At 37.5% G+C, this 72089-nt stretch overlaps 3 protein-coding genes and 2 long non-coding RNA genes across 8 annotated transcripts; 2 read left to right on the top strand and 3 right to left on the bottom strand.

Moving 5' to 3' along the window:
- The first annotated feature begins 11950 nt into the window (after window positions 1-11950).
- LOC118485596 lies at window positions 11951-13104 on the top strand. Its single transcript, XM_035981895.1, has 3 exons — window positions 11951-11994; window positions 12084-12146; window positions 12720-13104. Exons 1-3 carry the CDS (start codon window positions 11982-11984, stop codon window positions 13082-13084), a joined length of 441 nt encoding a protein of 146 aa, XP_035837788.1. The 5' UTR covers window positions 11951-11981; the 3' UTR covers window positions 13085-13104.
- A 4581-nt stretch (window positions 13105-17685) lies between these two features.
- Window positions 17686-20468, bottom strand: LOC110897992 (protein FAR1-RELATED SEQUENCE 5-like). Its single transcript, XM_022144732.2, has 4 exons — window positions 19778-20468; window positions 19424-19682; window positions 18583-19139; window positions 17686-18424 (listed from the first exon to the last, which is right to left on the bottom strand). The coding sequence occupies exons 1-4, from the start codon at window positions 20089-20091 to the stop codon at window positions 18397-18399; spliced, it is 1158 nt and encodes a 385-aa protein (XP_022000424.2). The 5' UTR covers window positions 20092-20468; the 3' UTR covers window positions 17686-18396.
- Window positions 20469-40374: 19906 nt separating this feature from the next.
- On the top strand, window positions 40375-44049 carry LOC110897993 (mitochondrial acidic protein MAM33). Its single transcript, XM_022144733.2, has 4 exons — window positions 40375-40533; window positions 40786-40900; window positions 42297-42622; window positions 43611-44049. Exons 2-4 carry the CDS (start codon window positions 40787-40789, stop codon window positions 43771-43773), a joined length of 603 nt encoding a protein of 200 aa, XP_022000425.1. The 5' UTR covers window positions 40375-40533; window position 40786; the 3' UTR covers window positions 43774-44049.
- Window positions 44050-46757: 2708 nt separating this feature from the next.
- On the bottom strand, window positions 46758-60931 carry LOC110897994. Of its 3 annotated transcripts, XR_002569178.2 has the most exons (5): window positions 60358-60931; window positions 59910-60274; window positions 58883-58970; window positions 52480-52567; window positions 46758-46772 (listed from the first exon to the last, which is right to left on the bottom strand). It is a non-coding gene; the product is annotated as an uncharacterized LOC110897994 (long non-coding RNA). The 3 variants fall into 3 exon arrangements; XR_004876970.1 differs by lacking the exons at window positions 46758-46772; window positions 52480-52567 and adding an exon at window positions 57919-57935; XR_002569177.2 differs by lacking the exons at window positions 46758-46772; window positions 52480-52567; window positions 58883-58970 and having other exon boundaries at window positions 59754-60274.
- Window positions 53409-54681, bottom strand: LOC110897995. 2 transcript variants are annotated; one of them, XR_002569179.2, is made up of 2 exons: window positions 54009-54681; window positions 53409-53925 (listed from the first exon to the last, which is right to left on the bottom strand). It is a non-coding gene; the product is annotated as an uncharacterized LOC110897995 (long non-coding RNA). The 2 variants fall into 2 exon arrangements; XR_004876971.1 differs by having other exon boundaries at window positions 53409-53897; window positions 54009-54676.
- Window positions 60932-72089: the final 11158 nt, after the last annotated feature.

Here is a 72089-nt window from a genome sequence, read left to right as displayed (position 1 = left end):
AGACGGATTCAAGGAATGAAAGATAAGAATGATGCAAATCCCTTGTGGATTTGGTTATGATGGCGAATGCTATGATAAGTTATGCAAGTCGACCGGTTCAAGTTGAACAAGTCGAGTAAGGATAAGGTACCATCCGTTTGGAACGGGTGGTCGTGAATGCAATAACAAATGTATGAAGTTCAATCCGTTATACGGATAGAACGAAAGATTTATGTTGAAAGCAATTAACCCGATGTGACCGGGTCGTAAGTGGTATGCTTGAATCTCATTATGAGAGTATATGCCATTACCCATTTAATTGGGTAATCGAATGCGTAAAAGAAATGAAAGTATATAAGCGAATGGAACTAAAATGTTGGAATGGTAAGCGAAATAAGTATTATGACTAACTTTTAAAACGGGAAGGGCAAGTGTTTGCAAGAAAACACTAAAACAGGGAAGCGATGAGATCGCAAGCATGTCTGAATTGAAAAGGGGTACAAACATGTACTCCGATACGCATGTATATATATGTATATAATAAGAAATAAGTGGCAGTTTGACCTTGAAAAGTCAAACTGCAGAAGCTAAGAAATAATTTAATTTCAAACCGTGGGAGTGCTAAGGAAGAAAGGAAATGTGTAGAGTAGTACACCAAATGAGTTATAGAATTACGAAATAATGGTTATGTATCTACCCGTCAAGAACGTGTCAAATAATAAGAATGATATATTAAGAAATGGCCATGTATTGACCCGTTATGAATAGGTCTAACACACTAATGTCTTACGAAGGAATTGAGAAAGTATTAATATATAAATAAGACGATGTGATAAACATCATGTCTGAATGAAATCGAATGGAATGTATAAACCCCTAATTTTATAATGAGTTTGGCAGGAATCATGATGCGATAAATCTACCTAGGACGGTGAAAGAATGCTCATGAATGAAAGCTTATGATACCCGATGGACAAGATCAACCCTATTAAGTTATGGATTCATGAAGGAGCAAGTCAACTCGGGTTGTTACACGTTGGTATGTTCCAAATTAGCGAGGTTAGTAAATGGTTTAACTTGTGGATGTTAAATAGAAAGTTACAAATTGAATAATACTTTTATGCGAACTGGTGGTAGTGAAGCTGAATGCTCGTAACTGTGGAAATTCTGATAGAATTTATGAGAAGGGAAGTATCGTTAAGAAATGCTAACTCTGATGCTCGGCTTGTTGGCCATGTTCATTTGAACAAAATGAAAGATGGCATATGATGAATGAGTAGTATAAAGTAAATCGATTTATTTTGAATTAGCAAATATATGAATGTGATATGCTTAAATAGGGAGTTAGAAACAAGCCGCATACTTAGGTTTGCATGATTAATAATAGTATATAATTGGAATAAGTTCAATGAATGAAACGCTAGTGATGACGTGTGCTAAGACCTAATATTATAAAATAAAAGACACTAATAAGAGCTCTGGAGCAGAATCTGACATAAGTATGATTATGAAAGTAGTTACTTAATTTAAGAAGATAGGGACAATGCGTATGATTATATACATAAACTGGTATAAGACTTTTGTAAAGATCTCGAATGCAATCATGATATACTAAGCATCGTGAATGGGTAATCGAGAAAGTGAGTGTAGTTTTGGTCTACTGAGAATAAGAAAGGTTTCGGGGACGAAACCTTCTTTAAGGAGGGTAGACTTGTAACGCCCCAAAATTTGAAAACATATATTTACCCTATGTTTTCACATGATGTAACACGAAATAAAATAACTAGGCCATTTATCCTAGTTAAAATACTTGGTAAAACAAGTATTGAATGAAATGGATGGCATTTGTGATGGTGTCACAAACTAGAGGGGCTAAACTTGAATAAATGGGAAGTGTTTAAATCAAACACTTAACAAGTTTGAAGGGGGTGATATGAAAGATTGTAATGAATTAAGGGTTAGTAGTGCCTAAACCCCAAACACACACTCTGTGCGTGTTCTGGGATCGACCAAAGGCAGGAGAAACAAGGGTTTACCCTTGTTCTTGGTAAAACTCATCAATTAGCAAGAGAATTCGATGTTAATCGGCTGCATGTCTTGAATTTTCGATCATCTAAGCATACCAAGCGAAGTGGTAAGTCGAATTTCTTGATTTGATGAATTATAGAAAAAGGGTTTCAACCCAATCATGAATCTGTGATATGATATGTCTAATTTGGATGTTAGGGTTACTCCCTAGAGTAGAAATCATGCTTGATTTTAGTTTAATTGAAAGAAAATTCTATAAACCCACTTGTAGTATAGAGATGATGATATGGAAGACTATACATGTTCAATGCTTGTGTGAGGTTGATGCGTGATGTTGTTGTAAGGAGTAATGGTATGAAAGTTATATGATTCTAGTTGAAATTGATAATCTATGTTGTGAACTAGGAAGAGTATGCATAAAACACTTGTACTATATGCTTAAATTGCTTGTACAATGTGCTTACAATGTTATATGCACGCCAAGTGTTCGATTAAATGCTTGAATGGGTAATATTATAAATTTGGATGAATTATGAAGTCTTGTGTTGCATGTAGAAAATTATGGAATTGGCCTTTTACATAAAAAGTGTTATAGAATGCATACTATATGTGAATGCAAGAGTTATGTAAGTGTATGATTAAATGTATACAATGTCGTCCGTATAGTCGATTATGATGTTATGGGCATATGTTGATAAGTCGATACTTACCTATGGTTAATAGTTGACTTTCGGAAGCCAACAAGCACAAGAAACATGATTTGACTCGTTATTGTAAAAGCAGGATTATAGGAAGTCGTTTGATACAGGTTATGTTAATATGTGTTAATTTTGATTACCCGATGAATTACGTGTGTTGGAAAGGATATGAAGTTGATTAGATGTTTTGATACTTGTTAGAAATGACTAAGGAAAGTTAAGTATGAGTTATGTGAATGATATGATTGTTACATGTACAAATGGGTATGCTAATAAGCGCGTGGTTTCGATGAAATGAAAGTATAGGAATCACGTCGTGACGGACTCAAGCATGAAAGGATAACGGGTCAAGAAAAGGCGAGGAATCGGATACGAGCACGGACGCATAAGGTAAGTGATTTCCGTAATCACTTCTTAGTTCAAGTAAGTAATAAAGTGTTGAAATTAATTAAACATGATGTTTGAGGTTAAATATGTAGGAAAGTCTTTCGTCGTAAATGATGGGATTAAAGTTGACCAAAATGCCCTTGATGGGTATTTTGGGCAAACGATCTTAATAAGTAGTTTAGAAACAAGTTATAGATTAGTATAATGTCTTGGACAAATATGGAAGCGAAGAGTATGGTTTTGGTATGTCATAAACCATTTAACGCGCAAATACCCTTAACGGGTCAAAACTAAGTATATGAACGATAATGAGTTAAGAGGATGCAAAATGTCTAAGAACTTATTATTTTATGATAGATGTCACTGATATTATTAGGTTTATAAGAGTTTATGGTAAAACAACAAGTTACGTTGATGAATGCATGAACGGGTCAAATTGTGGGTAAGAGGGTAATAAGCCGATAGTGTAAGTTAAGAATTTCCTTAATCCGGATATGGGATTTTAAGTTCATATGATAGAATGTGAATTTACAAGCATGTAGGAAGAAACGGGAGGTCAAACGGGTAAACGGTTCAAAAGTTACGCGCGTTTTAGTGCGTACGGACGACGAAACGAATCTGCAGAAAACTGCAAAAACTAGAGGGCGTCGCCGACGGGTAGGGGGCCGTCGCCGACGGGCAAGGGAAAATCAATTTTTGTGCTGACGGGTTAATTACCTGTCTACGGGTTTCTGGGCTACGGGTAAATGCAAGGCCCGTCGCCGACGGCCCTAGGGGCGTCGGTGACGGCCTTCCCAAGTCCCAAAAGCTGAAATCTTGTTATTTAAGTTAATTTATGTACTGTGGGCTTCGTTTTGATATCCGTGGACTACGGCGGACTTTCCAAACATGATTTTGAAGGTTCCTTGGATGTTTATGGGCTATAAAGCTAAGTTTAAGACACACGTTAATAATGTATGGTTATATAAGAGGTACGCGTGATCTAGAACGTGTTCGTTAAAGTATGTACATATGTAGATAAGCAAGTTTGTGTGTTTGTATGTATTTGTATACGTATGTAGAAGTTATGTAAGCATGTATGTAGGCATACACGTATGTATGTTTATAACTCCAAGTGTACGTATGTAGTAGGATATGTAGTTATGCTTAATGATATGTATGAGCGTATGTACGTATGTCTAGTTGTAGGAAGGATATGTAAGTATGTAGTTGTGTATGTAGGTATGTATAAGGGTATGTATGAGTGTATGTACGTATGTAGATGTATATGTATGTGGGTATGTAAGTACATATATGTGTATGATTTAGACACATTGAGGATTAACGTTATTAATGGTGTACCTTGAGAATGATAAGTAATGTAGGTACATTCATGAAGCCTCGCCAGGAAATGGATACGCAGATGAAATGCTTGAAGTTTGATAAAGAACGAGATGTGAAGTGTATGCGAATGATCTTGTTTATACTTTGTGTGCTAATGTTTTTTAATGTATGTGGTGAATGCAGGTTGTGCGGGTCACAGAGGATCATCAAGGAATAAAGATCGAAGACCGAGTCACTTAAGGGATTGTACGGGGTTGTCTAAGGATGTAAATTGTTGTACATAAGCTATGATTTATTCTATAATTGAGTCAGTTTGTCGTATTCGATATAAAAGAGTTATTATAAAAGTGAACTTTCAAGTAAGACGTAAGGTTTATAATGAAAGAATTTTTATGGCATGAACTTCCGCTGCGACTTTCGTTAATTACGTGTTAGGGTGTTACACGTGCTTACTATAGGATTTGATTGAGTAATTGCTAGCACATAGTTAAGCATACCGAGCAAACCAAGGTGAGTTCACACAGCCAAGGCATGGGGTTCCCAGGGTGGGAATGGGATTGATTTATTTATTTGTACTTCTCTAGTTAATGGAACGTAATGATATGATCCTCGGGTGAGGAAGGTGATTGGTTAAGATACTGCTAGACTAGTGATGCTTATAGAACTGATCTTCGCACACACGCCGGGGTTGGCTGCGATAATATGACTGATCTTCGCACACATGCCAGGGTTGGCTGCGATAATATGACTGATCTTCGCACACATGCCAGTGTTGGCTGCGATAATATGACTAATCTTCACACACATGCCTAGGAAGGCTGCGAACTATACACTAAAACTTCGCACAGGTGCCGGGTGGCCGCGATACAAACATACCTAGTCTAGAATACTTGAGAATTTTCCCTAATCTTCGCATACATGCCTAGAGGGATGCGATACGAACTAATACGATACATGACTTAAGGAACGAACACAGGGCTTACTATACTATTACAATTACTAAACTATTAACTGTGAACTCGCTCAACTAGTTGTTGACTCTCTGTTGCATGCCTTGCAGGACCTTAGGTACTTATGGAGCTTGCACAGGAAGGAGCATGTCGTTGTGGAGCATGGATCGTGGATGTGATATTAAACTTTATAACACTTGAACTTATTACTTACATTGGGTTTTCATACTTATGCTTCCGCTACACTTTGAAACTATAATTACGTTTTGAACACCTATCGTATTGAATGATTGGTTTGCATTTATTCTACTTGATATTAATTACATGTTCAATATGATTGGTGGCTTAATCCTGGTCATGTCACGCTCCCAGGCGGTGATACTCCGCAGGTGGATTTTGGGGGTGTGACAGTTAAGCCTTGCGAGAAATGTTTGGAAGCTTGCAAGGAATGTGCAGCAAAAGATGACATTATAGCTGAGTACGAGAAGAAGAAGGAGCAGTTACTGTTCAACCTCAACTACGTGAAAGAATCGTATGATGTCTTGAACAAAACAGTGACTGGTCTCCAAAAGACAAACTCAGAAAGAGAACAGGCATTGACAATGATGAATGCAACATTGATGTCAAAACAAAAAGCGATTAATTTCTATATTGAAGAGAGTGCCAAATGGAAGCAAGAGTTGGAAACTGAAAAGATTGAAAATGAGAGAATTAGGAGGTTATTGTTGAGCTATTCTACCTCTGATTATCTCATTGATCGTGTTTATCCAACTGTTGCAGGTATGGAAGTTTTTCATGATGACAAGCCAAAGGAAAAGAAAGATTGTGGTAAGAAATCGACTGTTAGTTATAACAAGTGTCCGCCTCCAATATGGGATGGATATTCTCCTAGGAAACCAAATGAGGAGCAACTTGAGAAAGCAGTCAATATAAAGCTTAAAACCGACACAACTGACGTTTTACCAGATAACATTGATATCACATTTACCTCGTCCGATACCGATCATGAGTCAGAGTTAATTAAAAAGGTGGTCGATCAGGTGTTGGATACTGATGAGGAGTCTGAGTCAAAGTCTGGGTTAGGAGGGTCAAATTTGTCATTCAACAATCAAAATTCGTCAGTTAAACGGTCTTATAGTAAAGAATTTTTATTGTCAAAGGCAGATTTGAATGATGAAACATTCGAAGTTGTTTATACTTTAAATGGTTCTGACAAATTATATTACAACAGAGAGTTTTCTATTATGAGTATTAAAACAGAATTGATTAACAAAACTTTCAAACTAATAGAAATTAATATTCCTGAACTAAAAGTTTTGAAAAGTTTTGAAAAACCTAAAAAATATACTTCTCGAGTTCAACAACGTTTAAATAAGAAAAAGGGTTACAATTCTGGTCCTGGTTTTCAAAAGAAACCAAACCAAAATCATAGCTACAAAAAGAAAGGTTTAGGTTATGTTTCACCTGAAAACATTAAAAATGAGAAAAATTCTAAAATCAAAACTGAATTTGTGTCAGGTGGAAGCTCAGAAGATGAACAGCAGAAACCATTCTGGAGACAATCGAATCAAGAGTTTCTTGCTGAGAGGAAAAGGAATGGTACTGGAGTATTTCATCCAAGAGAAACTCGAACTTGTTTCAAATGCAATGAAGCTGGTCACATTGCATCAAACTGTCCGGAAAATATTAGAACAAAACATGGAGTTTCTCAGAAATTAAAAGAAAAGGTTGTTGATGCTGAATCACCAACAGAAAAACTTAAAGTTTTTGAAAATTCAACTTTTGAGGTTGGTGAGTGTTCTACAAAGAAGAGGTATGAAAAGAAAGGAAAAGACAACCAAGTGTGGGTTGCTAAGCAGGTAGAAGTGAAAGTCGGCAATGAATCTGGTTCCACAAAGCCAGAAGAGCCACAGACTGAGGAGAAAATTTCAGTTACTGATGATGATTTTCCATCACTGAAATTTGAGGAGATTAAAAAGAAATTTGGTAAAACAGAAATTTCAAATCAGTTTTACAATGAAGAAAAGGATTTTGATGTCGAGAAAACATTCAATGGGAATGTTAAAAAGATTTTTGGGAAAATGTTGAGTGGGAGAGCTAAGGGGGTAAAAGATTTTTACGCAACTAAAAAGGCAACATACAACCCTACTGCTCAAGAGCTAAAATCCATCAAGTCTGAAAAGACTTGGATGGAAGTCTGCTTTCCATGATAGTCTTAGGACTACGCCGGAGATCCCAAGTTTATATTGTGGGTCAGGAATCAGCATCTTTCTAGTGTTTGAATAGTTTGTTTGAAAGAATTTGAATAGGGTTTTGATTTTTACAGGTGAAAGGACTACGTCGGAGCTTCCAGGTTGGTAAGTGCGAAGCAGAAATCGGCATCCTGATGGGTAAAATGGTGATGTAGATGTCACATTCCTACAATTGGTAGTTGTGATGTTATGTTTGAAGTGTTTATATTCTATAATTGGTACAGAGGTAAATCAAGGACATTAAGTTGTACTTGATCTACTATTCATATCAGATTGATAAACAAGATGATGAACCATATTCCTATGCTTTATAAATGGTAAACTTAAAAGAGGATAACACAAACTCATTTTCCGGAAAAATCATTTCGATTAAAATAAACTTAAGTGTTTTGAGATTTAAATGAGAAAATGGTTTGTGATAAGGGGAGTTCTGATTGTTTATGCCAAGTGAATGGAGATTTGATGTGATTCGATATCAGTTGTCAAGTTTCTGTACAGTTTGTGTTGTTTTCTATGTTTTCAAATGAGTCAATAGTAGTTTTCAAATTTCCTTTGAAATGTGTTTGCATTTTAGGGGGAGTAGAAAATTTTCAGAAAATCCAAAAACATTAGAAAATTTGATGAAGACAAAAACATGATAAATTTCAAAAATGAGTTTCGTTGTGAAAAGAGGAAATGATAGTACGTCAGTAGGCTGTCACAACATGCTAAAGAATTGGAAAGATAATATGTGATAAACAGTCTTACTGTGGATATGTCAGTAGGTTTTTACACATTTAGTAAATTGTGACGAGATATAAATCTAAAATTTCAAACTTGCTTGTTCTGCGGGTTAACACAAACTTGGATATATTGGTAACCCCTGAAATCTTGTTTGAAAGGTCCCTTATTCTGAGATACTAGGTCTTTATGCTCAGTGATATCTGGGGTATTATCCCGGGACTTCTGTTGTATGGAAGTACTGACCTAGTCCCCGGATAATACTTTTCGCAAAAAGCTAGAAACATAGCTTCACCCTCAGCATGCTGATGAAATAATAAAATTGATAGTCGCTGCTGTTGAAATTAAAAGATCCTCTAAAGGGGACACACCAAAAGTCGAGCCGTCATCTCTCTGCTGAACGGAAGTTCTGACCTGAGCTCTCACGGTTTTGCACCTAACCCCTTACAGATATCATCTGTGGTATACTCACCTGTAAGACTGAATATTGGGATCTGGATACGGGAGTATATTCAAGTAGTGGGACACACGGATAAGTTTAAGTTCTTAAAACATTAATATCGTATCTCGGATCAGTTGAACTTTGTGTGAAAAATTTCAGTGGACCGATATACTGACAATCTAGGTAAATTGTTTAGAACTGAAAATGTAATCTAGCTTAACGGTGTTAGTGACATGTCTCATAAACTGATATGATCCTCTTACACGAACTCACAAAAATATGTTTGTAAATATTTCATTGTTTGCATTTCATTTCTTTACATTGAAAAATCCAAAAAGATTTTGTGTGTGTTTTAGCATAAATTTTTGAAAAATTCAAAAAGATTTTCGACAAACTGATGTTGAAAAGCTGATTATCAAAATTCCAAGTGATAAACATGATGAGCAATATTTGAGGGAGAGTGTTTGTGTGAGATTAAATGTTCTTCATAATCTGATCTTCCTAAGTGGTTCATCACAGAAAATTTAATGGAGAGTGTTAATTGATGCACATGAGAGGGAGTCAAGTGTTGGTGCACGTAAAGTGATAAAATTAGAGATTTATTTCTGGGTTAAGAATGTGCAGGAAAGCCAGGTTGATCGATTCTGATTTTGTGAAGACCAGGCAACGATCCTAAAGATATTGCAATGTTTATATGTCAACCAATTACCCACGGTATTTGTCACTCGACTCGTTTCGGTGACTATGGTCATATCACTATTGGGTCCGTTCACCCAAAAGTGACGTATATCACTATTTAGGTCCGTTCACCTAAAAGTGACGTATCATGATTTAGGTACGCCCACCTAAACTGATAAAAACAATAGTAATGTGCACAATACCCCACATACCGGCTGTAATTGAAGACTACAAAGACTTAATGTTGGTGCAGTCATCTGTCGTCTTCGTCTTATGTCGAGTCTCGGGTTCATTACAGATCAGATTGGTCAAGAAATCAAGAAAAGTCAAATTTGGCCGTTTGAATGGAGTTGTCCGTTTGAAATGAAGCCTGTCCGTTTGAATGTTGCAGCCGTTTGAAGGCTGGCCGTTTGAAGGCTGGTCGTTTGAAGCATGTTTCAAACGGCCAGGTGTCACTATAAATAGATTCCAAACGGTTTCATTTGTAAGGATTGTGAAACTTGATACCGAGGTGCTGCCGGTTATCTTTCTGTTTGTATTCATTGTTATATCAATAGAAAAGAGATTTAGAGTGTATTTCAGGCTGTATTGAAGTGTGTTTCTTAGTATTCCGCCTCTGAAACATACAAGATCTCTTCAAATCGACTCATTCAGGTCGTCGCACGATCCTACACTTAATCCTTGTAATTATAACTTTGGAAAATAATTTGGAGTATTGTAAAACAATTGATAAAAAGAGAATTACTCACATTATAAGCATGCAGTATTGATTTAACAAGCTTCCTGATTCAATTCTTCTGAGAATTAGCATCTATTTTGATTGTAAGTGTATGGGGGTAAAGTTTAGCCTACTGATAAGCCTGATAACCTAATTTAAGCGATAATGCACACGAAACTAGGTAATTAACTGAATACAACTTTTACGATAAGCTCACGAGATTTAAACCCTCACGACGAATAACAAAGTGCAATACTTAAACATCCAGCGGATTCGCAATGAATGACAGAGTATAGCCCGAGTTCGGGCGACACTCAAACATCCTGTCGGAATCACGACGAATGACAAAGTATAAACCCAATTTTGAGCAGCACTTAAACATTCATCGGATAGTTCCAATCGATCGGACATTAAATCATAGCAGCGATGGAGTTAATACCCTGTATCGTAGCAGCGTTTCGGGATTGTGTGTGTTTGGTAGTAAAACGGCTATAACTCAGTCTATATAACGAATTTGTACGTCGTTCCAATGCCAAACTGCAAGTCCCACACCCCTCTATTTATACTTACAATTTGTCCCTCTCGCATGTCGCGAGGGGTCACCTGGGCGGCGTCGCGTGGCGCGAGGGGTCACATTTCTTTGTAGGGTTACCACGTGTGTTTGTAGGTTAGCTGAGTCGACGGATCGAAGAATCTCGTATTTTACAACGAGTTATAAGGATAATCGTCAAGTAGGGAATACCCCCCCGTAGTTTTAGGGGCCCTGATCCTGATTCTAATTGTTATGAAAATTTTAGGAGTTGTGCAAGATTACTTGGGGTCTCAAATAGGGTTTCTTATTTGACAAAATAAAATAATAAATAATACTTTTGGGTGAATCACAAAAAGGGAATAAAACGGTGAGAAAAGAGAATGGACCCACTTTGTAACTTTAGGGTTCAACTAGAAGGTCTCCTGGTAGAATTTTGGGTATAACTTCTGAGTTATTTAAAAATATATAATGCACTCGTGATAAGTATAGTACCCCTAATTCAACCTTATCCCGATGTCCCGAGACAGAATCCCAACAAACTTTGTCGGGCAGTGCCCTGACATGCGTTTATGGGCTTCAGATCAATCGGAAAGGGTAGCAGTGATCGGGAGTTAAAATACTTAAAACGAGGCATGGCTTTATTATTATTATTATTATTATTATTATGGGGTAGAATAAAAATTAGAACTATAGAATTTGAGAGGAAAAATGGCGACAAAAGAAAGTGGAGAATGAAATAGTAATTTGGAAAGCTTATGATGAATGCCTATTTATACTATACTTCAATTCAATTAATATACTTTAGAAATCACGAATTCCTCTTTGGACATGTAAGACTTCTACTTTTGTTGGATTTCGCTTTGAGGGTACACGTACACAAAAAAAATTAGAATGGGACACGAAATTTTGAAATGGAACACGTAAGTTCCTTCTCATCTCTATTCACACTAACATATACATAGGGGGCGGTTCCCCTAAGAAGCCTATTTTGCCTAAGTTGCCTAAGAAGCAATCTACACCATGTTTTTAAACAACCAATGGACCAGATTAAATCCCTAATATTAAACTAGATAAGTAAACAATTAAAACGCGCGGGGGTATTTTCGCCATAAACAAAAAAATAGTACTGGACAAAAAGGAAAGCAGTTATTGACGATTCAAAACAGTTCTTCTTCACTCTCTCTCAAAACATCCCAATGGCTAAGAAACGTCCCCTAAAATCGACAATAAGAGAGATGAAAATCGAACAAACAACAACAAAAACAGCATCAACGATGGATTCAGAGAGTACGTTCCATTTTTTTTGCATTTTGGTGTATTCGTTTCAATTTTGTACGGTTTTTCTAAGTTTCTTCGAAATCAAATCGATTACACAGGTTCTAAGAGATCTACAAGAAGCCAGAAGCATAAAGAAACAAAACCTGATGACGATTTCGAAGGTTTGTTAAGGATCTGTAAACGAACAGATTTCTAGGGTTTTAATATGTCTAAACTGATTCATGTTCTGCATTTTATAAAACAGATCCATCGTTGTGTTTTAATGAAATAGTGCTGGTTTATTTTTTGTGCTGGTTTATTTTATGTGCTGGTTTAACCTATGTGCTAGTTTAGTGTTTTAGAAATATCTAGCACAAAGTTGTGGTTGGTTTTCTGGTTTTGAAATCGGTGCTGGTTTAACTTCCGTGCTAGTTTAGTGTTTTTTAAGAAACTAGCACAAAGTTCTAGTTGGTTTTTTGGGTTCCAAATATGTGCTGGTTTACTATCTGTGCTAGTTTACTATCTGTGCTAGTTTATTGCTTTAGAAGAAACTAGCACAAAGGGTTTAGTGTTTTCTAGTAAACTAGCACAAATTCTAGTTGGTTTACCGTCTGTGCTACTTTAGTGTTTTAGAAGAAACTAGCACAAGTGGTTTTTTTGGGTTCCAAATCTGTGCTGGTTTACCGACTGTGCTACTTTTAAATTCAGGAGATAAGTAATATAAGTTTCAGTTGCTTTTTTGTGTGTGAAAACAGAGCTGTACAATCCCAAACCACTACAAATTGTACAACCAGGAGAACCAATCCCTACTTTTGATAATGAACCTTTGCATCCCATTCCACTAAAAGTTGTAAGACCAACAAAAAAGGAATATTATATGAGTCCGAAATTTTGGAATGAAGTAGCAATCTGGGGGCCAAACTATACCAATCATCCTACTTCTGGTGGTGAACCTTCAGATCCCATAAAAGAAGAGATTGATGAGAAACCTGAAATCTCAGTTGTACAACCCAAAAAAGAAGAAGATGATGAAAAACAAAAGATCCCCATCCTACAACCTAAACATGAAGAAGATGAGGAAAAACCTATAATCTCAGTCAAGAATTTTGGAAGGAAGTAGCAATCTAGCCAGCTCCTGCTATGATAATCATGTTTATGTTGTTTGTTTTAGTTTTCTAATGTTATCAATGTTGTTATGTATTATGATCATGTTTTTCTGAACCTTATGTAACAATGATGTTTTGAATTATAAAAATCATGGTTTATTATGTATTAAATGATCAAAATGGTACTGGTTATTGTTTTTTTAATATATAGTACACTTTATAACTTGTGCTGGTTACTATGTTTCTTCTGAAATTACTTGCAGGCTCATCAGACAGTGACTTCGAACAACCGGAAAAGAAACAAAAAACAGCACTAAAAGCTGTTGCCACAAATGTTGAACCTATACGATCAACACTTTTCAAGGAATTTGATAAGAAAAAAAGAATTAGAATCAAGAACAGCCCAAAAAACCTTGCTGAATTCATGCAAGTGTTATCTGACGAACAGAAAGCAGAAGTAGATAACATGGGATTTGAAAGCTTGAAGAACTTTGATATAACAAATATACCAACTGATCTGGGATACTGGCTCACTAACAATTATGAACCTACAATCAACACACTGAATCTAGGTACACATAATGTAGTGATAACACCTAACCTAGTACAAGAAGTTCTTGGCATACCAATGGGTAAAGTGAAGGTTAAGGAGTTGAGTAAACCATCAATGAGTGATCCAGTTGTTGCAGAGTTTAGAAATCAATTTGAAATTGATGATGAACTGCCAAAAATGCATCATATTATTCATGTTGTGAAAGAACAGAAGGAGAGTGGAAGGCTATTTCAACTGAACTTTCTTGTAATGTTCAACTCAATAATGGCAGAGCTCACACACGGTGGCAACGTCAACATGAAATTCCTTACAACATTGCAACCTGATGTAGATATTAAGGATGTTGACTGGTGCAGCTACGTGATCGACTGCTTGAACAGAAAGACAACAAGCTGGTTCCAATCTAAAGCAGCACATTACATCGGACCGATAACATTTCTAGTGGTATGTTGTAGCTATCTAAAAATGATTTATATTTATTGTTTTTTATCAAACATAATAACAAAAACTAACTTGTAAATCAATCAGTTGGTTTATGCGCATGATACATACCAAAGAACAAATCCAACATAGAAGATGATATCAGCTGTAATGTATCATAAAAATGATACAATTAAAAAGCTTGGTCCGGTGGTGGAAAGCAATAAAAGAAAGAGAAGTGAAAAAGATGGGAAACCAGCACAGAAACTCACCTTGACAACACAAACACCTACTCAAAAGGTGGTGAAGAGTAAGAAGAAAACAAGTTTGAAAGCAGCAACAACTGGTCAAACAGAAGAAAATGAAAAACGAAAGAATTTGAAGGTAAAACTGAAGATAAAGAAAAAAGCACCAGCTGAACAACCTCTATCCACATATCAACAAATCTCAAAGGAAACTGATGAAGCTAGAAATCATTACTTTAGTGACTTCCCAGAATCTCTAGACATTACACAAAGTTTGGACATTCCACAATCCCAGGAAAAACTCTCACAAATTCCACCTACAAATCCAACAAGTGGAGTGGTAATTTCTATTTTATTGTGTTTATCTGTAGTATTACTGAAAAAAGTGCTGGTTTAGATGGTTATTGAAAATATGTGCTACTTTTATGACATTTGTTAAAAAATGTGTTACTTTTATGACATTTAGTGTTTGGAATGTTAAATTGTGCTAGTTTATACCTAGTATATGTTAGTTTAATGTTAGAATTTGGAATGTGAAATTGTGCTGATTTATGTGCTAAAGTGTGCTGGTTTAAATGGATTATAAAACTGTGCTAGTTTGAAATGTGCTACTTTTATTGTAAACTTTTATCATGTGTATGTAAAAATAAAAATGGAAAATGTGCTACTTTTACAATTTGTGCTACTTTATAAAAAGAATGTGCTACTTTTACAATTTGTGCTACTTTATAAAAAGAATGTGCTGGTTATCTTTTCAGGAATGGATTTGTCTGATAAAATCCAAAACAAAAGAGCTGGACATGCATGTCAAAGAAACACACGAAATGATTGCAGAATGTTTAACAAAGTACAAAGGTGAGGAGGTTGTGGATGCTGTGGATGAGTGGAGAAAAAGATTGGTAGTATATGGTGAAAAGTACAATTTCGAGAAGCAAGAATCAGAAGCAGGGAATGAAGAAAAGAAAAAAGGAGGAAGTGGAGAGAAGACAGAAGGAGGGAATGAAAAGGAAGAAGGGAATGAAGTTAAACTTACCCAATCACAAAAAAAAATGGTGGTCTCACAATTTGATTCAACTCCTTTCAGAATCACCAGTTCATTGTGGCCAGAGATTATAAAAGAAATAGAAAAGGCAGAACAGGTAGCAACCAGCAAAAAAGATGGTGCTGATCATGGAGTTGGTGGTGAAGAAGAAAAGGATGCAGGTGGAGAAAAGGTTAAAGATGGTAAACCTGATGGGGAAACAACAAAGAAAGGAGGTGAAGATGCTAATGAACCACCAAAGGGAGAAAGTGACACTGCTGGTCAACCAGCAAAGAAAGAAGGAAATGAGGCTGCTGGTCAACCAGCACAGCAAGGAGAGGTTTTTAAAACACCAGAAAATGAAACCAAAAAAGACAGTGAAAAACAAGAATTCATAGGTGAAGAAGAAAAGGATGCAGGTGGAGAAAAGGTTAAAGATGGTAAACCTGATGGGGAAACAACAAAGAAAGGAGGTGAAGATGCTAATGAACTACCAAAGGGAGAAAGTGACACTGCTGGCCAACCAGCAAAGAAAGAAGGAAATGAGGCTGCTGGTCAACCAGCATAGCAAGGAGAGGTTTTTAAAACACCAGAAAAGGAACCCAAAAAAGACAGTGAAAAACAAGAATTCATAGGTGAAGACCTAAACGCCGGAGACCAGAAGAAAAGCAAACGTACAACTCACCCTGCCGAACCTTTATGTTCACCATATATGCAGCGAGTTGTACAAATAAAAACAAAAACTGAAAAAATTGAAGTAAGGATAGCCGAATGGATGTTCTCGACAGTTGACGACCCCTGGTAAGTATAAAAACCAACAAAATCTTAATTGGATAAAAATAAGTATTTAAACTAATGTGTATTACAACAATGCAGGGTGTTTATATTTGAGACAGCATTTAGCACAAACCTTTCAAGGGTATTTCTGGAGTCGCTTCACCCGAACTTATACATACATGTCCAAGTCCTAACAGCTTGGTCATTGGTACTAAACAGTGAAGAGGTCTACAGAAGCAAAGGTTCACTGGCAAGAGTTTTCTGTCCATGCAACATGCTGGTATGTTTTCTAATATGTGCTGGTTTTAATAACAGATTAGAAAAAGCACATTTAACAAAATGTGCTGGATTATTACACATTGTGCTGGTTTTGAAATATTAATGTTTTATTAATAGTTGGTTAGTCTAATATATGAAATGCTATTATTGTGTTGGTTCATAACACATTGTGCTGGTGCTGGTTTATAACACATTGTGCTGGTTTCTGTGCAGGGAGAAAACAACTTCAAATCAAAACTGAACAAAAAGACCTGCACACAAAATTTCAGAGAAAACATTGCCGCGACATTGATGACTACCGAGTTTGGAACTATTAGGAAAGTGGACATGTTGTTCATTCCAATACTACAAAACAAGCACTACTACATTGTATGTTTTGATTTCAAGGGAGAAGCCATCAAGATTATAGACAACATGAAAGGGAAAGCAAAAGCACAAAAAATGGCACGTGCTAAAAGAGTGGTAATATATTGATGCCCATTAATTCTATGCTGTTTATTTTAATTATATTTGTGATGCTTAGGGATTTTGATTTTGAAAATTTTCAAATTATAGAAAGAAATTGTATGTGATTACCTTGAAGTTGAATACCCAACAATGCACCCAAAGATGTCGCCCTTGGAACCAGAAATAATGAAAATGTCGTAGCAAACGGAAAAGAACTTTGTAGATTGTGGTGTCTTTGCAATGAGACACATGGAGACATACACAAGGAATCATGTGAGCAAGAAGGAATGGGATAGTGGGCTGTCGAAAGAGTCACCGGAACAAGACAAAGAGTTGGTTGAACTGAGATACAAGTATGTAAGCAAAATACTTTTATCCGACATCAACTTAGCGAAAGGTGAAATGATGGAACTGTTAGAGAAGTATGAGAAGATGGAGCCTGAAAAGAAAGAGGAATGCAAGAAAAATGCAGAAACGAAAATCAATGACAGATTGAACAAGAAATATTGATTGTGTTGGTTGAACAATATAACATTAGTTTGGTAGTTGTCTGTAATATTTTGTGCTGGTTTAACAATTAATATGGTGCTGGTTTAACAATTACATTGTACTGCTTTAACAGTTATATTAGGAAAGTTAATTTTATGCTGGTTTTACAATTAATATTGTGCTGGTTTCACTATGACAATATGTGATGGTTTCATAGAAGAAGTTTAAAATTGTGCTGGTTTTATAATTGTGCTGGTTTTAAAGAACAAAGTTTAAAATTGTGCTGGTTTTAAAGAACAAAGTTTAAAATTGTGCTGGTTTTAAACAGTATATTGAATGTTGAAAAATCAAATTCTTGACAATTGCATTTACAAAATCAACAAAAACTAATAATGTGCTGGTTGAATGTTGTAAACATAATAAGAATACAAGAAATCCAAACTGAAATGAAAAAAATAACAAATCCAAATATCATGATTTCCAAGACACACGACTAACTGCTCTTCTGGGAATCAGCAACAGTAGTCTTCATCTTACAAGTCCGACTATTATGTCCATGACCTCCACATATCAAACAACCTCTAGTTTTAGTTTTCTTTGATATTCTTGAAGATGATACCTCACGAAAAGACTTTAAGCGTTTGTTTGAACCACACCCCTTGTTTCTAATACCACTAGGTGGAAGAATGGTAGCAGAAGACGATGAACATGGCTGATCAGCATGAAGAATATTAGCTAATCTTGCATTCTTGTCAAGTGATTCTGCAGGAAGGTCAGCAGAATCAACCTTCAACTTCGACTCGATCACTTGGTCTCTATACAACGATAACAGGTCAATATTTGTAACAAGACGGTTAACAATATGTTCAGTTGCAGTCATTATCTCACGCACAATGCTGGAAGCACGTTCAACTTGATTACCAGCAGCATTTTGATCAAAACTCGAAACTTTTGTCTTTTTTGGAACAACATCTCTTGTCCAACGCCCCATAACATATTTTTTAGGGAACTCCTTTATACCACAAAGACGAAGAACACAAAAGGCATGCCTACATAGCAAACCATACTGCTCATATCGGTTGCAGCTGCATTTAATTACCATATCCTTAGGAGTAAAAAGAACCTACACAAATAACAAATGCTTATATTGTGCTAGTTTATAACAAAAGTGTGCTGGTTTATATATGTAAAATTCTAATTGTAAATATAAATCACTGTGCTACTTAAAATGTATTGTAAAAAGCAGAACATGTTTGTGCTACTAAAGGTATAAATAAATACCTCATGAAGGCCAGGAAGATTGACCTGTAGAATAAAAACTTAATTGAATCACCAACTTCTTCTTCACGCCTGCACATACAATTCTTGCAAGCAAGTCGAATTTCTTCTTGAACATCAAAAAATATCCCCCGAGTATAAATCTTTGCAGCTTCCAGTTCCAATTCATAATTGGTTTTCATGCGAGGTTGTGTGTATCTGGTATCATGATCACGTTTGCTGCGCTTAAACCTCTGAGATTCCATTGCAGTATCAAAATGGCTCAAAAACTCAACTAATGACAATTTTGTGTTGGTTAATTGACCAAAAAAATGATTTTCACTCTCAGACCTAGATGTTGTACGCATAAGACCGGACATATGTTCATGACGATAGTATGCAGGAATCCAATCTGATCTAAGGTTGTACATATCAGACAGCCAGCTGTTACTAGTAAGGTTGTACTTAATCATTAAATCACACCATTGTGTCTCAAACTGTGCTGGTTCAAGAGCATCAGTCCATACAACATCACATATATCTTCTTTAAAAACCTCATCTTGTGATAGCTCAGTACCAACCTATAACAAAAAAAAAATAATTAGTATATTAAAACAGCAAACAAATCCTAAAATGTGCTGGTTTATATGTTAAAGTGTGCTAGTTGATGTATAAACTTAAACTATGATGCTTAAACTGTGATGGTTTAAAGAAAGTGTGCTGGTTTAAAAGTGTGCTGAGTTATATGCCAAAGTGTGCTGGTTTAAAAGTGTGCTGGTTTATATGCTAAAGTGTGCTGGTTTAAATGGATTGTTTAAAGTGTGCTGGTTTATATGCTAAAAGTGTGCTGGTTTAAGAAAGTTACCTTTTCAGAAACTTTGATCATTATATGCCACATACACAAACGATGTCTGGTATCTGGGAAAACATCTCGGATGGCAATTTTCATTGCAGCGTCCTGATCAGTCACAACCACATTAGGTGCAACACCAAAAGCCTTCAAAAAACTTTGAAGAAGCCATTTATATGATTCAGCATTTTCAGATGCTAACAAAGAACCAGCAAACGTGACATTGTGATGATGATTATCGATTCCAGTGAACGGAACAAATACCAAGTCATACCTAAAAATTGAATTGATTATATTACAACTGCTTGTTGAATTGTGCTAGTTTAATAAAAATATGAATAAATGATCTACAAAAAGTGAATAAAATACCTGTTCGTACGGAACGTAGCATCAAAAGACATAACATCCCCAAAGACCTCATAATTCAGTTTCATTTCTTCATCAGCCCAAAATAATCCAGCAAGAGCACCTTTTTCATCACAATAAAATTCACAAGAAAAATTCGGCAAATACAGCTTCTTCTTCATAAGACGTTGGACAGCCATGTCCACATCAAACTCTCCAATGAACAAATTAATATCTCTTTTAAAATTTTTACAATCAGTAGACGTCACTCCAACCTTATCAAATCCACCACGAATCTTTCTCATAAGGTTGAATGCCCTAACTGGACCAATATTCATCTCAGAAAAATCAGAAAGCAGTTGCTCTTCAGTGAATGTCAACTTTCTAGACGAAGCTAAAAGATGATAATCCTCTTCATCAACAAAAGAATGATTATGCTCCTCAAATACATGAGAAATTCTATAAGTATTTTTTGGAGTTAAAGACAAACGGATGTGTGCCTTACATCCGGTACGTTTAGAAGGTCTCCTCCTTCGGTCATTTAACTTTTTATCAGCACCAACACTATCATTTACCGTGTCAACAGCACAGGATGTCGCTGAACCCTCTTTCGCACAAACAAAGTACTTTCTAATCACAACAGCATTTTTTGAAGATTGAGTATGCTTTCGACCCTCAAACCCAGATAACTTAGCATACTTCTTATAGAAATTAAAGGCAGAATCAGTTGACTGGAAATGCATACCAACTACAGGTTTGGAAGAATCTGGAACAATAGGAGTATAATACTGATTACCAGTAGTTGGACAGATACGAACTCCTGAACAAATCAAAAAACCAGAACAAATAAAAGATATCAGCACAAACTTTACAATAAACCAGCACAAAAAACAAGCACAACTTTACCAGACAAACTAGCACAAAATAAAGATATCAGCACAACTTTACAAACCTACACTTTAAAATATGATGTAATATAAAAAAACCAGCACAACTTCAAAAAACCAGCACAACTTCAGAACTACACTTTTAAATAAAAACCAGCACAACTTAGATCAAAACTAAAAACCTAAAAAGTAGATGAAATTAAAACTAGAAGGTATTTTACCATCGACAGTAGTAGACATCATTAAAATAGAGGAGGATAAATCAGCAAATCAATGAATGAACAGAGGAGCTAGGGTTCCAGCAAATCAATGAAAACGATGAACGATTCAGCAGGATTGATCTCAATCTCGCAGGTACCGGCAAATCGATGAAAACGATCAACGATTCAGCAGGATTGAGATTGAGATTTGTGATTGATTTAGATGAAAACGATCTCGATGAAATTGGTCAGATGATGAAGCTCAATGAATGAATGAATGAAAAATATGAAAGAAGGAATGAAAATCGTGTGATTAAAACTAAGTACAGATCTGTTTGAAATTTGCATTTTCCAATATTACCCTTTCATCTAAATTAATGAGATTGCCACATGTAAGCTCAAGATTGCTTCTTAGGAAACTTAGGGAAGATTAAATTCTTAGTTGAACCTCTACCCATATACATATTGACATGTTGCATGTAAAATGAAATTTTATTATACACGTAAATTTCATTTCAATTTAGTTGAAGGTTTTTATTATTATTATTTTATTTTTATAATTAATTCACCTGCTTCACTTATTTGGCGCGTATAACTTTTAAAATATTATGTTTTATAAAACAGTGAATATGTCTTTAGAATGAGAATATTTTTGTCTACATTTGGGTCTAAGTTTCATTAAATACGGAGTAGGTTCAAAATACAATGTATTTTTATAATTTAATTATTATACGGTTCCTAGGCCCGTCTAGGTACTTTATATTTCTAACATTCAACTTACCCGTAATCTACCCGTCTAATAATATAAGTTTTTATATACTTTTACTTTATTTAGAAAAGTCACCTATATACAGGCCAATTAACTAATATAATATTTCAACCAACTATATAAAATAGTGTTTAAAACTATTTGGGTTGAATATTTATATTAAAAATAAACTAGTTACTAGTGGTTAATAAATTTAACCAAACCTATAATTCTTATATAAAAATAGGAATGTTACAGAGAATGTTCATACATCAGACAAAGTACGTTCACGATGTTCTGGAGAAATTCGGGATGTCTGGAACGGCTCCAATGTCCACCCCGTTAGCAACGAATCATGGGATAAACCCTGATCTCACCGGAGAGAAGGTCGATGAAACGTTGTACCGCTCCATGATCGGTTCGCTAATGTATTTGACGACATCAAGGCCTAATATAATGTACCTAACCTGCCTCGCAGCCCGATTTCAATCAAGTCCCAGAGCCTCGCATATGCAATCGTCTAGAGGATATTACGCTACCTGAAAGGAACTCCAAGCTTGGGGTTGTGGTATCCAAAAGATGGAGACTTCAAGCTTGAAGGGTACTCTGATTCTGACTTTGGTTGCTGCAAAGTCAATGCTAAATCAACAACTATAGGATGCCAATTTTTTGGACCCCGACTGGTCACGTGACAATGTAAGAAGCAAACCTCTGTTGCTTTATCGACATGTGAAGCCGAGTATGTATCTGCTAGCAGCTGCTGCTCTCAGATCTTGTGGATTCAGCAACAGATGCGCGACTACGGTTTGCAATTTCTTACTTCACCTATTTTTGTTGATAATGAGGCAGCCATTAACATAACAAAGAATCAGGTACATCACGCTAAAACCAAACATATTGAAATTCGTCATCATTTCATCCGAGATTGCTTCGAGAAGAACTTGATACGAATTGACAAAATCCACACCGACGAACAAAAAAGCTGACTTGCATACCAAAGCTTTTGATAGATCACGTTTTCAATATCTTTTAAAACTAAATGGTATGAAGTTGTTGTCGGTTGCGGAGGGGATACTTGGCGTTGATGAAGGTACCACTGCAGATGATGTTGAAAAGCAGACTGCACTGGCTTGTCGTATTTTTAGTTGTTTTGGTATTTTGGGGAGATAGATAATATTTTCAGAAAATACAAAAACAATAAAAAATGCAAAAATCCAAAAACAGGAGATATTTTCAAAATCCAAAAATAATAGAAAACCCAAAAAGAGTTTGTGTAAAAAAGGGAAATGATAGTACATCAGCTAGACAGTTACAGTATGCTAAAGATATGTAATGATTAAAAGGTGTTAAGCAGTCTCGCTTATGATATGCCGGTAGGTTTTTGTACATTTAGTAGATTTGTTCAGGATATAAACCTAAATCATTTCTTGCTTACTACGTGGGGAACATCTCTTGGATATATAGGTAACCCCTGAAATCTTATTTGAAAGATTTTCTATTTCTGACATACTAGGTCTATGTGCGTAATGATATCTGGGGTATTATACCAGGACTTCTGATTTTGCGGAAGCAATAGCCTAGTCCTCGTATAATACTCTGCACAGCTTTATTCTTAAAGCCTACCCTCGGCATAAAAAATGATGAAACGTTAAAAAATGCTAATCATGTGCTGTTGAAGAAAAGATCCCCAAATGGGACACACCAAAAGTCGAGCCATCATCTCTCTGTCTGAACGGAAGTTCTAACCTGAGCTCTCATGGCCTCGCATTACCCGTTTACAGATATCATTATTGTACGTTCACCTGTAAGACTGAATATAGAAGTCTGGATACGAGAGTATATTCTGAGGTGGGATACGCATATAAGTTAAGCTATTAAAACACTAATTTGTATCCTGAGCAGATTGAAATTTGTATAAAAACTTAAGAGGATCAGTATATCGGCAATCTAAGTGAATTGTTTAACACTGAGTAGGTCATCAAGCTTAACGGTACGTGTAGCTTGTCGGTAGCTGATATGATCCCCTAACACGCTCACCAAAAACATGTTTGTAAATAGTTTACATTTACTTCATTACATTTCATTTCAGTTAGAATTTAAACCCAAAAAGATTTCATAGTTTTCTAGTCTTAAACTTTCTTAAAATCTCAAAAAGATTTTACTTTTCTACTTTAGTTTTATCGACAAACCAAGGTGGAAAGTTGATCTTCAGACTCGTAGTCATGAATCAGATGCAGGAAGTTTCTGAACTGGATGAGAGGGTTGTGAGCTAATCATGAAAACTTGGTAAAATGCAAAGTCAAAGCAAGTTCATTAAATTGATAATTGTAATTTTCATGAAAATGCGTTTGAAAATTTTGAACAAAATGTCAGTTTGTTTCATTTCGGGTCAACCAAGGTCATTAACTTGGACTTGGGGTCATTAACTTGGACCTAGATACTTAAGTGGATTTCTAAAACTGATCAAATCTGATAAAAATGGAAAAAAGTCAAAAGGTCAAAGCACCTGAAAGTCAAAGAGTAGTGTTTGGATCGGATGGCAATCCGATCGGATGGCCATCCGATGCATGGTCACCCTATAAATAGATGGCCAATGAGTTCAGTCAAACCTTTACTCGATCGGGCGACCATCCGGTACTCTCTCAAACACTCTCACACTCTTGATCTGATTTTCACAATCTTTCCTTCCACACTTCATTGGATTGTTGGCATACTCAACCTTCACAATGGGCAAGGTAAGATTTCTGATCTTTGATTGTTAATTTGATGATTTTTGATGAGTTTCTGAATACGGGGACTGTTCGGACCTTTGAACTTAGATCTAGGCAATTTTAGGATGTTTTGATAGAAGTCAAGCATAGGGTTTTGTTCACGAGCCTTAGATCTACAAGATTACCGTCTCAATACTTGTTAGATTTTGATGAATCGAAGATAGAAGGTGTCGGCTGTCGATGTAGTTTTTGTCAAATTAATCTCAGATTAGGCCGAATTAGAACAAGATGAAGATAGGGTTGTGATTGCCTTAGAATTCTCTATGTAGATCTATGTTCAATTTGATGAAAATTTTAGAAAATTTTTTATGTTCATATTTTGTTCAACTGTTCTTCATTGTTCTTGGAACGAGTGGTAACTCAATCGGGTGGCAATCCGATCGGATGACCACCCGATCCAATGCATGTTATATGTTGAAAATTTTCTAAGTATTTGTGCATTGAAATCTGTGCCATAGATTGTTTATATAATACCTTGGAATTTGTGCCTTAATATGTTAATAATGTTTTTTGGATAGTTTGGCAACCCGATCGGGTGGCAATCCGATTGGGTGGCCAACCGATCGATAGCACTTCATGATTTGAAATGTTTCTAAGTATCTGTCTTGGTATTTGTGCCTTTCATGATTGTCAAAGATAGAGTGGTAACCCGATCGGGTGGCAATCCGTTTAGGTGGCCATCCGATCCAAAGCGCACATTCACATGAACTGTTCATCACATGCCAAGGATCGAGTGGCAATCCGATCGGGTGGCAATCCGATCAGACAGCCATCCGATCCTCATCACAAAATGACAAAATTTCCATCATCTGTTCATAATTGTCACAATAATCGAGTGGCAATCCGATCGGGTGGCAATCCGATCGGATGACCATCTGATTCATGGCATCCACTATCAACTGTTGACTGGTCAAAAGTTCCATCATGTTTTGTCACAAGGAACGAGTGACAACCCGATCAGACGGCCACCCGATCCTTATGCATTTGACTAAGCTTGACTTCTCATTGCACAAGATGGTTCATCAGATCGGATGGCAATCCGATCGGATGACCATCCGATCCTCAGTACTATACATAATGAGAGTTCTAGTGTTAGAAAAATTTTTGAAATTTTCAAAATTTTCATCACTTGTCACTTTATGTCTCGAACTTTGTGCAAATGCTAATAATGTGAATTATTGCAGGGAAAAGCATCAAATTGGGATAAATCTCACAACATCTATTGTCTGCTGGATGCACATTATACAAACAATACTCCTTTTAAAGTGATAGCAAAGTTCTTAAGGGAAAGTAAGATTCATAAGGCATTAACCGAAAAAACTGTGGTATATGAATCTCATGTGAGAAGGTTTTGGAGTTCAGTGAGATATGAGGAAAAGGAAAAGATGATCTCTTCAGTAGTGAGAAAGAAGGACGAGAATGGCCAGGATGTGGATTTAGAGATTAAGTTTAACATTGGTGATTTAAGACGAGTGTTAGAGTTAGGTGATTCTGATAAAGATCCTACCATTATTCCTGAACGTCTATGCAAGGGTTTATGGTGCAGGATGGGTTTTACAGGACACCTAAATGGAAAAAATGATTAAAACAATGTTCAGTAAACCTTATAAGTTCATGATCCACTGTGTGTTGCATGCTTTATCTCATAGGAAGGGAGCGTATGATGAAACTTCTGATTATATTATGATGATTATTACTTATCTGGTGCTGAATAGGCCATACAATGCATCGCAAGTAATATTCAACTATTTGGTAGAAAATGTGGGAGCTGGAAGTGGAAAGTACATTATGTATCCTAGATTCATCATGATGATGATAGATGATTTAGTTAAAGACATTCAAAAGGATGATGATGATGTATTAGGTCTAGGAACATGACAACAGATACTATAAGCATACTGTCTAAAGGACCTGAACCAAGAGTAAGGAGAATGATATGCAAGATCGATAATCCAGCATATGTAGCTCCTGAGAATGACACATGGAGACATGACAATAGTAATTCTGAGAATGAAGATGACAAGATGAATGAAATGGTTGAAAAGAAACTCCGTTATTGGTTTGTGAAGGACGAAAAGAGAAAAAGAACACCGAAGACATCCCCAGTTGTTCCTATCCCTAAGGAGCCAACACCAAAGATTGTTGTTAAGGGTATAGTGAAAGGGGGAGTCATAAGAGAAGCTAGAACTTTTAATTGTTATATTATACTAATGGATGCTCCAATGTTTGTGTTGCAAGGCCTTCAAAGGAACCACAATCAAGTCTGATTGATGAAACAGTGTTAGATCCAACAAGCATACCACAAGAAGGTGTTGATTTGGCTAAAGTAACATTTGAACAATACATTCATCAGACAGAAATTGCTGCAAAAACTCAAGTTGAATCTCTTTCAAAGGTTGTTCAAGCTGAAAGTGTCAAAGAAATAGAGCCTGGAGGTGTTGCTCGTGATGATTCAAGTGAGGCAGATATTGATCTGACAACACTTGGTCGAGGAAAGGCTCAGTTGAAAAAGAAGCCTCTGAAGAAAAGAAAGGGTTTTGATGAAGAGGATTCTACTTACACTCCATCAGGTGAAGAGAAAAAGAAGCTGAGGATAAAGCGTAAGGCATTTCAGTCTGGAGTTATTCCGAGGAATGTACGTGTAAGGAAAGGTGGTGCTTTTGTGCCTGAAGTTCAAGGAGGAATGAGTGAGAAGCATGTAACAACTTCAAAGGGATCTAAAGCTGAAAAGATTGAAAGTATTGAAATTCCTAAAGCTCCAGAGGTTCAATCACAAAGTGTTCCTGAAGTTGAAGCTCAAAAGATAGCAGGTGTTGATGATGAAGTTGAGGTTAAAGAAGTAAGGGTATCTACTCCACCACCTCCACCTCCACCAGAAAATCTTGACATTCCAGAGTCTTCAAGGTCAAAGAATACAGTTTTTCCTGATTTGTTTGAAGATCTTCCTCATGCTAGTGGGGAATATAAAGATGATTTAATTCTTGATGATGATTTTGATATGTTTAAGAATGCGGCTGTCAAAGCTCTGGAGAAGAAAGTTAGCGAACTTGAGAAAGAAAAGGCCAAAGCTGAAGCTGATCGTGATAAGTTAAAGAGGCAGCTTGAGGAGTTGAAGGAAGTGAATGAAGAGATAAAATATGTCATGATCAAGCAAGCAAAGAGGTTAAAGAATATGAAAGATGATGTTGAAGACAATGTAAAGCTTTTTGAAGTTCTACAAGCAGAAATTACTGAGTTGCATGTGCAGAACGTGAAGCTGAATGATATAAACAAGTCGCACAATCAGTTGATAAGTGAATTACATGAAGCGTCGGCAAATGAGTTCAAGGCGATGAAACTTGAAATAGAAGCAATGAAGGCTGATAAAGCTATGAAGGATGAACAACTTACAATGTTATATACGGTGATGGAAAGTCATTTGAGCATTGATGTTCATTCTATCTGCAACAACATTGAAATAAAAAAGGCCGAAGAGCGAAGGATTGAAAGAGAAAGGAGGTTAGCTGGGGAAGCAACACAAAGAAAGAAAAGTGTTGTCATTGAGACTCAAGAAACTGGAGGTTCTTCGAGTCAAACAAATGTTGAAATGGTAGATGTTGAGGATGATTAGGCTCAAGGATTCATACTCGTTGGTAAAGCTACTTCTCTTTCTTACGACTTTGATGATATCATTCGCCGAGTGAAAGTTGAGCAAAGGAAAAGAAAGGCGAAGGAACCTAAAATGTTATTATTACAATGGAAAGAAGAAGAAGTAGAGGGAGAAGAAGAAGAAGAAGAAGAAGAAGAAGAAGAAGAAGTAGAGGGAGAAGAAGAAGAAGAAGAAGAGAAAATAGATGATGGTCTGTTTGATTATATAGATAACTATCCAGAAGGTAATGAAGATGATGATGATCAGGGCTCGTCGGGTTTGTTAATAGTGAATCCATATGTTCAACAAAAGATTGAAGACTTCATGAATGACGAGATTAATGAACAAGAGGAGGATCATCAACAAGAATCTTCTTCATCAGGAAAACAACATGCCGACCAAGTATTCCTCACACAACCTACTGTTATATATTTACATGCTCGGTTTGAGGGGGAGCTAGAGGTTCCTAGGTCAAGGGCAGAGATGTTAGAGGAATTGGGTTTAGATGACGGGAAGTTTAAGTTCGATATAGAAGATGAAATTCCTTCGTCACCTGAAAAGGAGTATGAGTTTAAATATGCCCAAGAAGCTGATAAGTATAATGATGTGCTTGTTGAAGAAGCATCTGATTCGTCTGATGAAGAAACGGATTTTCATTATGCTGGTGTTGATGAAACGTTTCCTTTACTTGCTAAGATGTTTAAAGATCAGAATGAAGACGAAATCAGAAGGAAGATTGTAGAGAAGATAACAACTGAAGGTGTGCCAAGAACCATTCCAAGAGAAAATCTTGCTTAAGAGAGGAAGAAGTGGTTTAAGGTGATGCCAAAAGAAAGGAAGTTTATAAGGCTGCTACAGTACTTTACACATGATGCAAACATCTCATGGGGTGACATCTTGTCTTGGGGCTATCTGGAAGATCTTCAAGTTTGAATTTGAATAAGACGGGAGCAAGGGGTACAGTATTTTGAATTTTTGGCAGATATAAAGTCCCTCCCATGGTGGGATGTTGATGAGTTGGTCCAAACAAAGAACATCAAGCAGTTTTATTATGGTTTGGATGTGAAACAACATGACCAACACTTGTGGGATTACATGAAGCAACAAGCAAAGGCAAGATATCCAGATTGGAAGCCTCAATACCCAAAGCAGATTGTTACTGTCTTGGAAATGGAGAGAAAGATATTACTTTGGATGCCAAGTCGCCGAGGGGTTTAAAGAATATGCCGCTACGTGCATTGGAACAAGATTTCCATGAAGACTTTCAAGGGTGGTTATATAATCAAAGCACAGAGGAAGCGGTGATCTCTCTGTTCGACAAGTCAAAGGGTGAATCAAGAAGGATCTGCATATTGGATCCTATGTGACTGGTGAATTGCTCGAAGAATGATATAGATTGTTTGTTCTACAACAAGATTGTCTACGAAAATCCTGATAAAGTTCAAGCGATGCAATACCAAAAGATAGTGGATGTGTGTTATGCGAAAGAAATCAATTCTGGGAGATATTGGAAGACAAAGTGGAGAGATTTAGAGATCGATGAATTATTGAAGAGGTACAAGCGCAGTCAGAGATTCAAAGAGATTGCTGATAAGGCTGGAAGGCTTGGAAAGTACAAGTTGATGAGACCACCTCCAACTGACCAGACACCGATCGAGACGGAAGAAAACAAGATTCCGCGATGGGATAGGAAGCGCGACGGTGATCCAGTGTACAGAAAGTATTGGAATGAAGTTGGTAAGCCACTCAGAAGAAAGATGCTTGAAGAGAAAGCTGAACAGAGAAGGCAGAGGGCTAAGGAACGAAGACGCAACAGGAAAGACTGAAGACTATGCTAGAAGGAACTACAGCTACATCCAAGGGGGGGTGTGTTAGTTCATATGTCTGTAGCTTCCGTCAGCATTGAGTCTTATTTTGTACTGTGTATGTCTTTTGTATATGTATGTTAATGTATGTATGTTTTTGTAACGACAACTCAGGGAACGGTGATGTAATGTAAAAGTGAAGTCCGACGGTTGACTGATGTCATCCGATCGGATGACCATCCGATCAGATCACCATCTAATCAAACGACACTTAAACCCTCCCTGATGTTGCCTATAAATAGCTAGCATGTGTTAGTCATTTAGAACTTTTTGCTGAACTTGTAAGGAACCTCTGCTGGTCTGAGATTCTACCGGAGCTACTGTACTTTCACAATCATTCTAATAGAAAATCAGACGAGTTTAAATGTTGAATGAGTTATTGTTGATCTTGTGACATAATCAATGGATTCCGCACATTGATTCTGATCAATCCAGCCACGTTCCACACGAACAGATCCTGATCCAATGGCCTAACAGCCCGATAGCTTGTATGACCAGTACGACTTTGGTCCGCTGCAAGCATGTGATAGGATGGCAATGTTCGCGGATGCGAGTTGGAAGCAACCCCGGGGAGTTGTGAAAGATGTGGTAATCCAACTGGGTGAGTTTTACTACTCGGTAGATTTTATGGTGAACGACTATACACTGACGAGGACATACGAGCAACCACATGTAGTTTTGGGCCGCTCATTCTTATATACAGCGAAGACCCAGATTGATCACCGAAACGGAATGGTCACCATGAGCTACAAGAATCGTAAGTTGTACTTTAATGTGTTTTTAAGTCCATTTCTTACGATCTTGTTGATGATTCTTATCACACAGTTGCTAGTAACGAATATGTTTCAAGTGTGACCAAGGACAGGTTAGATGCAGGTGGTGTTGGATGTCACAGGTCAACGGGCGAGACGTGTGGAAATCAGGCAAAAAAGGCGGAAGTGAAAAGAAGAGTGAATGAAGGAAAACCACCCGATGGTGGAATTAGAAGGGGCAATGAAGTTGCATTTGACTCCAACTGGCGTGAAGCTGCAAACCTCCCACCAAACTGGATGGAATTGTATGTGGAGAAGTGGGGAGGCAAGCAGGTTTCTGAGCCACCCTGAGCACATAAGGTACGGTCTTGCTGAAGACCTAAAACTTAGCGCTCTTGGGAGGCAGCCCGAGGATGTAGAGTATTGTATTTGTTGTTTTGTTTTGGTGTGTATTTGTGTTTTGGCAGGTTACTACATTTAATCCTCACGGATGCAATGATTCAAGTGTGGGGATGTTTGGAAACATCCCCGATGAGATATCACAGAATCCAAGAGGAGTTTACGTCCATGTTTGATTATAGCTGCCGCACCGTTACAGACACTTACTGAATGAATGATCAGGTTCTCGTGTCTCTCGATCCTTTACTTTATTTTTATTTGTGCATTTGGTGGTATGAGTCTTTGTGTTGGGAGTGGTGTCATTTGTGAGTCAATTAGGTTATTAGCCGTTCATGGTTTGTGGGTGGTATCTCTCGAGTTTAGATTATAAATTGCACTATACATTGGGGACAATGTATCCCAAGTGTGGGGATGCGCTAACTTGAGAGAGGGTTGGTAGGATTGCTGATCTTAAATGCTTGAAAGGTTGAAATTGCTAAAACTTGAAAAATTTTGAAATTTTTTGTCTCAAGTATGCTTGAACTTTATGTAAACCAACATTTTCAATCGCTAAAGGGTTTCTACTGATATGAAACTAACTTAGATCCCTAGTCAGGGTTATCCCTTTAAGTTTCATGAGAGTATTTCTGACAAGTTTTAGATAATAGTTGAGAAGAGATGCCTAACTAGGGGTAACATGCTTTAGTAATTACACATGCTATATGTCGGCAATCCATATTCCTTTCGTTCTTTGAGATATTGAGCCTACTAGAAGTTTAGTTAAATTGCAATTAATGATTCATTTGTTGAGAGTAGGTCATATGTTTCTTTGTGTTAGAACTTGTGTGGTTTGATACATGTTGAGACTGTGGTTTAGCGTATGCACAAAGATGATAAAGGCATTAGGATCCATTCATTGTTTGATATGTTGATTGTTGATTTAACCCACCTTAGTTAACCATGTTGAGCCTTATACCTTTCATTTGATACACCACATCTGACCCGTTTGAAGTACCAACCATGAATAACAAGTGCGTTTAGAAGTATGTTATGAAAAAAAAAGAAAATAGAAAAGAAAGAAAAATAAAAACAAAAATCATTACTATGTTCGTGTTATACAAATGTGTCGAAAATAACCCAAAGTGTTAGTAGTTTATTATGAATAAAATTATCATGGTTTGGTATTCGTTTGTGTTTGCCATATAAATATAAAAATAACAATATACATACACACACACACACACACACACACATATATATATATATATATAGGATTAGGTTCAAACGTGAACAATTTCTCCAAAGTGAACTGCGTGAACTGATCTGGGCCATTGATTTTTATGATCTTGAGATTTTAAGTGAATGGCATGATGGTAATTATTTGGTTATTTGTTACTATTTAATTAAGTGAACAAGGGTATATGTGTAATTTCCATATTAACTTGATTACATAAATCCCGTTTATATCCACAGTTAGGTTTCAAAATCCCACACATATATTTCTCCCTCACATATCAGCGCCGACAAGCAGAGGAGACCATCGAAGACTGCATCAGTCACCGGAACTGGCCGGAAAAGCAGAGGAGAGCATCGAAGTGGTTAAGATCTGTGTACCAGAAATAGTTCTGAGATTCGAAGTGGTGAAGATCTGTGTACCGGAAAAGCAGAGGAGACCATCGAAGTGGTGAAGATATGTGTACCGGAAAAGCAGAGGAGACACCGGAAAAGCAGAGGAGACCAACGAACCGATAACTCTGAAAATCTGAGATTCAAAGTGATGAGAGATGAAACATCGATTGATTCATACCTCTGATCTGCATAAATCCGGTCCGACGAAACAGCATAAATCCCATCCGATCTGCATAAATCTCGTCCGATCTGCGAAAAAAAAGTATAGGGCCCTAGATCTGCATAAATCCCGTCCAATTGATTCATACCTCCGATCGATAACCATCACCTGCTCGATATCTACTACCTCCGATCAACACCCATACCCACCGATGATTACAACCTCCATCTCCAATTGACCGCCGTCGACCGACGACCATCAACCTCCATCTCCGATTGACCGACCGACCACCGACCAGGTATGAAGTTTGCAATTTTTCATTGTTTTTGATGTTGAAAATTATTATTGTTATTGGTTGATTGAGGTTCTGAAGATTCTTTTGAGTTTGATTATTGAAAAAAAAAGTTTACAATTTTTCTTTGTTTTGATGTTGAAAATTATTATTGTTTGATTGAGGTTCTTAAGATTGTTATTATTGTTAAGTTGTTTAGCATTTTTTGGAGTTCAATTTTTTTATTTTGCTCTATTTTTAATGCGTTGTACACATGTGTATTCTGATTTGTTCTGTTTTTAATGTGATGTACACATGTGTATAGCGTTTGTTTTTTGTGATATCATAGTTTCTTTGTGTATTGAATGTGTAAAGTTGTTGATGTACACTTGTGAATTATGCAAAGTATTAGTTGCTGAGTTTTTTTTTTTTGCTCAATTTTTTTATTTTGCTCTGGTTTTAACGCGATGTACACATGTGTATTCTGGTTTTGCTCTGTGTTTTAATGCGATGTATACATGTGTATAGCGTCTGTTTTTGTGATATCTTATAATTTTTTATGTATTGAATGTGCAAGGTTGTTGATGTACACTTGTGAATTATGCAAAGTATTAGTTGCTGAGTTTTTTTGTGCTATTATAGGAGATGTCGTTAACGAGAAAAGTGGAGATGGAAGGTCGATAAGGATGATTCACGTATGAGGTCGATAAGGATGATTCACATATGTTTGTTTGCTTGGTCGATAAGGATGATTCAGCATACAACGTGGCGAATAGTTGTAAAAGATTATGTTTTTTGTTTTTTCGATTATGTTGGGTTTATTGTTTTTACGAAACTGGAACTTGTAATTATATGTTTTTTTGTTTGGTTTGGAAAACATTATGGAACTTGTAATTTGTTAAATATAAAATAGATTTACAGGTATTGTTTCTATGTATGTATTATGTAGCTAATTACACATATGTAAGATGCTGAGTACACATGTGTACTGTTCTATTTATATCCAAGTACACATGTGTATACCGTTGAAATATGAAGGTTAGGTGGATCTTAAAAATCAAAATTTGAATTCTGGTGATGAAATCTGAAATAAAAATTAAAATTGAAATCTGGTGATTTGTTGTTTGTTTTGATAATTATCTTATTAATAAATAAAACATAATGTGGATAATGAATTTAAAATAGGAAAGATGTAACTTAATTCAATTATTAAAATAATTATTTAAATCTAATTTTATATATAAATCAAGGGTCCAGATCTGTTCACGCAGTTCACTCTTGGGAGGTTGTTCACGCTGGAACCCTACCCTATATATATATATATATATATATATATATATATATATATATATATAGTGGGGATGCTGCGGAAAATGTGTTTTTCCTAGAAAGTCTAGGAAGTGATCTGGGCCATCCAATGGGTGTGTTTAATGGTTGAGATCATCTTGGTGACATTTTGGTAATATGTGTTTCTTAAAAATAGGATTATTTAATTAATCAGGAGTAGGTATGTTATTTAGCTTGTTTTAAATATGGAAATAACTATCATTCCATAAACCACCGCACATTTCTTGCGATTTTCTCTCTCTCTCTCTCCCTTTCTCTCGTCTCTCTCTCTTCCTTCTATCCTTCATGAAGAAACACAACATCAAGAAAACACATCGTGACAAATGTCACCCATCGTAACAGCATGAATGGTAAAACACAGCGTCAAGAAATCCTCCAGCATTACCAGCATGAATGCTAAAACACAACGGTATTAAACTGCTGGCTATTAAAACACAATGTCAAGAAATCCTCCAGCATTACCAGCATGGATGGTAAAACACAGCGTTAAGAAATCCTCAAGCACTACCAACATGAATGCTAAAACACAACTGTATTAATCTACTTGCTGTTAATACACAATGTCAAGAAATCCTCCAGCATTACCAGCATGGATGGTAAAACACAGCGTCAAGAAATCCTCCAGCATTACCAACATGAATGCTAAAACATAACTGTATTAATCTGCTTGCTGTTAAAACACAATGTCAAGAAATCTTCCAGCATTACCAGCATGAATGGTAAACACATCGTCAAGAAATCCACCAGCATTACCAGCATGAATGCTAAAACACAACGGTATTAATCTGCTTGCTGTTAAACACAATGTCAAGAAATCATCCAGCATTACCAAACATCATTCATATTATGGGATCTATAAAAACATTGACTTTAACCCTCTAACTGTTAAAACACAGTACCAAGAACATGCTGATAGATTCCAGATAAAGTTTAATGATCAGCGATGAATCTTAAGAGCAAGAAAACGAAGGAATGATTGATATTTACGTGAGATCAGAATTCGAAAACAAAAAATACCGAAAATTATGGGGGAAATCGGTTTCATTCGTGTACATGGATAGTTAGTTATTGAAGATAATTTCCTAAAATAAAAGTAGATTGTGAAAGTACATAATTGCCCTTCTAGTTAAAATCCTTCAATGCCACGTGTCACATTCTGATTGCTTCATAGACTTTCTAGGAAAAATCTACTTTCTACCCAACTCCTCTCTCTCTCTCTCTCTCTCTATATATATATATATATATATATATATATATATATATATATATATATATATATATATATATTTCCTTACCTTTACCGTTAACCCAAAACCCAAAAGTCCTTTTGATATGTGCTACGTTATTTGATACAGTGGAGGTGTGATTGCTATACAAGCTTATGATTGCAAGGTAGCATATTTGGTTTTGAGCGAAATATATGCTAGCACCTTACACGCTAGTCTTGATTAAGCCGAGATGAGTGATTATTGTGAGGGGCGTGTGGCATGTTTGTAGCATCATAAGCATGTTAGTTTTAGTTTGGCAAGTCTTAAATGTTTTAATTGTGAATCAACTACTTGTCAGATTGTCAACCTCGATTGTGTCAATCTATGGGACGTGTACGACTTGGGACCTTAAATTGCTAATTCGGTAAAGGATTTAATGGTGATTTGTTAATAAGATGAGTAATGTTTGTAATGGAAGGCTCTCACACCCAAGATTCCACCGACTTATTTGGTGTTTTTGTTTTGTGGTAAAGATAAAGTTGCAAAAGAGATTTTGAGAGTACTCCTCTCAAGTTTCTAGAAATTAAAAACTAAAAAGTGTGTCTATTTATTTTTCACGTGTCAACCACCATGTTCATATATAGACGACATTAACCTCCTAATAAACAAGATAATTAATCTTGTAATTAAAGAGTTTTAATTGTATTAAAATGGAGTTGAAATGGTCAACACGAGTTAAAACAGACTAGTTAAACCGGCCCATGATGTTTTGGTAACAATACGTTGCAATTTTAATAGTTTTGTACACATCTTAGCTTTTTATCGAGTCATTTTGTATAGGTTTAATGTACTTATATTGTGTTGTTCTAAAAAATGAGAAAAATTCTGAAAAATAAAAAACATTCTAAAAAATCAAAAAATAATAAAAAATCAAAAACATTCTAAAAAATCCAAAAAATTCTAAAAAATCCAAAAATTCTAAAAGAGCCAAAAAATTATAAAAAATAAAAAAATTCTAAAAAATCAAAAAAATTCTAAAAAATCAAAAATTAAAAATTAAAAACATTCTAAAAAATAATAAAAAAATAAAAAAAAATTCTAAAAAATAAAAAAATAAAAAAATTTTAAAAAATCGAAAAAATCTAAAAATTCAAAAAAAGAGTTAAATGCCCGGATAGTCCCTATGGTTTGCCCTTTTTTCACCTTTAGTCCCTAACTTTCTAAAATTACAGCTATAGTCCCCAACTTTTGCAATTTCGTTCCCAGATAGTCCCTAAGCCTAACATTAGTTTGTTTTCTTAGTTTAGAGGATCTGAAATGACAAAAATACCCTTACTAAAAAACAAAATAACTTAACCTATTAAATAGATTTATTTATTTGTGGGACCTACCCCTTTATAAAAACAAAATTACCACCCCACCCCCACCTTCCTCTCTCTTTCTTTTCTCTATCTTCTCATTCCACCTACAACATGATGAAGATCTGGTTGAAGATGACCAATGAGACCACCAGCAACATGATGAAGATCCAGTTAAAGAGTAAGGGTATTTTGTTTTGTTTAGCGACACATATATTCCGACAAAAATGCTGCTGCTGGAACAACTCTTCTCCGTCACTCCTCTGCCATGAATCTTCGATCACACCTCTGTCGTTGTGTTTAGCGACGAACCAGTGTCACCGCCGCTAATGTTCATCCTCATATTCATCCTTGCCACTTGTCCTGCTGCAGCATAGATCAGATTCCATGCGTCATCCGACGGCGCGGGAGAATGACCCGACCAACCAAAAGTTGTCTCCGACGAGATTTTGAAATTGAAAAGGGGTTCTTGTAAAGAAATTGATCGAGTGAAACGACGAGTTAATCCCATGGTATCCTAATCGTAGCGGTTGTGGGGTAAGTTGAACTGGTTTCCTTTGTGGTGGTGGTGGTGACGGTGGTCGGAGGAGGAGAAATCGCCGGGCATGTTGCAGGTGGAATGAGAAGAAGAAGAAGATAGGGAGAAGAAAGAGAGAGGAAGGTGTGGGGGTGGGGTTGTTATTTTGTTTTATAAAAGAGTGGATTCCACAAAAAAAAAAAATAAATCTATTTAATAGGTTAAGTTATTTTGTTTTATAGTAAGGGCATTTTTGTTATTTCACATCCTCTTAACCGAGAAAACTAACTGATGTTAGGCCTAGGGACTATCCGGGAATGGAATTACAAAAGTTTGGGGACTATAGCTGTAATTTTAGAAAGTTCGGGACTAAAGGTGAAAAAAGGGCAAACCAAAGGGACTATTCGGGCAGTTAACTCTAAAAAAAATCTAAAAATCAGAAAATAAAAAAATCCAAAAAATTCAAAAAATCCAAAAAATCTAAAAATTAAAAAATAATAATAAAAATCCAAAAAATTTAAAGGAAAATTGGTTTTTAATAAACCAACCTTTGCCCCATTGGTAAATAATAATCCAATCTACAGAATTGGTATATAATAATCCTACCTATCAACATGTTGGTACTCAATGAACTTCCGTTAGTTTTTTTTTAACTGAAGTTAGTTTTTAAGTTTTATTTATTACACAAACAGTCCCTGTAGTTGTAATTTACTAGTTTTAACTATGAGTTAATAGTCAAAATGGTCCTTGAGGTTAATAGCCACAACACCGCCACCACCACCACCGCCATAGCACCGCTACCACCACCACCACCACCACCACCACCGCACCGCCACCACCGCAACGTTTTTTTTTTCACCACCCAAACTGAACACTATTATTATTATTATTATTTTTTTTACAGCTCATTATCGATCAGGTAGTTTGTTACCAAGTTTAGTCGCTTGCTTTGGGCTATATTCGGAAACGCGGTGAAAAAAAAAAAAACGTTGCGGTGGTGGTGGTGGTGGTGGCGGTGCTGTGGCGGCGGTGGTGGTGGTGGTGGTGCCGGTGCTGTGGCTATTAACCTTAGGGACCATTTTGGCTATTAACTCATTGTTAAAACTAGTAAATTACAACTACAGGGACTGTTTGTGTAATAAATAAAACTTAAAAACTAACTTCAGTTAAAAAAAACTAACGGAAGTTCATTGAGTACCAACATGTTGATAAGTAGGTTTATTATATACCAATTCTGTAGGTTGGATTATTATTTACCAATGGGGCAAAGGTTGGTTTATTAAAAACCAATTTTCCAAATTTAAAAAAATAAAAATCAAAAAATTCTAAAAAATCAATAAATAATAAAAAACCCAAAAAAATCTCAAAATTCCAAAAAAAAAATAAAAAAATTCTAAAAAGCAAAAAATAATAAAAAATACAAAAAAATCTAAAAAATCAAAAGAATAATAAAAAATCCAAAAAATCAAAAAAATCAAAAAAATCTAAAAAAATTCAAAATAAATCTAAAAAATCAATAAAATAATAAAAATCTAAAAATCAGAAAAAAAACCAAAAAATTCTCTTTTTTTAGGATTTTTAGAACTTTTTTTAGAGTTTTTTTTATTTGTTTAATCTTTTTGGATTTTGTAGAATTTTTATGAATTTTTTTTATATTTTTTAGAATTTCTTTTAATATTTTAGAATTTTTTTTTGATTTTTTATTTTTTTTGGTTTTTTTTGAATTTTATGTTTTTTTATTTTTTATAATTTTTTTATTTTTATAATTTTTTGATTTTTTATAATTTTTTTGACTTTTTAGAATTTTTTACATTGTTTTGATATTTTTTTATTTTTAGGATTTTTTGAATTTTTATATTTTTAAGAATTTTTTTTGATCTTTTAAGATTTTTTAGATTTTTTTATTTTTTAAATTTTTTAAATTTTTTAGAAATGTTTTGATTTTTAGCATTTTTTTGATTTTCTAGAATTTTTTTGATTTTTTAGGATTTTTTTTTTACTTTTTATAATTTTTTGATTTTTTATAATTTTTTTATTTGTTTTATTTTTTGGATTTTTTTAGAATTTTATATCTTTTTAGATTTTTTTAGAGTTTTTTTGATTTTTTTTTTGAAATTTTATATTTTTTATTAATTTTTTTTGTATTTTTTATTTTATGGTTTTTAGCTTTTAAATTATTTTTTCATCTCATCTTTACTTAAACTTATATTAACCTAAACCCATATTAACCCAAACCCATCTTGACCCATTAACCAGCCAACCCTTTTTTAAAAATCTCCATCCTGACCTATACTCATCCTAACCCAAATCTATCTTGACCCATTACCCAAACCTATCCAACTTGTCCACTTTGCCACAACAAGCTTTTAGACATAAAATGAAGGGAAAATGTCACATAATAGTAAACAAGTTTTAAGAGTGTTCTAATTAAGTCACTCGTATCGTTTTTGTCTCAATTAGATAACTTAACATTTAAATCGAACCATGTCCTTTTTTCCATGAGTCAAGTAAAATATGGAGCATAAGATGCTCGGGTCGTATTGTTTTAATATATGAAATTATATTTAATAAAAATAAAAACACTTTAATTACATTAAAAATTTTAAAAACAAGTTACAATACACGTCATTACTCAACGTTAATATCAAATAAAAGGGAAAAAGAAACAAAATTTCATATCACCACGGTTACCTATGAAATAGATGAAAAAACCCTTAATTTTCATGAAAAATGAATGTTGAGTGACCTGATTAGAACACTTTTAAAACTTGAGTGACATAACTAAAACACTTTTAAAATTTGGTTTCTATTGTAAAATGAAATTAAAACTTTTAAAGATGACGTTTCAAAATTCAGATAGTAGTGAAATTTACTCAATTTACAAATTATTTCTTAACTAACATATCTAGCCCCTCATCATCTTGGTAAATTAGAAAACTATCCGAAATTCTTTGTTTCTTCACGACTTCATCATCGCTCACTCCAAAAAAGTATTCTTCACCGTCACCATCACCATCACCACCACCACTACCGGCCGTACTCTCACCGGAATATTAATCAGGTACCACCATTCACTCTACAAATCACACAAGCAGATCAATTTAATAAATATCTCACTTCACGTCAAATTATGGAGTATTTTTTTTAACAATTTAGGGCTCTTTGTTGGAGTCAATTTGCGATCAAATTAGCATCGAAATTGAGTGATATTATGAGATTAATCTGTAGTATTCACCGATTTGGTTACAAATTTGTCCAATTGTGTATCAGTTGTTTCATTAATTACTGATTTTAACTGCTAAAATGTCTGCAGGATGTCTAGGGTTACTACATTGTTGCAAAAGGGGAAGAAAGCTCTGCAAGATCTTGAACTGCTCAAAGTCCTGCAATCAGAGATCAGACATGAGCTCTCTAATGATCTTTACAAGGTATTAAAGTTAGGCGGTGTAAACGAGTAAGCTGTGCGTGAGCTACCCGAGATTGGCTAGTTAAAACCTCGAATCACATTGAGTTTAAAAGAGACCGAACAAAAAATAAGTTTGTTTGATAAACGAGCTGGCTAGCGAGCCTAAACGAGTAGGGTATACAAATTTTTATTTAATTATTTTTAAACCAATATTGATTGAACAATTTTAGTACCGGCCGCGGTATTATCGAAACCGGCATCGCTATACTTTAAAATATGTACGTTTTTAAGGGATTTAGTTTTTATTTAAATTGATTTTCCTCCGATAACTCGCTTTCATTATTTTTTTTATAAAGCTAAATACGTGATAGTGTTTAATATATTTTTTCTCGCCGTTCCCTCATGAAACTTTGTTGAAAAAAGAGCTTTGTTCAAAATAGTACGTTATACTGACAAAAAAGAGTTTTGTTTAAAATAGTACGGTGACAACCGATACCAACATCCGTACCAGTGCAGTTATTATCGAAACCGGCAACGATGCTTGTTATTATGGGTTTCAACGCAAAACGCATGCTTTTATCATAATTTTTAGAGTAAACTTCCGTTTTGCTCCCTGTGGTTTGGTCACTTTAACAATTTTGCCCCAAACCTTTAAAAATAGCCATTTTCCTCCAATAGTTTGCTATGGTTTTTCCATTTTGCTCCCTGCGGGGAGCAAAATGGAAAAACAGACAATTTGGATGGAGTTAGAGGCGGGGAGCAAAATGGAAAAACTATAGCAAACTATTGGAGGAAAATGGCTATTTTTAAAGGTTTAGGGCAAACCGTTAAAGTGACTAAACCATAGGGAGCAAAACGGAAGTTTACTCTAATTTTTATATATAAAAGTAAAATTTGTTATATAAATATACGTTTTGTATATTAAATAAAACTTTTTATGATAGGGCTCGTTTAGACTCGCGAGCCAGCTCGAGCTTGATAACTGAAATTTAGGCTCGTTTATTAAACAGACTTATTTTTAGGCTAGAGCTTGTGCTCGAGCTTGTTTAAGCATGGTTCAATTCAAGCTTTTAGCGAGCTGGTCTTGAGTAGCTCACGAGTGGCTTTGCTTATTTACACCCTAGTCCAGCTCAGGCTCGACTCAAAGTTTGTATTATGTGGGTGTTTGGGTTAGCTTATTTTGGAGCAACTTATAACTTATTGACTTATAAAAGTTAATAAGTTGTTTTTAGAGTGTTTGGTTTAACTTATAAAAGTTATTTTTGTGTGTGGAGAAGTTGTTTTGGAGAAGTTAGAAATTCTAACTTATAACTTATGACTTATATAAGTTAATAAGTTGTTTTTGAGAAGGAATCCCAAACACCCCCTATCTAGTTAATGCAGTCATTCCTATGTCTTCACCTTGAATGTTAAATCAGAATGAAACCGGATCATTGGGAGATTTCGTGATCGACTGGAATTCGCCACATTCTAAAGACGTAGTAATGCGGAAAAGATGTGAATCTGGCGAGGAGATTGCGATATCTGCATTGCTTGGTGAGGAAACCTTTGCAGAAGATAACTTGTATCCCAAGCAAGCTAACATGAAGGTGTGCATCAAGAAGAATGGGCTGAGCTCTGTATTGCAGTTTGATTGTAAAGTTTTAGATGGTCAGAACAAAATAGACTTTCATATTGAAAATGCTTATTATCTAAAGTCACCTACCGATTTGGGTTCTTCGGTCTACAAAGGTCCCGATTTTAGGTACATTTCCGTTGCCTGATTATTGTTTTTATGATTGAAAATTGGATTATCGATTGCTGGTTTTGGAATCTTGTAACTAGGGACGGCAGTTCCTGACACGACCGTAAGGGGACCCGGGGTGGTGAGTGATGGAACCCCCATCACTCGTGAAAAACTTTAGCACACCGCCGCCACCATCATTTATCACTCGTGAGACTTACCACGCGTGATATTTATCACGCGTTGAATTTCGATGTTTCAGTTGACAAGATGACCATTTGAGGGTTTTTTTTTAATAAAATCCAACCATTTCCACTAAAAAAAGCTTGTGAGTGATGGAATAATGGTTGATGACATGGCGGAACTTGATTGGAAGTTGTGAGTGATGAGTGATGAGTGATCACCACCCCCTCCCCCCTAACACTACATGTATGTAAGGAGGTTTTCGGCTGTGGCTAATATAACCCGTTTTATTAAATAGGTCAATCGAACACGACCTGTTTAACAAATGGGTTAACCTAAACATTACCCATTTAATAGAGGTTATAATCTGTCAACCCGCTTAAGGAAGATTTTAGAGAATTATTTAAAAAATATGTAGCATTTAAAGTTTCATATTTTAATTTTTAACTCTTAAATCTAAACTTTGAATTTTCCTTCTAACTATTAATTAATTTTTAGAAGTAAATTTGACATCTTAAATTTGTTATCAACTCTGCATTTTAAATCATAGTAGTTAGTTGTTTAAACTAAAAGTTATAGTAGTTAGTTGTTTACATTGTTACAAAGTTACTCGGTTTTAATCATATTCGCAAATGAATATTAAGCAGGTCGACCCGAACACGACACAATTTTAAGTGTGCATGACATGACACAACAATATACAACATGAACAAATATATGGGTCGTGTTCAAGTTCTCACCTATTTGTAACCGAAAATGGTACCATAAGTTTCTTGAAATTTTTATTTTCTGGATTCAAATTCGATTTTTGGTTTATCTATTGCAGTGAATTGGATCCTGCTCTTCAACAAGAGCTGAAGCAGTACCTAATCTCCAGAGGAATAAGTGGCAGCCTCACCACCTTTCTGCTGCATCAAATCCACCACAAGGAACAAGATCAGTACATAAAATGGCTGCAGAAATTGGAAGCCATGGTTGCATCAAACTAACCAAATTTGGTAAAATGACTTGCAGGGTTATAATTATAGAGTAAGGTTTCAAGTCATAGGACAAGGTTTTGGCTCTAGGCTTATGATATTTGATTGTTGTCTAATATTGTTTTGGTTCGTATTCTAGATATATGGATAGAAAACCCTTTGGGTTGGCCTGACCCGGCCGGATATTTATATGGCTGTCTAATATTGTTTTGGTTAATGTTCTAGATATATGGATAAATAACTCTTTGGGTTGGCCTGACTCGGCCCGATATTGATACCGATTTAGTATGAGAGTCCAAATTACCGATGATTAGTGTTGATATGTCGATGACTTAGGAGTATAGCATTTCGGTTTATTTTGGCTCCTTTGAATATTTTTAGTACCTTACGTTTTCTGGCTATTTTAAGCATAGCTATGTTTCATCTGATACTTATGGTTGGATGTGGCTTTTGGAGCTCGGTTCGGAGGCCTTACCAATAGCTTGGTTATAGGTGCGATTATATTGGGTAATGTTGATGTGTTTATGTTGTTTCAAGTTGTGATAATTACTTCCGGGTGTGAAAGAGCTGGGTTATAGCCCTTGCTCAAGCTCGTTCAACTTAAAAGAGCTCGTGCTTGACTTTTTTATGAACATGTTTATAGAAATTCGAGCTCGAGCTTAGCGTGTGAGTAGTTTTTTTTTTGAGCTTGTGTTCTGTCAAACTCATTTATTATTTAGATAAGAGATCATGTACAAAAGAGAAATTCCATACAAAGTGTAGGGAGAATCATGGCCCTACACGTGTCTTTCTCAAGTAAGGAGGGAAGGATATGGTGGTTTTTTTCTCCTTTAAACTAATTCCCCTCTTAATTTTGAAACGACTATAATTTTTTCATACGTTAATATTTTCTTTTAAATTACACCGTATTAAAGATCATTTATTATCTTTAATTCGGGCAGACTATTGATATAGTTTTCTTAAAAACTATACAAGATACGTGATTACACATTCAATATAAACTATTACGTGATTACACATTCAATATAAACCATTACGTGATTACACATTCAACATAAATTATTACGTGATTACACATTTATTGTAAATCTATTACGTGATTACGCATTCAATAATAAGAACTTAATTGTTTATGTTTTAATACGTGATTAAATCTCCAATATACGGCATTGTGTGGTTATTATAGGTTGATTAGCTAATATTTTTTTATTACATTTATACTTAATACGTGATTAGACCTGAAATATTTAGGTGTTTCTTGAAACATTATGTATTACATGTTTTGTTTTATATTATATTGTATTTATGGTTAGTACGTAATCACTTAATCACTCAGTGGGGTTTTACATAAATAATATAATAAAATCACGTAATGGCATTCAAAAATCACATAATCAATTTTATTTTTGAACGACAAGGAACGACGTGCCAACCACCGTGACACCGGGTGCTGTGCCAAGGTCGACTACTCGACCGCCGCCAGCCCCTTGGCTTTCCCCATAATGCGCGGAAACCCGAACTCCACCTGCCCGAATTCACGACAGTAGAATAATCGGTAAAACTCGCCTCCTATCCAAGTCAAACCGGCGCCGCCCGTATTCGCTCTTCACCTAGATGCCGCAAAAAATAATGAGCTGGGTTATAGCCTTGCTCAAGCTCATTTAATTTAAAAGTAAAAGAGCTCGTGCTTGACTTTTTCCGTGAACATGTTTATAGAAATTCGAGCTCAGCCTGTGTGTAGTTTTTTTAAGGTTGTGTTCTGTCAAACTCATTTATTATTTAGATAAGAGATCATGTACAAGAAAGAAAATTCAAAGTGTAGGGAGAATCATGGCCCTACACGTGTCTTTCTTAAGTAAGGAGGGAATGATATGAGGGTTTTTTTCTCCCTTAAACTAATTTCCCTCTTAATTTTCAAACGGCTATAATTTTTTCATACAATATTTTCTTTTAAATTACACCGTATTAACGAGCATTTTATTATCTTTAATTCGAACAGACTATTGCTATAGTTTCCTTAAACAAATATACAGGATACGTGACTACACATTTAATATAAACCATTACGTGATTACACATTCAACATAAATTATTACGTGATTACACATTCAATATAAATTCATTACGTGATTGCATATTCAATAATAAGAACTTAATTGTTTATGTTTTAATACGTGATTAAATCTCTAATATACGCCATTATGTGGTTATATAGGTTGATTAGCTAATATTTTGTATTACATTTATACTTAATATGTGATTAAACCTGAAATATTTAGGTATTTCGTGAAACAATATGTATTACATGTTTTGTTTTATATTATATTATATTTATGGTTAGTACGTAATTACTTAATCACTCAGTGGGGTTTTACATAAATACTATAATAAAATCACGTAATGGGTATTCAAAAATCACATAATCAATTTTTTTGAACGGCAAGGAATGACGTGCCAACCACGGTGACACCGGGCGCTTGGCTTTCCCCAGTTGTGCGGAAACCCGACCTCCACCCGCCCGAATGCATGACAGTGGAATAATCGGTAAAACCTTGCCTTCCGTACAAGTCGAAACGACGCCACCCGTATTCGCTCTTCACCTGGATGTCACAAAAATAATGAGGAGAATAGGAATCGAGTCTGGGTCATAAGGAACACCAATTCTTTCTCCAACCACTCCACCACTGTCACACCCCCAAAATCCACCATGCGGAGTACCACCGCTTGGAGGCGTGACGTGATCAGGATCGAGCCACCAATCATATTGAACAATGTAATTAAGTAAATGAAATCAAACACAATACGATTGATGACCAAAGCTAGTTAGCTAAGTTTAGTTTAAACAGCGGAAGCATAAATGTAAAGTCCAAAACATAAGTCCATAGTTTTTAAGTTAAAGTTCAAAACGCAAGTTTAATAAGTTCATAAGGATTTAAATATTAAGCACGGAACATAACGGTCTGTACACCACAACGACTCCTCCCTCGTGCAAGCTCCAAGCATTTAGCGACCTGTAAGGCATGTAACAACGAGTCAACAACAAAGTTGAGTGAGTTCACGGTTGGTTGGTTAGTTCTAAGTTGTTTCTGAAAACGTGGTTTGTCTTTCATTGGCGTAATTGCCGTGGGGGTTACCCCGTAGTCGAAAGAAAGTTTAACCAGTTCATTCTTTATTACCCATACCCTGTCCATGATTAGTGGGGGCTTCCCCATGTGAACTACTAGACCGTATGGTATCGACTACTACGCAAGTAAGTTGTGCCCTACATCAGTGTCTATCATCACTGATGGTTTGCCATAGTCCATTAGTACACGCCTGTCCGACTGGCACGGTGTGAGGTTTGTTAAACCTAATAGCGCTATTAACTAATGACCTGCTCGCCATTGGCCTCGACGATTAAGTCGATATAAAACGAGGGACTCATGATAGAGTTTTGTCTAGTAAGTTTAAGGTTGTTGTCCTACACAAGGAGGACGAACGTACGTAGTTCTCCCAAAGAGAATACACAGGATTAATACTGGCATCCTACCCGAGGAGGATGGCCGTACATATCCTACCTAAGTAAGATATGTAGATTCCGTTTTAATTCTTTAACCCATTCCCAAACCACCGGGAATCCCATGCCTTAGAAAGTGTGTGAACTCACCTCGGTTTGCGCGGTTAGATTCTCAAATATAGCTAACAGTCAAAGTCGGTCAATCACGTCCTAGTAGGATTACCACTTAGTTTATTAGTGACTTCAAATAAGCACAAAATTCCTACACGCATCTAACACATAACATGCATCACTTTAACAATTTATGCCCATATAGACTCCCCAACTATTCCCGTTCACAAATAAACATACGACATTGCACATAACACTTCTATCGACATATAACATGTTAGATCATTCACAGATAACATATTCGACATTTAGACACGCAAATCACTACTTATGTCGTTTCCACTTAATTATCCGAAACTGGTCTGTTTTCGAGCATTTTAATAAAATAGTTATCATATTTCAAAAATTCCCAACTTTTTATAGAAGATGCTAAACGACCCAAATATTATTGTGTAAAAATCTCGGGATCTAATTCATCACCAATATTTTACTAAAAATAATTTTCCGGACTGCAATCAGATTCATTATTTTCTGACTGCAGTCTATGGAATAATTCATTAAAAATTCATTGTAAGTCGGATTGACGAAATTCTAGCGGGACAATTACTACGACATCAGTGTGCATCTACAGTACCAGTTTCGTGATCTAACTCTACACAGAACTCAAGTTACGACAGAAAACAGAACGTATATTTTCAGCAGAAAAATGCAGCTCTAGCTGCTGTTACGGAATGACACTTTAAAAATAGTAAACGAAGTCCAAAAATTACGATTCTGGTGCCATTAGAACCGCATTTCATATTACATAAATCTAGACTTCAGAAAATACATTTTTTGTTAAGTTATGGTCCTGTTACAGCCAGTTAAAGGCGGTTGGAAATGCAGATCAGCAAGCTGTTTTCAGTCTTTTAACATTATAAAGTGTGTTCGATTGATTCCGTTAACATGTTTAGCGATCACAACAATACTTACAGCAGATTATCACTTATATATTACAGATTTATCATGCAATATCATATTTCATTCATCATTTTAACACTACTTCAACATATGTTAGATGATGTTCAAGATTTGTTTATGTTTATTAGAGTTCTACCTTTTCGATCTTTAAACCTCATTAACCACTCAACAATCATGTAAAATGCAAGGATCTAAGTGCTTACCACTAGCACAAGGCTAGGAGAGTTCGAGTGTAGAAAAGTGGTGGACAAAAGAAAACGAGAGCGGTCCTTCAATTTCCGAAGGCACCGAGCTTCGTTGTTCACCTTCTTGCACCTTTGTATGGATGGAAAATGGCTAGAAAGTGACTTGATGGTGGGTGTATGGTGGATGGTTGTGGCTGCCGATTTCAAAGAAAAAGAGGAGAGGAGAGCTAAATTTTGTTGATGTGTTTTAGTGAATGAAACGAGATCTATTGGTTATATTTATAAACCAAGTTAGGGCTTTAACCAACAAATAATGTGTTCTCTAGATTTTGGACAATAAGAATAAAATAATCACAATTTGGTGGAGTGTGTCCCCTATGGGGAACCGTTCGGTTAGGGGGGGGGGGTTATATGGTTGGATTTGAATGATGTAGTTAGTAGCTAGTTAGATTAGTTAGGTGATTAAATTAGTTACTAGTGTGTTATGTGTTATAACGGGTGTTAGGGTGTTCGGGGAACCTAACTAGCTCAATAAAGTGAAAACAATGTCATTGACAATATTTTTATGTTCCGGGTAAAGTCCGGTTGTTCGGTTTGACACTGTTCCGTTAAAGTGCTTAATTAATCCGTAAAGTGTCATACATATGTATTTTTGTAACGTTTTTTATTTTCAATACTCAGGAAAGCATAACAGACTATTTAATGACTTTTCTGTACACTATTAGTATGTTGACAAGTACAGGTAAGTATATTACAGTAATCAGAGAGCAGTTAAGTAATTCCACACAGCGTCAAGCACTTTAATTACCAATAATAAATTGTATGGAATACATGGAATTTTGAGGGTTGTCACATTCTCCCCCTGTTAAGGAAATTTCGTCCCGAAATTTAGCTCGTGGTTACTGAGGAAGCTAGTTAAGTTGCGTTGGTTTCCTGGTTTTCCTGGGGTGTCACATCATCCCCCCGTTGATTTGGAATTTCGTCCCGAAATTCTGCAGTAGCTTCAGTCTCAGTAGTGGTTGCATTTTTCTTAAACAGCTGGGGATACTTGAGTTTCATTTGGTCTTCTCGTTCCCAGGTATACTATGGGCCATGACGGGAATTCCAACGAACTCGGACGAGAGGTATTCTGGTGTGCTTGAGAATCTTAACATCTCGATTCGTAATCTCTACTGGTTCTTCGACGAATCGCAGCTGGTCATCGATAGTCAGCTCCTTGAGAGGAACTATGAGGGTCTCGTCTGACAGATACTTCTTCAGATTTGACACGTGGAAAACATTGTAAACTCCGCTGAGTTCTTCAGGTAGATTCAACGTGTAGGCGACCTTGCCAATTTTCTCGATGATTTTGAAAGGTCCGACATAACGCGGATTGAGCTTGCCTCGTTTGCCAAAACGAACTATACCTTTCCAAGGTGAGACTTTGAGTAGCACTCGATCCCCAACCTGGAACTCGAGTGGTTTTCTGCGCTTATCAGCATAGCTTTTCTGACGGTCACGAGCTGCCACCATTCGTTGTCGTATCTGAGCAATCTTCTCGGTTGTATCTACAACCAACTCTGGGCCAGTGATTTGACTGTCACCAACCTCTGCCCAACGAAGAGGTGATCGACATTTCCGTCCGTACAACGCCTCGAACGGAGCGGCGTGGATGCTGGTGTGGTAGCTGCTGTTATACGAGAACTCCACTAGTGGGAGGTGCTTCTCCCAGCCATTACAAAAGTCGATTACACATGCCCGAAGCATGTTTTCAAGGGTTTGGATGGTGCGTTCAGACTGTCCATCCATCTGTGGGTGATAAGCGGTGCTCATATCCAATCGTGAGCCAAAAGACTTGTGCATAGCTTGCCACAGTTCAGAGGTAAAACGCGCGTCACGATCAGAAATGATGGAGGTTGGCACTCCGTGCCTTGATACCACTTCTTTTAGGTAGATGTCTGGTAGAGTAGAAAACTTATCCGTTTCCTTGATAGCCAGAAAATGTGCAGACTTGGTCAGTCGATCCACGATCACCCAAATTGTATCGTTTCCGCGTTGAGATCTGGGCAGGTCAGTAACGAAATCCATGGAAATTTGCTCTCATTTCCATTTAGGTATCTCTGGTTGTTGAAGTGGGCCTGATGGTTTCTGGTATTCGACCTTAACTCTCGCACAAGTCAAACATTTACCGACGTAGGTTGCTATGCTGACTTTCATACCAGGCCACCAGTATGTAGTCTTGAGATCATGGTACATCTTATCCGAACCAGGATGTACTGAGTAACGAGACTTATGCGCTTCATCCATCACAAGCTCGCGTAGATCTCCATACAGTGGAACCCAGATGCGTCCGTTAACATAGTAGGCGCCGTTTTCTTTTTGTTCTAGCCGTTGCCTCGATCCTCGTAGGGACTCAGCCCTGATGTTCTCAGCCTTCAATGCTTCAGCCTGAGCATCGCGAATCTGAGCGGGAAGGTTAGATTGGATGGTAAGCTGTAACGCACGTACACGCTTAGGTATAGTATCCTTTCGGCGGAGGGCGTCGGCGACAACATTGGCCTTGCCCGGATGGTACTTGATAGCGCATTCATAATCATTCAAGAGTTCTACCCATCGGCGTTGTCGCATATTCAATTCCTTTTGCTTGAAGATATGCTAGAGACTCCTGTGATCGGTGTAAATGGTGCACTTGGTACCGTACAGGTAATGTCTCCATATCTTAAGCGCGAAAAAAACTGCTCCCAATTCCAAGTCGTGCGTAGTGTAGTTCCTTTCGTGAACCTTAAGTTGGCGTGATGCGTAGGCAATGACCTTGTCACGTTGCATCAACACGCAACCAAGTCCTTGGATGGAAGCGTCGCAGTAAACCACAAAGTCATCTGTGTCACACCCCGAAATATCAGAGCTGGCGTGACTGGACTGGTATCTTCATTGCACAGCGGAAGCAATTAGCTAAGACTTCTAGAAAATGAACGCCGCTAAGTACTTGAATTCCCATGGGTTCTCCTATTCCAACCGTTCCATAGTTTTGAAAATGCAACCTGAGAAAGAACATGCGAAAAAGTCAACATAAAGTTGAGCGAGTTCATAGTTTGTTTTGAAAAGATTTAAAATAAATCTTTTTGATAACCGGTTTTAAAGTTGCTGAGAAAATATAGTAAAATCATTTTCTTGGCATGATATATGAAAACTGTGAGTCTAGCCCACGAGAGTCTTTGTGCATTGCACGAGAGAGAATGGGTCGAGCCCAAACGAACCTTTGCAAGCAGGATCAGCGCTTCCTCTTACTTAGGTATAGTTTGAAAAACGTTACCAAAGTTTGTAAATCCATGTATTTGTGAGTTTACTTCAAATGAATCTAAAAACATTTGAAAATCTGAGTATTAAAATTGGTATGTAAGCGTCTATGAACAGATCATTAATGTTTTGCAAGGACATTAATATGTGTGGCGACATAGGAAGCACTCAACCCTAGCGGATTTCCCCCGGTCCACCCGGTTAGAACAACAAAAGCACTACATGGGCCACACAAGGACCCAAGAGTGGGGCTCGCTACACCCGATAGATCTACCACTTTTGCCCTCGGTCTTATACAAGATTAATGGCACTTAAGAGAGATTACTATTCGCTCACCTGATCTAACAGTTCATTCCCTAGCTTAACCATACCCTAGTTAACGTATAATGTGAGAGTTATTCATGTCCTTGGGCCTCTGCCCATGTCCTTGGGCCTTTGCCCACGCCATTCGTGTTATTAAAACTCATGCATGTTTCGAAAAACACTAATGTTTTTATAAACCGGTATGTTTAGCATAATCTTTTCGTAAACCATTTGAGTTTGTTAAAATCATGTCGCAAAATGGTTTATAAATATGCAATATTCATTTATCGAAACCTTGTGTGATTTTGCAAAACTTGCATGTCTTTCCACCCCCGAAAACATTTTATAAAAATGTAAAACAGTAAAAAGTGGGGGTTATGAACTCACCTTGACAATCCTGTGCAAAGCTAGCCTAGCGTGATTCCGTAGTGTCATTCCAAGAACGTGAAGTAGCTAGTGTGCGACTATGATATTCCTACGAAGGAACAATTATAAGTTTCTAGTACAACGACGTAGTTAAACTACGTGTCCGAGCTCTACCGACTCGTAAACAGAACGACTCTACGAAGGTGTTGTTAGTTGATGCGAATAGAAATACGTATACGTATACGGATGAGGGTGCGTCTCGTTGCAGTTTTCGTAGGACGGAAATAATTATATACATATATATATATATATACATATATATATATATAGATATATATATATATATATATATATATATATATATATATATATATATATATATATATAATTCGAAAACTTGAATTAAATATAGGATATAAACAACGGTTATAATGAATATAACTAATTATATTTTTATAAGTAATCGTCAAATAATAGTCGATCGAAATAACTATGACCACTATATTTTTGTATAAAAATTATACGATTAACGACGTTAAAATCAACATAGAACATTATATTTGTTTCGAAAAAGTATACGAATTAGCGTCGTTTGAAATAAATATAACAATTATATTTATTTTACGAAAGTACACGAAGTTATTAGATTTGTCGTTGTTTTGAAATAACATAGGTAATCATGTTTATTTTGTATAAAAATCGAGTTTCGTTAAGTAGTAGATTAGGTTTGTTGGATTGTTATAACTTTGTTTTGAAACTCATAATACGTCGCTAAAATAAATGTACTTTCATATTTTTTTATAAGAAAACTCGGACTTCGATATGTGTCGTTTATACCATATAAATATATTTGATATTTCGGATTTTTACGAAAAATCGGGCAGAGTTTCCTTTGTTTTTCGAATAACCCGACAATAAAGTCGTCTTATTTTGACAAAGCTCAACAATAATCAATCACTTCAAATACTATATGCTAAAATTTTATGAAATACGACAAAATAAAGCGTAACTAATCACTAATTGATTCGGGTCGAGCTCGGTCGCGTAACTATCTAAAATCTAAATTACGTAACAATAATAATTCGCTACGTTTAAGTTGTTACCGGGTCTTGGTTTGACCGAATTTGACCTCACGTTGACCTGACGTTGACCACGGTTGACCAAACCGAAACTGACTTGGTTTGACTATGCTGACTCGGACCCGAAACCAACCGTTGACTGCTGTTGACTACCGTTGACCTGTTGACCTGTAGCTTGCCTGACCTTGACTGCTTTGACCCGAACCCGACTGAGTTGACCCGAGTGTTGACCGGGTCGACTCGGTGTGACCGAGTCTCGAACAAAACTTGATGTTGCCTGTGGTTGACCTAACCGTACTGAGTTGACCGAACACTTCAACCAATCTGGTCCGAGTGGATCCGAACCTAACCTGGATCAATCTTGAGCCGAAAAGGAGTCGTACAGGAACTAAACCCGAATCAAAAACTGAACATCACTACTCGGTGAACGAAAGAGAAGAATGATTAAACGGAATAGATAATAAAACTCACCGGAAAAGTAACAGCTGTAGCCGTTCGTCTTCATCATCATCATCGGCTTATCACCATCACCACCACGTTCATCATCATTATCAATGTCAACAGCGGCAGTCGCCGCCGTCACTGTCGTCTCTGCTGAGTCGCCGGAAAACGACCAGTACCGCCGCTGCCGTCAACATCTCCGGCGGTTACAGCCGCCATCGTCTCCTTCTCTGATCCTCTCTCTCTCTTCGTCTCCTTCTCGTTCCGTCTGATCTTCGTAGCCTGAAACGAAGGCACGAGGGGGGGGGGGTGTTTGGCTGTGGATGTTGTGGTTACCGGAACAGACGGCGCCGGTCAGAACTTCCCCATCTCCGGTCGTCTGTCGAGGGTATCGAGAGGGTATCGAGAGGAAGATGATAAACCAAGTGTGCTCCATGGAAAACAAATTTTGGATCTGGACTTATACCCGAGAGAGAGAGAGAGAGATGAGGTAGGAGGTACAAGACTTAAATCTTTATTTGTGTGTGTTAGGATAAGATAGATCAAAGAAAATGGAAGGGTTTTCTTGCTATGCGGCTGATCAAGATTAGGGAAAATGAGGGTTTGTGAATGATAAAATGCTATTTATACATAGGGTTTTTAATTGGGCTTGGGCTTGGGCCCAAGGCCCACAAGCCCAATCCCCGAGTTTAGGTGACCCGAAATTCCTACAAGACCCGTTATCGCAACCCAAACTCCACAAGCGTCGAAAAATAAAGTTTTAAGATTAAAATGCGTAAAATAGTGTCGTTTGTCGGGTTCGACGCGTTCGTTCGTCGCTTTAACTAAAAATCGCCTAAAATACTACGTTGACCGTTTTAATTCCGTTTTTCGGTCCGGTTTAAACTACGGATATTAAAACTTAATTGCGGAGCTAAATATTTTGAAAAAATTTAATATTTGTTGGCGTCGTTAGTATTTTGTTCGGTTTCAGTTCGTTACCGTGTATTGTTCCGCAGATTTCTCCAGCAATCACCATATGCGCACTGTAACGTCGAGTAGGCGTTCCTAGACATTACAAAAGCCTAATTGGGTTTACTCGTGCCTTAAACACTATTAATTATTGCCTTAAACGTTCGCTAATTGCGTAATTAGAAGCCGTTAATTATCGGTTGTCACATTCTCCCCCTGTTGCAGAAATTTCGTCCTCGAAATTTAGACTATGTTATCTCCTCAGAGTTGTGTCGTTTCGTAGGTAAGTCCGAAAAATACCAAAGTGAATAACCATGTAATTCGAAACCAAGAGTTATTCAGATTACGTGAATGTAAGGAAATTTTGTATCAATAAGAACCCAATGGTTCCACTGAGTTTGTTTCGGAAATCGAGGTCAAGTGAACGAAGTGTTGTGATACTATCACCAATGTGACTAAGTTTACGGGGTTCAACAAAAGAGGAAATTCAACCAATGGAATTCCAAATGAATGTTCACAATATGCAACTCAATATTTGAAATGACAGAATTTACTACCAACGGAATCTTGCGTTGTTTATTGTATGATTGAAACTCGAATTCAACAAGCTCAACTAAATAGAATCATAAAAATGAATTGTCAACTATCGAACCAGTAAATGAATAAAATCAACGTGTTCACATTATTGAGTTGCAAGGATACACCGAAATGAAATACAACCGAACCTGGTGTATCATCGTCTTAATACATAGTTGCATTAAGACTGTTTAAATGATGTGTTAAACGAAGAGCATATATAGTTTCGCATGAAACAGTCGATCACGATTAGCACAAGCTACAAGTTTATACCGACGCCACAAGGTGTCGTAGTGAATGAAATAACTCGATGATAGCGGTGACCGAACAAGTATCACCGTGTATTGCATGAAACGCTCGATCATGATTAGCCCAAGCTACAAGTTTATACTGACACCACAAGGTGTCAAAGTGAATAAAACAACTCAATAATAGCGGTGATCGAACAAGTATCACCGTGTTTTAAATCAAATGAAGGCTCAACGAAATAAATGTGGGTGTTCCAAACAAATCCCATAGGATTTTTAATTGAAAATGAAACAAATAAATAATGTTTTTCGATCGAAAATGGAAGAGCAATAAACATCACAAAATGTTCGATTGATGCTGAAAGAATCGTTAAGAGGTACACTGAAATATTTAACACGAACTTGTGTACCATCATCTTAACACACAATTGCATTAAGACTGATTTAATACAATAAATCGAACAAACGGATTTAATATCAATATTCAAATAAATAAGCAATTAAATCCGTACATGATGTGTGCAAACGAGATTAGCGCAAGCTTCAAATATGTGAGACGCCACCACAAGGTGATCGTGATCAAAGAAACGACTCAATGAAGTCGAGGACCAAACAAGCATGTTATGGTTCAAAGCAAATGAAGTGCTTGTTGGGATTATGTAGAATATAATGACTTCAATCCATCATATTAGACCTTGAATTGAATATATATCATGAGCAAGTTTAAACAATTGAACTTGGTTTAGTCACATTTCAACAATGAATGCACGTATCGATACGAAATTTCAACATGGTTACAACGAAAAACCATGTATGTAGCTTGAAAAGGAAAAGAGATCCAACAAGTTTCATTGACTTGATATCAAGGAGTCAACGCTTTACAACAATGCAATCGTCCAAATCACAATGCAATAATCAACGTAGAGAAACAATATTGAACGTTGATAAAACAACAATTTCGAGTGAAGTCACATGCGTAACAAACGACGCATGTATAAATATGAATTCATCAAGAATGAAACAAATGAGCATTCACTATTACGAAAGAAAATTTTTGTGATGCAATGATCATTAGGGGGAGTAGAAGTATGAAAGTCTACTCACTATATGCAAAAAGTCGAAATTTCAACAAAAGAAATCTAAGGACTTTACCTGGAATTTCGCGTGATAATCGTTTGTTAGTTGACATTACCATGGAATGTCGAACATAGCGTAATCGCCATAAATGAAATAGGGGGAATGCGGAGACGTGTGACTTCTTTTGCAACGCCCATAGTTGTGAGTCTCATTAGACCTAGTATCGATCGTTATGAAACCTTGTTTCAACGTACCTCAGCATGATTTGTGTTGCTTGCAGGATCACTTGGCAAATTGCCGCATTTCGATCCGTAGTTCTCCCGCTGACAGGATTAGCATCGTTGTTGTCGTGACCATTTGTGGTTTTCCCCAAGGCCTCGCCTCGAAAATCGTGTGTGATGTACTTCGACGTCCACTGACGTATAGTTTAAGTTTCATGTATACCTGTTCACTAGCGTTTCGTTCTGCGTAGAATATGATGTGCTCCGACATCCGTTGATGTATAATTTGAGTTTCATGTATACTCGTGCGCACTAGCATTTCGTTCCGCGTAGGTTACCTGCTCTGGTAAGTAAGATAGCATAGACGACATAATATAATGGCGTTTGCGCGAGTTAATAGTCGCAGTTTCTAAGTGAGGACCTCTAATGAGTTTCGACGTAAGTTTTCCAAAGGTCCTAAATGCATGTTATCCAAAACTCTCAAAGTTTTGCTTACTATATGTAATCGTTTCATGTACCGTGTATCCAACACAACACTTGTGTATGTTTAAAACCAAAAGTGTTGACTCATTGTTTTCGGCAACGGTTAGAAACCCATATTCAGTCCTAGGCGTTCTGTATGTGTCCAAGTCTTAATAATCTAAGTTCCCAGAGGAAGTAAGGTTAAAGCCTAGGTATCTCTACAGAAACCTAATTCGCTGAAACCTAATGCTCTAATACCAATCTGTCACACCCCGAAATATCAGAGCTGGCGTGACTAGACTGGTATCTTCATTGCACAGCGGAAGCAATTAGCTAAGACTTCTAGAAAATGAACGCCGCTAAGTACTTGAATTCCCATGGGTTCTCCTATTCCAACCGTTCCATAGTTTTGAAAATGCAACCTGAGAAAGAACATGCGAAAAAGTCAACATAAAGTTGAGCGAGTTCATAGTTTGTTTTGAAAAGATTTAAAATAAATCTTTTTGATAACCGGTTTTAAAGTTGCTGAGAAAATATAGTAAAATCATTTTCTTGGCATGATATATGAAAACTGTGAGTCTAGCCCACGAGAGTCTTTGTGCATTGCATGAGAGAGAATGGGTCGAGCCTAAACGAACCTTTGCAAGCAGGATCAGCGCTTCCTCTTACTTAGGTATAGTTTGAAAAACGTTACCAAAGTTTGTAAATCCATGTATTTGTGAGTTTACTTCAAATGAATCTTAAAAACATTTGAAAATCTGAGTATTAAAACTGGTATGTAAGCGTCTATGAACAGATCATTAATGTTTTGCAAGGACATTAATATGTGTGGCGACATAGGAAGCACTCAACCCTAGCGGATTTCCCCCGGTCCACCCGGTTAGAACAACAAAAGCACTACATGGGCCACACAAGGACCCAAGAGTGGGGCTCGCTACACCCGATAGATCTACCACTTTTGCCCTCGGTCTTATACAAGATTAATGGCACTTAAGAGAGATTACTATTCGCTCACCTGATCTAACAGTTCATTCCCTAGCTTAACCATACCCTAGTTAACGTATAATGTGAGAGTTATTCATGTCCTTGGGCCTCTGCCCATGTCCTTGGGCCTTTGCCCACGCTATTCGTGTTATTAAAACTCATGCATGTTTCGAAAAACACTAATGTTTTTATAAACCGGTATGTTTAGCATAATCTTTTCGTAAACCATTTGAGTTTGTTAAAATCATGTCGCAAAATGGTTTATAAATATGCAATATTCATTTATCGAAACCTTGTGTGATTTTGCAAAACTTGCATGTCTTTCCACCCCCGAAAACATTTTATAAAAATGTAAAACAGTAAAAAGTGGGGGTTATGAACTCACCTTGACAATCCTGTGCAAACCTAGCCTAGCGTGATTCCGTAGTGTCATTCCAAGAACGTGAAGTAGCTAGTGTGCGACTATGATATTCCTACGAAGGAACAATTATAAGTTTCTAGTACAACGACGTAGTTAAACTACGTGTCCGAGCTCTACCGACTCGTAAACAGAACGACTCTACGAAGGTGTTGTTAGTTGATGCGAATAGAAATACGTATACGTATACGGATGAGGGTGCGTCTCGTTGCAGTTTTCGTAGGACGGAAATAATTATATACATATATATATATATATATCTATATATATATATATAATTCGAAAACTTGAATTAAATATAGGATATAAACAACGGTTATAATGAATATAACTAATTATATTTTTATAAGTAATCGTCAAATAATAGTCGATCGAAATAACTATGACCACTATATTTTTGTATAAAAATTATACGATTAACGACGTTCAAATCAACATAGAACATTATATTTGTTTCGAAAAAGTATACGAATTAGCGTCGTTTGAAATAAATATAACAATTATATTTATTTTACGAAAGTACACGAAGTTATTAGATTTGTCGTTGTTTTGAAATAACATAGGTAATCATGTTTATTTTGTATAAAAATCGAGTTTCGTTAAGTAGTAGATTAGGTTTGTTGGAATGTTATAACTTTGTTTTGAAACTCATAATACGTCGCTAAAATAAATGTACTTTCATATTTTTTTTATAAGAAAACTCGGACTTCGATATGTGTCGTTTATACCATATAAATATATTTGATATTTCGGATTTTTACGAAAAATCGGGCAGAGTTTCCTTTGTTTTTCGAATAACCCGACAATAAAGTCGTCTTATTTTGACAAAGCTCAACAATAATCAATCACTTCAAATACTATATGCTAAAATTTTATGAAATACGACAAAATAAAGCGTAACTAATCACTAATCGATTCGGGTCGAGCTCGGTCGCGTAACTATCTAAAATCTAAATTACGTAACAATAATAATTCGCTACGTTTAAGTTGTTACCGGGTCTTGGTTTGACCGAATTTGACCTCACGTTGACCTGACGTTGACCACGGCTGACCAAACCGAAACTGACTTGGTTTGACTATGCTGACTCGGACCCGAAACCAATCCGTTGACTGCTGTTGACTACCGTTGACCTGTTGACCTGTAGCTTGCCTGACCTTGACTGCTTTGACCCGAACCCGACTGAGTTGACCCGAGTGTTGACCGGGTCGACTCGGTGTGACCGAGTCTCGAACAAAACTTGACGTTGCCTGTGGTTGACCTAACCGTACTGAGTTGACCGAACACTTCAACCAATCTGGTCCGAGTGGATCCGAACCTAACCTGGATCAATCTTGAGCCGAAAAGGAGTCGTACATGAACTAAACCCGAATCAAAAACTGAACATCACTACTCGGTGAACGAAATAGAAGAATGATTAAACGGAATAGATAATAAAACTCACCGGAAAAGTAACAGCTGTAGCCGTTCGTCTTCATCATCATCATCGGCTTATCACCATCACCACCACGTTCATCATCATTATCAATGTCAACAGCGGCAGTCGCCGCCGTCACTGTCGTCTCTGCTGAGTCGCCGGAAAACGACCAGTACCGCCGCTGCCGTCAACATCTCCGGCGGTTACAGCCGCCATCGTCTCCTTCTCTGATCCTCTCTCTCTCTTCGTCTCCTTCTCGTTCCGTCTGATCTTCGTAGCCTGAAACGAAGGCACGAGGGGGGGGGGTGTTTGGCTGTGGATGTTGTGGTTACCGGAACAGACGGCGCCGGTAAGAACTTCCCCATCTCCGGTCGTCTGTCGAGGGTATCGAGAGGGTATCGAGAGGAAGATGATAAACCAAGTGTGCTCCATGGAAAACAAATTTTGGATCTGGACTTATACCCGAGAGAGAGAGAGAGAGAGAGAGATGAGGTAGGAGGTACAAGACTTAAATCTTTATTTGTGTGTGTTAGGATAAGATAGATCAAAGAAAATGGAAGGGTTTTCTTGCTATGCGGCTGATCAAGATTAGGGAAAATGAGGGTTTGTGAATGATAAAATGCTATTTATACATAGGGTTTTTAATTGGGCTTGGGCTTGGGCCCAATCCCCGAGTTTAGGTGACCCGAAATTCCTACAAGACCCGTTATCGCAACCCAAACTCCACAAGCGTCGAAAAATAAAGTTTTAAGATTAAAATGCGTAAAATAGTGTCGTTTGTCGGGTTCGACGCGTTCGTTCGTCGCTTTAACTAAAAATCGCCTAAAATACTACGTTGACCGTTTTAATTCCGTTTTTCGGTCCGGTTTAAACTACGGATATTAAAACTTAATTGCGGAGCTAAATATTTTGAAAAAATTTAATATTTGTTGGCGTCGTTAGTATTTTGTTCGGTTTCAGTTCGTTACCGTGTATTGTTCCGCAGATTTCTCCAGCAATCACCATATGCGCACTGTAACGTCGAGTAGGCGTTCCTAGACATTACAAAAGCCTAATTGGGTTTACTCGTGCCTTAAACACTATTAATTATTGCCTTAAACGTTCGCTAATTGCGTAATTAGAAGCCGTTAATTATCGGTTGTCACAATCTGTGCCTTCGGGCAATGAGAGGATAGGTGTGCTAGAAAGTCTATCTTTTAAGTGCTGAAACGCAGATTCCAGTGCATCACCCCAACGATAGGTGACACCCTTCTGAGTCAGTGAAGTGAGAGGTTGCGCAATCTTTGAGAAATCTTTGATGAATCTTCTGTAATATCCTGCCAAACCCAAGAATTGGCGGATTTCTGTTGGTGTACGGGTTGCAGGCCAGTTCTTGATCGAGTCAACCTCGGATGGATCTACATGAATCCCATCCTTGTTTACCACATGGCCTAGAAAGTGGACTTCGCGAAGCCAAAAGTCACATTTCGAAAACTTGGCATACAACTGCTCTTTTCGAAGAAGTTCCAAAATAAGCCTCAGATGTTGCTCGTGTTCCTCCTGACTCTTAGAATAGATCAGGATGTCGTCGATGAACACTATGAAAAATTTATCCAAGTAAGGCTTGCACACTCGGTTCATGAGATCCATGAAGACTGCAGGTGCATTCGTTAATCCGAAAGGCATAACCAAAAACTCATAATGGCCGTAACGAGTTCTGAATGTTGTTTTGGAGACGTCTTCCTATCGGACTCTCAACTGATGGTATCCCGATCTCAAATCAATCTTAGAGTAATAACTCGAGCCTTGCAACTGGTCGAACAAATCATCAATGCGTGGAAGAGGATAACGATTCTTCATAGTCACCTTGTTGAGCTCGCGGAAGTCAATACACATCCTGAAAGTACCGTCTTTCTTCTTCACAAACAAGACTGGAGCTCCCCAGGATGAAGAGCTAGGACGTATGAAACCCTTTTCCAGGAGTTCTTGTAGTTGCGTGGACAGTTCTTCAAGTTCTGATGGAGCTAGACGATAGGGTGCTCGAGCTATGGGCGCTGCTCCAGGAACTAGCTCGATTTGAAACTCGACTTGGCGACGAGGCGGAAGACCAGGTAATTCCTCAGGGAATACCTCGGGAAAGTCGCTTACAATAGGTATGTCTTCTATCTTCCTTTCTTCCACGTATGTATCAGAAACGAGGGCTAGAATAGCGGTGTGGCCCTTTCGCAAACACTTCTGGGCCTTAAGGAAAGAGATGATGCCTACAACAGCACCACTCTTATCGCCACGGATTACAAGGGGTTCTTTCTCAGAACGAGGAATACAGACGATTTTCTCCTTGCAAATAATCTCCGCTTGGTGTTGAGATAACCAGTCCATTCCAATGACAACGTCAAAACTACCCAGAACGATAGGAATGAGGTCGATGGAAAAGGCCTGATCGGCAAGGACAAGCTTGCAACCCTTAACTACCTGTGTAGCCTCTAAACTTTTACCATTTGCTAACTCTACGATGTGCTTGGTGTTCAAAAGTGTTGGAGTATCGGCACCCGAATCAAATAACACAGTAACAAAGAAGTCGTCCAGAAGAAACTTACCCATCACAACGTTGGGATCGTTCCTTGCTTCTCCCTGACCAATCACGAACACCTGACCTTGGGCGCCATTGCCATTATTATTACCTCCGTTGTTATTTCCATTGTGGTTCCTGTTTCTTTGGTTGTTCTGATTTTGGTTCAGCTGGGGGCAGTTCCTCTTAAAGTGGCCTTCAGCGCCACACTGAAAGCATCCTTTATTGCCCTGCTGCTGCTGGTGGTGGTTCTGTGGAGCTTGTTGTTGTTGTTGGCGATTCTGATTCCCAGGACGTGGGCTCCTGCAATCTTTGGCCTCATGACCCAGCTTGTGACATCTCTGACAACGCCCTTATTGCACTGCCCGATGTGATGCAGATTACATCGATTGCACTTAAGGTGATTTCCCTTGTACCCACCCTGACCTTGATTCCCAGAAGGCTTCTGACTGGGGCTCCTGTACTCGTCTGTCTTTCAGTGCTGGGATTGAGCTGAAGCAGAACCCTTGCCCAAATTTCCATCCCACTTGCGCTTATTATTATTGGGAGCATCAGAAGTAGTAGCGCTAATACGCTTGGGCAGCATGTTCTGCTCAACTGCCTGATCAGTAAGGCGATGGGCCAACTTGACAATTTGCTGTATGGTGCCAAGATTAGTTGAGGTTATGTGGCTCTGTATTTCTGGCACCAAGCCCTTAAGGTACAGCTCAATGCGTTTGATGGGAGGGTCCACCATTGTGGGACACAGGATGGCCAGCTCGCTTGACCTCTTCGTGTATGCCTCGATCTCAGACCCCGTGTGACACCCCAGGAAAACCGGGAAACCGCGCAACCTATCTAGCTTCCTCAGTAACTACGTGCTAAATTTCAGGACGAAATTTCTTTCAAATTGGGGATGATGTGACAACCCAAACTTTCAGAGTTAGTGTCGTCAAATTTCGTGATCCTAACTTCTCGTTATCTTTCTCTCTTCAATGTGTTGAACGTTCTGTGCTATTATAACTCTGTTGAACTTAAGCGTACATGATAAGTCTCTTAAACAAGCATACTAGTATAGTTGGGCCACACTTGTATTGGGCCACATTAATAACCGGACCCGAATCACCTAAGCCTAATTCACCCTTGTGTTGTTTGCCTTATTTCGGCCCTGTCTCTTCGAAGCCCAATCAGAAATAAAACTCTAGTGGGTTCGGCCCACTTGTTCAGGATATATAAATATATGTATAAGTTCCCACACGTCTCTCATAATAATACAAGAAATAAGTAAACCCTAGCACACCTCTTTTGCACGCACGGTGATCGGCGATAGGAAACCCTTTCGCCCTTCGAAGCTTCTTGTGTTGGAATACCTCTCTTCACCTTTCGGACGTGAATAACTAAAGAATTTTAACAAGTGAATCATTCTGCCGAGCACATCAAGGTGAGTTCATACTCTTTCCAAGGCATGGGATTCCCAAGGGTTGGGAATGGGTAAATGAACTAAACGGTAATTACAACCATCCTCTGGGAGTAGGATGCCAAGATGCACACTGGACCAAACCTCTATCATTAAGTCCCCCATTTATATCGACTTAATCGCTCAGGCCTATGGCGAGCGGGTCATTAGTTAATAGCGCTATTAGGTTTAACAAACCTCACACCGTGTCGTTCGAACGGGCGTGTACTAATGGACTATGGGCAAAGGGTCAATGCTGATAGACATTGACTTAGGGCACCTCTTACATTTTCGTAGCAGTCGATACACACGGTCTAGTAACACATGGGAAGCCCCCACTAATCTTCCCACACATGTCTGGGAGACCGCGATACGAATTAATACGATACATGGTTTACAAAACGAACATATGATTTACGAAACGAATACTTTAACTAAACAACCAACTGTGAACTCGCTCAACTTTGTTGTTGACTCGTTATTACATGCCTTGCAGGTCGTTAGGTATTTTAGGAGCTTGCACGAGGAGGCGTGGACGTTGTGGGATATGGATAGACTTATGCCATGTTAAACCTTTATTACATTTTGAACTTATACTTTGGCTTTAAACATTATGCTTCCGCTTACAACTTAAACTATGTTTTGTACGGACACCAATTATATTATGTTTGAGTTTTATAATTATTACACGCTGTGTTCAATATGGTTGGTGGCTCGATCCTGGTCAGTCACGCCTCCAAGCGGTGATACTCCGCATGTGGATTTTGGGGGTGTGACAGTTTGCTATCAGAGCCATTGGTTATAGTGAACTTGGTTTTAATAAAGGAAAAGCTTTTTGATAAAACCAGACTATAACCTGTATAGTGCTCAATGATCCACAACGACGCTTCGCTCCACGTGCAAGACTCAACACCATAGGTGGTATGGTTTATACTTATATTGCCTGTTTATTTGTTGCATATTGTATTGTTTATGGTACGCATAGTAATGTAGCAATTGTTGATTGAAACCTTGTGTGCTTACCCTTTTCTGTCATTCTTTTTCTTCCCTTTCTTCGTCAATACCCTCTTTTGGTACATTGTAAGTGTGCATTCTTTCGTTTAACTTGCATTACGTCATCAACTCGACAGGCATGTTTGCACCATTCGCATCTTTGACCAATCCCGGGCGCCAGGGAAGGCACCCACTGCTACTCACTCACCTCCGCGTCAGGTGGAGACGCGTGCGGCTTATAGAAAGAGACTCGCGCAGGGCAGGGAGTCGTCCTCCCGACCTACGCATGCACTACCAGTTAACTCGCTCAGCGCCCAGGCTGAGTCTGCTGTGAATAAGGCCCTCCGAGATTATAACCAGATTTTAATAGAACAAAACCAAGTCTTAATGGAGCAAAATCAGAAATTACTAAAAAAAGGTTGCTACCCTAGGAGGGCGAGTGGAAGCTCAGGAGAAGCAGATACAAGAACTTAATAGGAGAACTACTGATTTGAAGGCAGAAGCCCTAAAAGGGCGCGAGGTACAAGGTCTGATAATGAGAGACGCTCGAGTGGATCATGAAAGGGCTTAACTCGCATGCCGAAAGGCTAGGTATGATGAATTGGAGGGTCCATCAGTTGGAGGAAGCCTGCTTCGCACCAGAACCCGAGCCAGCCCCAGTCCCGGCACCTCCCGAGCCAGAGGCGGAAGAGTCTGATGAAGAGCCGGAAGTGGAGGAAGAAGATCCCGAAGAGGAGGAGGAAGAGCCAGAAAAGGAGGAAGAAGAGCCGGAGGAGGTCCCGGATAATGACGGAGACGATGATGATGGTGGTGACCTCGGGGATGGAGACGTGGACGACTGACTCGTCTTCCACTCGTTTATCTAGTTATTCTTTTTTCTTTCAGTTGTTTTCGTGTAAACAATCCTGGTGATTAAAACTTTTGCGAATATTCTATGTAGTGACGTATATGGTTTAATTTGAATGGATTTTCTTATTTTATTGTTTTAAGGATATTTCTTGTACTGAGTTGTCACCTTACCTCTTTTTGCCCTTGCACTACAAGAGTCACATCTTTGACTCTACGATAGTTACCTTAATTATGGTAAACCTCTCGCTAGCCTTTGTACTAACCGGTGCCTATTGGTTGATGCAATGCCTAATTTCTACTATTAGCATAGACCAACCCATCATTCCTTTGCCACAGTGACACTATGTTCTCGCTTCTCCATGCAGAGACGTTAAGGTTCTCAAGCACACCAGAATCCCTCTTTTTTCGAGTTCGTTGGAACTCCTGTCGTGGCCCGGAGTTCACATGGGAACGAGAAGACCAAATGAAACTCAAGTATCCCCAGTTGTTCGGAAACAGTGCAACCACTGCTGAGACTGAAGCTACTGCGGAATTTCGGGACGAAATTCCAAATCAACGGGGGGATGATGTGACACCCCAGGAAAATTGGGAAACCGCACAACCTATCAAGCTTCCTCAGTAACTACGTGCTAAATTTCGGGACCCAATTTCTTTCAAATTGGGGATGATGTGACAACCCGAACTTTCAGAGTTAGTGTCGTTAAATCTCGTGATCCTAACTTCTCGTTATCTATCTCTCTTCAATGTGTTGAACGTTCTGTGCTATTATAACTCTGTTGAACTTAAGCATACATGATAACTCTCTTAAACAAGCATACTAGTATAGTTGGGCCTTGTATTGGGCCACATTAATAACCGGACCCGAATCACCTAAGCCTAATTCACCCTTGTGTTGTTTGCCTTATTTCGGCCCTGTCTCTTCGAAGCCCAATCAGAAATAAAACTCTAGTGGGTTCGGCCCACTTGTTCTGAATATATAAATATATGTATATGTTCCCGTACGTCTCTCATAATAACACAAGAAATAAGTAAACCCTAGCACACCTCTTTTGCACGCACGGTGATCGGCGATAGGAAACCCTTTCCCCTTTCGAAGCTTCTTGTGTTGGATTACCTCTGTTCACCTTTCGGACGTGATTAACTAAAGAATTTTAACAAGTGAAACATTCTGCCGAGCACATCAAGGTGAGTTCACACCCTTTCCAAGGCATGGGATTCCCAAGGGTTGGGAATGGGTAAATGAACTAAACGGTAATTACAACCATCCTTTGGGAGTAGGTTGCCAAGATACACACTGGAACAAACCTCTATCATTAAGTCCCTCATTTATATCGACTTAATCGCTGAGGCCTATGGCGAGCGGGTCATTAGTTAATAGCGCTATTAGGTTTAACAAACCTCACACCGTGTCGTTCGAACGGGCATGTACTAATGGACTATGGACAAAGGGTCAATGCTGATAGATATTTACTTAGGGCACCTCTTACATTTTCGTAGCAGTCGATACACACGGTCTAGTAACACATGGGAAGCCCCCACTAATCTTCGCACACATGTCTGGGAGACGGCGATACGAATTAATACGATACATGGTTTACAAAACGAACATATGATTTACGAAACGAATACTTTAACTAAACAACCAACTGTGAACTCGCTCAACTTTGTTGTTGACTCGTTGTTACATGCCTTGCAGGTCGTTAGGTATTTCAGGAGCTTGCACGAGGAGGCGTGGACGTTGTGGGATATGGATAGACTTATGCCATGTTAAACCTTTATTACATTTTAAACTTATACTTTGGCTTTAAACATTATGCTTCCGCTTACAACTTAAACTATGTTTTGTATGGACACCAATTATATTATGTTTGGGTTTTATAATTATTACATGCTGTGTTCAACATGATTGGTGGCTCGGTCCTGGTCAGTCACGCCTCCAAGCGGTGATACTCTGCATGTGGATTTTGGGGGTGTGACACCCCGTCATCTTCAGATTGAAAAACTCCACCTCCAGCTTGTGGATGTCATAACGACTGCAGTACTCTTCCTTAATCAGCTCTTTGAAACCGTTCCACGGGGTGGCATTAGCAACCGCCAACCCAAGCAGTTGAACCTGTGCCTTCCACCAGGTTAACGCAGCACCTTCGAGTGTTCCAGTAGCATACTTCACCCTACGATCTTCAGGGCATTCACACATTTCGAAAACAGACTCAAGCTTCTCGAACCAGTGAAGAAGACCTACAGCTCCTTCTCTGTCGCTGAAAGTGCTAGGTCGGCAATCCATGAAGGTTTTGAATGTGCACACAGCAGGCTGTGCAGGTTGACCTGCGGTGCGAGGATAAAAGACAAGGTTAAGCACGAGGGTTGGTTTGCGCAGGTAGGATCTAAACGTCCTAAGATGGGTTGATGTGGCAGGTTATTCCTCCTGCAGGAACAGCTGCGAGTGCCTCAGCAACTCGTTCGTTGATTAGAGCCGTCAACTGGGCTTGAGTGAGGTTGATACGTCCTCCGCGTCCGTTCATGATCTTCATAACGAAGCAACGTAAGTGAGGAAAGTGTCGCGAAAGTGTGTAAGTGTGGGACGACAGGAGAGAGTAAACACACAAGGTTCAAATAGCAATTATCACGTTAACTAATGCACAGTGTGAACTATCTAACCGACAACATAACTTAAATCATACCACCTATTGTGTCGAGTCTTGCACGTGGAGCGAAGCGTCGTTGTGGATCGTTGAGCACTGTACAGGCTATAGTCTGGTTTTACCAAAAAACTTTTTCCTTTTTTTTTAAAACCAAGTTCACTATAACCAATGGCTCTGATACCAATCTGTCACACCCCCAAAATCCACCATGCGGAGTACCACCGCTTAGAGGCGTGACGTGACCAGGATCGAGCCACCAATCATATTGAACAATGTAATTAAGTAAATGAAATCAAACACAATACGATTGATGACCAAAGCTAGTTAGCTAAGTTTAGTTTAAACAGCGAAAGCATAAATGTAAAGTCCAAAACATAAGTCCATAGTTTTTAAGTTAAAGTTCAAAACGGGAGTTTAATAAGTTCATAAGGATTTAATTATTAAGCACGGAACATAATGATCCGTACTACACAACGACTCCTCCCTCGTGCAAGCTCCAAGCATTTAGCGACCTGTAAGACATGTAACAACGAGTCCACAACAAAGTTGAGTGAGTTCACGGTTGGTTGGTTAGTTTTAAGTTGTTTCTGAAAACGTGGTTTGTCTTTCGTTGGCGTAATTGCCGTGGGGGTTACCCCGTAGTTGAAAGAAAGTTTAACCAGTTCATTCTTTATTACCCATACCCTGTCCATGATTAGTGGGGACTTCCCCATGTAAACTACTAGACCGTATGATATCGACTACTACGCAAGTAAGTTGTGCCCTACATCAGTGTCTATCCTCACTGATGGTTTGCCATAGTCCATTAGTACACGCCCGTCCGACTGGCACGGTGTGAGGTTTGTTAAACCTAATAGCGCTATTAACTAATGACCCGCTCGCCATTGGCCTCGGCGATTAAGTCGATATAAAATGAGGGACTTATGATAGAGTTTTGTCTAGTAAGTTTAAGGTTGTTGTCCTACACAAGGAGGACGAACGTACGTAGTTCTCCCAAAGAGAATACGCAGGATTAATACTGGCATCCTACCCGAGGAGGATGGCCGTACATATCCTACCTAAGTAAGATATGTAGATTCCGTTTTAATTCTTTAACCCATTCCCAAACCACCGGGAATCCCATGCCTTAGAAAGTGTGTGAACTCACCTAGGTTTGCTCGGTTAGATTCTCAAATATAGCTAACAGTCAAAGTCGGTCAATCACGTCCTAGTAGGATTACCACTTAGTTTATTAGTGACTTCAAATAAGCACAAAATTCCTACACGCATCTAACACATAACATGCATCACTTTAACAATTTATGCCCATAGAGACTCCCCACCTATTCCCGTTCACAAATAAACATACGACATTGCACATAACACTTTTATCGACACATAACATGTTAGATCATTCACAGATAACATATTCGACATTTAGACACGCAAATCACTACTTATGTCGTTTCAACTTAATTATCCGAAACTGGGCTGTTTTCGAGCATTTTAATAAAATAGTTATCTTATTTCAAAAATTCCCAACTTTTTTCAGAAGATTCTAAACGACCCAAATATTATTGTGTAAAAATCTCAGGATCTAATTCATTACCAATATTTTACTAAAAATCATTTTCCGGACTGCAATCAGATTCATTATTTTCTGACTGCAGTCTACAGAATAATTCATTAAAAATTCATTGTAAGTCGGATTGACGAAATTCCAGCCGGACAATTACTACGACATCAGTGTCCATCTACAGTACCAGTTTCGTGATCTAACTCTACACAGAACTCAAGTTACGACAGAAAACAGAACGTATATTTTCAGCAGAAAAAATGCAGCTCTAGCTGCTGTTACGGAATGACACTTTAAAAATAGTAAACGAAGTCCAAAAATTACGATTTCGGTGCCATTAGAACCGTATTTCATAGTACATAAATCTAGACTTCAGAAAATACATTTTTTGTTAAGTTATGGTCCTGTTACAGCCAGTTAAAGGCGGCTGGAAATGCAGCAATACTTACAGCAGATTATCACTTATATATTACAGATTTATCATGCAATATCATATTTCATTCATCATTTTAACACTACTTCGACATATGTTAGATGATGTTCAAGATTTGTTTATGTTCATTAGAGTTCTACCTTTTCGATCTTTAAACCTCATTAACCACTCAACAATCATATAAAATGCAAGGATCTAAGTGCTTACCACTAGCACAAGGCTAGGAGAGTTCGAGTGTAGAAAAGTGGTGGACAAAAGAAAACGAGAGCGGTCCTTCAATTTCCGAAGGCACCGAGCTTCGTTGTTCACCTTCTTGCACCTTTGTATGGATGGAAAATGGCTAGAAAGTGACTTGATGGTGGGTGTATGGTGGATGGTTGTGGCTGCCGATTTCAAAGAAAGAGAGGAGAGGAGAGCTAAATTTTGTTGATGTGTTTTAGTGAATGAAAGAGATCTATTGGTTATATTTATAAACCAAGTTAGGACTTTAACCAACAAATAATGTGTTCTCTAGATTTTGGACAATAAGAATAAAATAATCACAATTTGGTGGAGTGTTTCCTGGTTTTCCTGGGGTGTCACATCATCCCCCCGTTGATTTGGAATTTCGTCCCGAAATTCTGCAGTAGCTTCAGTCTCAGTAGTGGTTGCATTTTTCTTAAACAGTTGGGGATACTTGAGTTTCATTTGGTCTTCTCGTTCCCAGGTATACTCTGGGCCATGACGGGAATTCCAACGAACTCGGACGAGAGGTATTCTGGTGTGCTGAGAATCTTAACATCTCGATCCGTAATCTCTACTGATTCTTCGACGAATCGCAGCTGGTCATCGATAGTGAGCTCCTTGAGAGGAACTATGAGGGTCTCGTCTGACAGACACTTCTTCAGATTTGACACGTGGAAAACATTGTGAACTCTGCTGAGTTCTTCAGGTAGATTCAACCTGTAGGCGACCTTGCCAATTTTCTCGATGATTTCGAAAGGTCCGACAAAACGCAGATTGAGCTTGCCTCGTTTGCCAAAACGAACTATACCTTTCCAAGGTGAGACTTTGAGTAGCACTCGATCCCCAACCTGGGACTTGAGTGGTTTTTTGCGCTTAACAGCATAACTTTTCTGACGGTCACGAGCTGCCGCCATTCGTTGTCGTATCTGAGCAATCTTCTCGGTTGTATCTACAACCAACTCTGGGCCAGTGATTTGACTGTCACCAACCTCTGACCAACAAAGAGGTGATCGGCATTTCTGTCCGTACAACTCCTCGAACGGAGCGGCCTGGATGCTGGTGTGGTAGCTGTTGTTATA

This window comes from Helianthus annuus, chromosome 13 (genome assembly GCF_002127325.2).
Source record: "Helianthus annuus cultivar XRQ/B chromosome 13, HanXRQr2.0-SUNRISE, whole genome shotgun sequence".
In the NCBI taxonomy this organism is placed as follows: Eukaryota; Viridiplantae; Streptophyta; class Magnoliopsida; order Asterales; family Asteraceae; genus Helianthus; species Helianthus annuus.
The sequence above is the reverse complement of the archived record's forward strand: the minus strand, read 5'-3'. Positions and strand labels throughout refer to the sequence as shown.

What these genes read in the sequence shown, in the direction of transcription:
- LOC118485596 (XM_035981895.1), top strand. An exon ending in ACCTGATGACGATTTCGAAG is followed by an intron (nt 12,147 to 12,719) that starts GTTTGTTAAGGA and finishes GTGTGAAAACAG; the next exon opens with AGCTGTACAATCCCAAACCA.
- LOC110897992 (XM_022144732.2), bottom strand. Translation starts at nt 20,091, where the DNA reads ATGAATATTGGTCCAGTTAGGGCATTCAACCTTATGAGAAAGATTCGT. An exon ending in GCTACGTTCCGTACGAACAG is followed by an intron (nt 19,683 to 19,777) that starts GTATTTTATTCA and finishes TTCAATTTTTAG; the next exon opens with GTATGACTTGGTATTTGTTC. An exon ending in TGATCAAAGTTTCTGAAAAG is followed by an intron (nt 19,140 to 19,423) that starts GTAACTTTCTTA and finishes TTTTTGTTATAG; the next exon opens with GTTGGTACTGAGCTATCACA.
- LOC110897993 (XM_022144733.2), top strand. Translation starts at nt 40,787, where the DNA reads ATGTCTAGGGTTACTACATTGTTGCAAAAGGGGAAGAAAGCTCTGCAA. An exon ending in TCTCTAATGATCTTTACAAG is followed by an intron (nt 40,901 to 42,296) that starts GTATTAAAGTTA and finishes ATGTTAAATCAG; the next exon opens with AATGAAACCGGATCATTGGG. An exon ending in TACAAAGGTCCCGATTTTAG is followed by an intron (nt 42,623 to 43,610) that starts GTACATTTCCGT and finishes TATCTATTGCAG; the next exon opens with TGAATTGGATCCTGCTCTTC.